Here is a 71,942-nt window from a genome sequence, read left to right on the forward strand (position 1 = left end):
CACTAACAAGTGGACCATGTTCTTCAAAGCTAAAAGAAATATTTTGAAGACATTGAGATCTCCATTTCATACTGATGGTGCTTTTCCAGTATGGCCCGGAGGTAATTAGAGAAGAGAGGAGATGGGTCATATGAAATGATTTAGGAGGAAGAAGCAGAAAAATTTAATTAGTAAGCTCTGTAGTGAATTATGTAAACAAATCTATTTCCGTCTTGATTTGGTTTGGCAAATGACTCTTCCGTCCTAGAATCCTCATTTGAGATGACTGGAGAAATGCTTTAAAAACATTTCGTTGAGTTTGACGGAGTATTTGTTGTTTCAGTGTAAGGATGATTCCGTGTCCCTCTCATTGCCACTGTGAATGCAAAAGCATTTGAAGTGGTGACGGAGTCCCACCTGACGTTGCCCACCAGCAAGCTTTTTGTATTTCACAAGTAGTCTGTCAGTCCCTGGCAGTTAGGTCCCTTCAAGTTCTCCACAGTTAACGCACAGGTGTTCCAGTCGAAGCAACTTTATTAGAGATCCATTCAGTTCAGGGAGTTCACACAAAGACAGCAATTGGCAGAAGTGACTATTCAAATATGGACACTACTAATTATAGGGAAACTTCCGGTCCTTCGGTCTGTTGACATTCTGGCGCGAAACCTCGAAAGAGTTACGTGGGAACTGATTAGTTTAGGATAGACAGAGTACAGACTGAAATCATTCCAGTCTCTGAGAAAAGATATATTGCTCGCTGCCCGCAGCTTGCATCCAAGGACACTTGCGGTAGACGTGAGGAAAGTAAATACCTTCAACAGACAACAGAGAGGCCCCACTGGCTCTCCTGTACATTCCATGTTAGTATTTTACACACACTCAGATGATACAACAGAATACAACCTCAGCAAACAGTTATGATCAGCACAAAATGCAAAACGCATTAATGGCAGGTACGCAGGCATACACGACATAGTCAGATATACGCACCTATTACCAATAATTTTTTAAAATGGCAAAAGCTTGTCTGGGGAGAAAGGTGCTGGCTTTGGGTGGAGAGCTGTGAAATCTGCACCTTCTTATCCATGCTCCCCCCAAACCCAGTTTTGGTACGGGCTTTCCAAAAAAATGGTACCAAAGCCGATTTAGGGAAATCTGCTGCTGAGCTGGGGAAATGCCAGGCGGTTGGAGGAAGCGTCATGATGTCACGTAGAAGCCAAAATAAAAACTGCAGCGCTGGGGTGGGGGTGGGGGGGCAAGTGAGAGCCTCCTGAAGAAGCAGCTCTCTCTCTGCTGAGAGTTCCCTTCCATGGAGCTTTCAGGGCCACAAACAAGACTGACCAGACCTTGATCTAACCGCATGTATCTTACTGTTAACAACAACAAAAACTCCAAATCCCTTACAATGGTGCTTCACAAATATTTCCCATCAATAACACTTTTTATATCTCAGCAAGTACATTTTATCCCACAATTCCTCCAAGAAGGTCAAGACAGGGTGTCTGATTCTCCCGTTTTATCCTCACTGCTACTCTGTAAGGAAGCTTAAATTGAGCGACAGCAACTATATTGATGTCATCCACTGAACTCTACATGAGACACGGGGCCACCACGTTTCGGGTCCTGCAAGGTTCCTTGAGAACTGTAGTCTTAAAAAAAAGGTAAAGAGTCCAGTAGCACCTTTAAGACTAACCAACTTTATTGTGGCATAAGCTTTTGAGAACCACAGATACATCATCAGATGCATCTGACGAAGAGAGCTGTGTTTCTCGAAAGCTTATGCTACAATAAAGTTGGTTAGTCTTAAAGGTGCTACTGGACTCTTTACCTTTTTTTAAAGACTACAGTTCTCAAGGAACCTTGCAGGACCCGACATGTGGTGGCCCCGTGTCTCATGTATTAAATAGTAAAAAAACCCACTTGATGCGATTCGCAACTAGAGGGTTGCTCTCTCTCTCTCTCTCTCTCTCTCTCTCTCTCAAAAATCCTCCAGGACCTGGGGGGGGGGGGGGACATAACAGGTTTTTTGCATGAGAGAGAGAATCCCAGTCCCTCCCATTGTTGTCCCGGTGGGGAATTGTGTCATGGACTTTCTCTCTATCTCGGCTCTTTTCCTGCCTCCTGTTACATCCCCCTCCCTCCCCCCTCTCCAAGCTCCTGGAGGAAAACCGAGTGGAGTGGAGTTTTGAAAGAGATAATCTCCCAAGTTGAGTGACTGTTCTCTGTAAGAAAATTCACTTGGCTTGGTTTTCCTCTGGTAGCTTGCAGATGGGGGAGCGGGGGGATGTAACAGGAGGCAGGAAAAAAGCCGAGAGAAAGAGAGAATCCACAATGTGATTCCCCACTGGAAGAAGAAGAATGGGAAGGACTGGGATTCTCTCACACATGCAAAAAACCTCAGCCTTTCCCCTGCCTCCTGTTATTTCAGCCCCCCCCCTGCTTCCGGAGGATTTTTGAGAGAGAGAGAGAGAGAGAGAGAGAGAGAGAGAGAGAGAGAGAGAGAGAGAGAGAGAATATCCCCCAATTGCAATTCTCCCCAGCAGAGAATTGCATGGAGCAGCTGGTCATTGTAAGACTACCCCTCCTAGGGAAGTTTGCAGAACCAAACACATGCTCTTCATGTGTAATTCATCTTGTGTAGTTCAGCTGCCTGTGAGTATTTCAACCCAGGCTGCACTGGTCTTTGTTTGAAACTGTAACCACTACACAACAGCTCTGTAGCATTCAAAGACCTAAATTGTATACTTTCTGGCATTTTGGCATATTTCTATTTCATAGAAAAAACAGTCCTTTGTAGCTAGGAAAAGTGGTGTGAATGACCCTCTGGCACAGTCCACTAAAGAATGGCAGAAATATTTGCTGTAATATGTACCTTCTGCTTTAAACCCAAACTGTACATTATGATTGGAGAATATCTGTAGATTTCTTTTGTCTTCCTTGCAATTCTGGCTGGCTGCCAGATGCCATAATCTCTTATTTATTATGCATGCCTGTAAAGTTGCAGAATTAGCATTTGTCCAGCCGTATTACAGACTGGCTGGATCTAGCACCAACAGTGCAATCCTAGGAAGAGTTATACCCTTCTTAGTTCATGGGTGTCAATGGTCTTAAAAGGGTGCAATTCTTCTTAGTACTGCTGCTAAGCACCCAAATCAGAGCACTGAAGGAGACAAGCGACAGCCAAGATCATTGGAGAGAAAACTGCTTATTACAATTTTATACATACTGCATACTGATAACACACAATGAAGAAACATTGTTATCTAATTAGTAGACACAATTGTGAGATGTGATAATTGCAGGATTCTCTCCGTATGCCGGTTTGGAAACCTGTGTCATGCAGCTGCATTCAGTTCTTATCATTTAAGTCCATAGAAGGACATAGAAGGAAGCAACTCTGGTTATTACACTTTTACTGAGTTTGCTCTGACAGATGGAGGCCCCACGGCAGCGGCTTTGCACCCCTCCGCGTTTTACACTCTCTGCTCCCAATTCGATTTTGCGTTCTTTTTAGCATTTTATACTCGATATCAGGTGCTTGTTCTGCCACGGGGTTCGTGGGCTGCTGAATGCACGCCATGGCTTTTTTAAAAAAAAGTTTGAACATGTGTGGTAACGTTGTAATGTTGTGATGTAACCTTTTTGTTAGACTAAGAAACCCCGCCCTCTCTGTGCGGCCAATTCGAACCCAAACTTTCACTTTTGAAAGTAGCGCCGAGTGGTACTGAGGCTCAGGTGTGCCTTGCCTCTTGAAATGACTGGCTTAAGACCAGCTATTTCGGGCAGGGCTTGACCCCCACTGCTCCTTCTGGATGAACATCAATCTGAATGGCTTGAGACAGTCCTTTGCGAACTTGTGAGCCTGGGCTTTTCACCTTCCATGATTTTGACCAGGCGTTTTGATCAGGCAAAACAGGCTATAAAACAAAGGATATTATTGGACGCTGAACGCCAGCTTGATTTAGGGAGGGGCCCTACTTTTTTGTCCCCTATGAACACCAGATAGATGTCCCACTCAGAGGTGCATAGTCACAGGAGGGCCTTTACACTTGCAAGAGGTGCTGCTCTCCCCTCTGCTGTTTTAGACGGGTGCTTTAACGGAATTCCCTCTGGGAAAAGGCTTTGCCCCTGCAATGAAGGAGAAATTGGGACTGTAGGTCACTCACGTCCTTCTACGTTGTCCCTTCTATCAAGATGCTCGCATCAAGCTCATCACCCCTTTGATCAACAGAATACCTGGAAGGACGAGCTTGGAATACGTTTGGCTGCTTCTAGAAGATGGAAATCTGACAACTACAGCCTCAGTCACAAAATTGTGTGCAACAGCCTATGAAATCCATCAGATGCTCTCATTATCGAGGTTTACGTAAATACCAACCTTCTATTTTATTGTTTTAATTAACTATTTTAATTTTGTGCTATTTTTACTAATAATTTTAACTTCATAATTTTGCAGTATTCCCTCTATGCTGGTCTTTTACCATATAATAAATTTGAGTTGACTTGAGAACTGATTACAGCTTGCGCCTTTATGCTTGCGAGGAGGACGGCACAAGAGCAGCTGCAGCGAAGTTAACGCCAACCCCTGCTGTCTCCCTCGCCTGCCAACGGGATCTTCTGAAAGAGCTCCGACTTCCTCTCTTCGTCTCCTCCCTGTTTTTATGACTGTTCTCTGCAGTCAGAGAAGAGCAATAAAGGAAGGCGAGTTCCAGGCAGCAGAGGCAGGCGACGAGGAGGGGAAAGAGTGTGGGTGGGGGGTGGGGTGGGGGCGCTCCATTTTGCTTGAAGCCAAGGGAATGCTAGCAAGAAAACGATCTCACCTGGTGGTGGAGGAAGCCCCCTTCCCAAGCAAGACGCTCTTCTGCTTGCTTTGTGCACTCGCTCATCTTCACAACACAAGGACTGTTAAATGCCCACACTTCTGTTTTAAAGTGCTTAATGTATTTTGTGCATAAATTCACAATGCTGCAACATTACTGCCCTTCAGAAATACCAAAAAAAGAAAGGAAAGAAAATCAGACGGGGAGCTGAGGGGTGGGGGCCAGAGCAGCAGAAATCTGAAAAGGGGTGAGGTGGCTTGAAAGGGAAAGTAAAAAAGGAGTCCAGTAGCACCTTTAAGACTAACCAATTTTATTGTAGCATAAGCTTTCGAGAATCACGTTCTCTTCGTCAGATGCATGGAGGGAAGAAGGAAACTGGTCAAATATAGAGGAGGAGAGGGGGAGGGGGAGGAGGAGAGGGGGGATGTAAACAACTCCTTTGATATGGAGATGCAGACAGCCCCTTTTGGTGTGGGGATCAGTTTGCTAGTGTAAAGATTCAAAGGAGTTTGCCATGTTAGTCTGTAGTAGCAAAATCAAAAAAGAGTTCAGCAGCACCTCCAAGACCATCCAATTCCACTGCAGCACAAGCCCTTGAGAACCACAGTCCTCCGTGCCAGAAGCCCCAGGTTGCCAGAACCCAAAGTTGCAGGCAAGCCGAGGAGCACCACGGAGCGTACACAGGGTCAAACCAGCACGCCAGGGAGCATAGCCTGGCAGGGAGGAACCAGTGGGGTGCTGGGAGCTGAGCGGCCTGAGCACCAACAGAAGAGGCCGCCCACCTTTCCTCCCCCCCCCCACCCCGATGGCTCAGAGCTGGGCTGGGGAGGGCTTGGCGGTTTTCCACACCCCTGCGCTTCACTCCAGGCTTCCAGGGAGGTTCCTGACTGGCCCCCCACAGTGGCGCTGCCTTGCTTCTACAAGATTCATGTGGAAATAACATATGCTTTAAAGCCACGGCTTGGTCAGACCCTGGATCAGCTCGCCCGGGAGCAGCGGAGCAGCTGAGTGCCCAGCACGGCTGAGCCACGGCTCACTGCTGCCCACTCCAGCCCCATTCCCCTGGGAGGGCTGAGGAGCAGACGAGCACCTGGCGCAACTTAGCCACGATTTGCTGCGCTGCCCACCCCAGCTCCACTTGTCTGGGAGGGCAGTGGAGCAAGAGTAGCCGGCACAGCTGAGCTGCAGCTTGCTGCTGCCCACCCCGGGAGGGCTGCAGAGCAGGCGAGCACCTAGGAGGAAAGAAGCCAACAGACACAACAGTGTAGCATCAGGATTCCAGAGAGTCAGAACAGAGGCAGCCGAGCAAGGATTACAGGCTCAGCCCACCGTGCTCTGGGCACCTTGTGCGGCACACGGCCAGAGCCTTCCCCACCCCCCCACCCCCCAACCACGGCTGCCCACTTATCCAAGCCCCAGTTCCTTGGGAGCTTTGCTCAGAGGGATGCCTCGGGCCCCCGGCCCTGCCCGCCCCACTCCCACTCTGCACCCTTCTTTCCCTGCTCAGGCCAGGCTGTGCCAGACGGAGGATGCTGCACCGGACTGCCAACAAATGTCCTTTAGAAAAAACAGTGGTGAAAGCAGCATTAGGGGAGCTGACAGGGGTGGGTGTGGTTAAATCTGCTCCGGCCAATCAACTTATGATAGGAAGGGGGAGGTTAAGAGAGGCGAAACCGTTCACATAGGCATACACTGGGCCAAGCACAAGTTGGCAGCTGGGGGGGGAGGGGGGAGTCATCGTATGTCTGCAGCCAGATACTGCAGGGGAAACCGAACAAACCCTGGGGCTACGCCACATGACCACCTTGGGAATGTAAAAGGCAAACATGGAACGCAAACCTGGAAGTTGCCACACTGTAAGACTGAGTGCGAAAGGGCTTTATGTGGCTGCCTCTCTGAAAAGCCCTACTGTGGTTTCCAGTGACAAAGTGAAGGGAAGCATGAGGTAAACCAGGTGTTTGTAAAATAGAGCACTACAGTTAATCTTTCTGCTTTTAATTATTATAAATACACGAAGAAGAAATAGAAATGTCTTTAAAAAGCATATTTGAAAGAGCTCAGGGTCTACAAATAGTTCCGTCCTATATGCTCAGCTCACACTTCCACACGATGCAAAGAATTAATGCTTCTCAGTAGTTGGAGATACCCCTTCAGTGGCCCTTAATTGCTAGGAAATGGCTTTTGCTCAAGTGTCTGTCTGGGTTGGAGGATGTGACCTTTCTACATAGCCAGAGGGAGAGGCAGAATTCGGGGTGAAAAGGAAGCACAGTGCTTTAGACCCTGGCAGGAGCACAGAGAGGAAAGACAGAATTTGGTGAGCGTCGGCTGAAACAAGGATTCCCCCCCCCTCTGATTTGTTGCCCTATAGCAGTACCTATGTGCCTCCCCCTGTGCTCTACCTTTACATTTATGAATAAAGCATATACAAGAAAAATACCAGAGGTCTCCACTGCTCCAACAGGAACCAGCCCAATTAATTACTAGCCTCAAAGAATTTCTCATTGTTTGGCAAAGTGGGGCGTGCATAACAATATGAAAGACAGAAAGCAAAGCTAAAAATATGGATGCCTCCAAAGCAAGAAAACCCCACATACACAAGCAATAGTGGTATGAATATTGTATTTGTAAATCAAATTTGCCAACCATTTACACAGACAAATAAAGCACAGCTCGGCTCTATTTGTACATCAACAACAAATTAGAGTTGGGATTAACACGAACTTGGTTTATCCCCAGGAAGACTTCCTCACTCCATTCCCACCTCCTCTTGGCCGCCTCCTAAAATCTGCAACAGTATTAAAGACGGGTGAAGCACCCCTTGCTCCGGACCGTCATTTGACTGCAGACTGAGAGCTCATCATCAGAGAGTGGGGAAACGCTCACGCGTCATCAAGTATTCATAATGGTTCTTACTTGAATCCCAAATGCTTTGCACACGTGCAATCCTGCCCTGCCTTCTGGGGGTTGTGTTCTGGGGGGGGGGAGGACGCCGCAGTTCAGAATGAAGCTGCCAAAGTCCTCCCTCCTCCACAAACCACAACCACCCAGAAGAGCCTCGGGAGACGATTCCCAGAAGACGGGACTGTCTAGCTTGCGTATATCACCTGTTTGACTTGGATTATACTTAGGAGAGGGGGGATAGCTAATGTTTATCTACTATTCTAAATTGAATGGCAAATACTTTGTGTGTGTGTGTGTGTTCTTGTGCTTCTGCTTGGGAACTCTAGTTTCTGTGGGGAGGAAAGCATGGTGTTGCCTAGGCAATCACGTGATGCTCTGTGAATGTCCTGTCTCCACATCTTGCTCAGTAATTCTGAGCATGCGCCAACAGTGGCTACCAGCCAGCTGCCTAGTGTGGTGGTGGATATTGCTGAACGGCACAGACTCAAAACAGATAATAACGGACTCCTTCTCATCTTTGTTTTTGTTTGTTTTGAATAGTTAGCGTCTGTTTTAAATTACACTAATTAAATGGTGGACTTCATGGCCAGTAGGCACAGGGGAGCTGCTGTGACTCAACAGTAGAGCATCTGCTTTTCAAAAAAGGATTAGGTAGCAGGTGATATGAAACACCTCAGCCTGAGCCCTTAGAGAACTGCTGTGAGTCTGAGTGGATCATATTGACATGTTGATAGTCCGATGGTCCGATTCCGTATCAGGCAATTTCTGGTGTTCATGAGAGAGCTGCTAACATAGAGGGCTTTAAAAGAGGACTAGACACAGTCATTTTCCCCAGTGGCTACTATCTAATTACTACTATATGTGATTTAACTGCTCATTATCAATAGTCCCTAGAGAATATAGACTTTAAGAATACAAAGGGCGGGGGGGGGGCTTGGGAACTCTTCCTCCACACTCTGAAAGACCAAGTTGTTTGGAATGGAGTTTTTGTCTCTCGTGCCCACATAAAATAGCCGTCTTAAAAAGAAGGAAATCAGCCAAATCTTTAAGTGCACAGAGCTGGACATCTGATAAAGTTCCCTCTGAATTACACAGTGGATACTAAAAGTTTGCAATGTAATGGTAGTGGATAAGCAGATGTATCTGCACATCTCTAATTCTCCACCACTTCCAAAAACCCTCCGGGGCCAGAGTGGGCAACCCCTTGTGGGACAGGAAGCAGAGAGGCAGTCCCTGGGGTCGAATGCTGACTGTCATGTCTTGGTTTGACCTAAGCAGATGTATCTGCACGTCTCTAATTCTCAGATAAAGACACCCCAACAGGAGCCTCAGACATAACACTTAATAAAGTCCCATTATGGAGTATACCCTGGGCATGGTTTTTTTAAAATTATTTCATAAAGACTGATTAAGCATCTTTTTTAGAAAAAGAGGCTGCCTTGGAAATTTAGCGTTAGCTGCATTTATTCCAATCTATTATGCCTGCAATTCAAAAACATGTAGGGTTCCAGACGGGCTTTTCTTTTTTGGCATTCTCACAAAGCACAGGGACTCAAAACAAATCATAATTATGAAAAGTTACACCCTCTCCTTGGAGCGGTTGATTTTTCAGGAAAGGAGCCCTTGTTTTCTTAATGAGAAGGGGGAGTTCATGATATCCAAGCACTGGCTTTGTTGAAGCTGTAAAACCACGTCTTGAGGAACTGAAGATTTGTGAGTTGCTTCCACAGAGGCTTTTTAATTGGGCCTCCTACCCCTTGCTGGGATTTCCTACTCTGCACATTCTGTGCTGGTCACAAAAGAACAACACCCTTCTCTTGACTTCCGGTTTGGGATCCATGGAGGTCTAACGCAGCTCCATTCGCGGAGCTGACCGGACTGCCGTTTTAACCGGCCGGAGGGGTGAAAATAGCCCGCGGCCGACTGCTCTCAGGCGGGGAGCAGGCAAAGAACGCTCAAGACCCTAGGGTGAGCTAGATCTCGGACGAGGGGGGGCTCTACACAACGAGTCTCCTCCCGATCCTTGAGGTCCCACCTTGCGACGGGTCGGCTACAATCTCTGCGGCAGTTTTGGGGCCAATTCGGCTGGCATAAGACCTACATACCCAAGCTTCGATTGGGGGAAGAAGCTGAGAGGAGAACTTAAAATCGAAACAGCGATTACAACCCGAGAAAAGTGAAGAGAAGGTAAAGATCGTTATCTTTCGATACGGGACAGATTGACAAAAACAGAGAGGAAAAAAAGTAGATTTTTAAACTGCAACAGACTAGTGAAAAGGAGGGGAAGACTCGGCAGGAGTTGTATTTGAAAAGAGACTAAGTTTAAAGAAGTTATTAAAGAAATTGGACTATTGTTTTGAATACCTGTGGCTTTGGAGCTGTGAGAAAAACACACCATCGCGAGACCTGCTGTGGGAAGACGGGAGACAGGAAGTGCGTAATAACAATAGAACGGCTGGAGAGAAGCGGCCCTTGCTGGAGGGCAGGAAGTAGGGAATCGCCATTTTTGAAAGGGGAAGGGTCGCGGCTTCAGCGGAAAAGGAAGTAGGCCATTTTGGATTATAAAATCATAGAGAAACCATAGAGAAAAGACGCCCGACATTTTGGATACTTTAAAATTTAATTTTGGTAAGAAGATTGGGACATTTGAAAAAGAAAAACGTTTAATTTTACGCCACGGAGTTAAGGAAGAGAGCAGAGTCGTGGGAGCGAGCCAAAGCAAGCCCCACGATGTCGAAAAAAGAGTGGCAATCGGCAATAGAAAACCTGGATAAAAATCTGGACAAAAAACTTTTAGATATGATTAAAGAGCTTAAGGACACGAAATTGGAGTTGATTAAAGAGATTAAAGAGGTTACACAGACAGTAAAGTCGGAGCTGTCAGAAGTGAAAAAAGGTATGGAAACGATACGAAGTGAACTACAAGGAACGCAGCAGAGAGTTAAAACAGTAGAAGACGCGATGGAGAATTTAATAGACACGCAACAAACAGAGATGAGATTGGTGAAGGGGAGAATGTCAGTTGCAGAAACTAAACATATGGAGAAGCAGCTACGTTTTCGTGGTTTGCCAGAAGTGGATGGAAAGTCAGCGCAAGAACAGATGACTGAGGTGTTGGCTGAATACCTGGGGAAGGAGGAGGAGGAAATTGTGGCTATCCTAGATGTGGCATACCGTGTGAACTCGAGAATTGCAACCCAGAGGAAATTACCAAGAGATGTGATTGTGCAGTTTACAACACGAAATATGAAAGAGACGATTGTGACAAAACAGTTTCAAGATCCATTGGAGATTGATGGCAAGACGATTATCATAATGAAGGAATTGCCCAGATCAGTGTTATTAGACCGGAAAAAATATAAAGTGCTAATTCAGATTTTGAAGGACATGAAAATCAGGTACAGATGGGAGTTACCGGAAGGAGTGTCCTTTGAGTTTGGAGGGGCCAAAAAACGCATCAGATCTGAGCGAGAGATGGAGCGATTTATTAAGGACAATGAAAAAGACTTACCAACAAGACTATGAGTATGGAGTGTAAAGTATTATCTTGGAATGTAAATGGACTAAACTCACCGAATAAGAGGAAAAACATTTTTCACTGGCTACTAAAACAAAAATGTGACATTGTGTGTTTGCAAGAGACCCATATTAGAAAACAGGATGTAAAATATTTAAAATCTGGAAAACTGGGCAAAGAATTTGTAGCGGCCTCTAACAAGAAAAAAAGAGGAGTGGTGTTATACATAAAAGAGGAGCTACAGCCAAAATTTGCTATGAGAGATGCGGAAGCTAGATTTGTAGCAGTGGAATGTATTTGGAATTTAAAGAAAGTGTTGGTAGTCGGACTTTATGCACCTAATGGTGCAAAAGAAAGCTTCTTCGAGGACTTGAGGAAGCATTTAGACGATTTTGTATATGACCAGATAATTCTTGCTGGAGACTTCAATGGAGTGACAGACTTGGAACTAGATAAAAAAACTACAACGGCACAAAAGAAAAAAGGACTTTTACCAAAGCTTTTTTTTGAGTTGATTCAACAAGAGACTCTTGAAGATGTATGGAGGAGAGAATATCCTAAAAGCAGACAGTTTACTTTTTATTCTGCAAGGCATTGTACATTATCAAGAATTGATATGATCTGGGCCTCAAAAGACTTAGCGTTATGGACTAAAGAGGTGGAAATAATGCCGATGGTAGGCTCAGATCATAATCCAATTATGTGGAAACTAGGAAAAAGGAGAAAAAGGAAAGCATGGAGAATAAATGAGGACTTGTTACAGGAAAATGAGAATATGGAAATATTGAGAAGAGAGACAAAGTTTTTTATACAATACAACGTGAATAAAGAAGTACCAACCAATAAAGTTTGGGATGCCTATAAGGCGGTTGTAAGGGGCATACTAATGGATTTAAATGGTAGAGCAAGAAAGAAGAAAGAGGAGAAAAGACAAGAGATTGAGGAGAAAATAAAAGCCAAAGAAACACAGCTAAAAAAGAGACCAGGGAAAAAGAAAATATACCAGGAAATTAAAATACTTCAAGAACAGCTAACAGCAATGAGTAATAAAGAATTGGAATGGAATCTTAAAAGACTGAATCAAAAAGCGTTTGAGGGCGCTAATAAACCTGGGAAGTACCTGGCATGGCAATTGAAGAAGAAAAGGGAAAAGAAAATAATAAATAAAATTTGTGAAGATAACAAAACGTATTTGGAGCAGACTACCATTAGTAGAGCCTTTTATAAATTCTACGCTAAGTTGTATAATAAGAAAGAAGTGAATAAAGAATCAATAGCGTCATATTTGGAGAAAACCAAACTTCCAGAAATCTCGGAAGCTTGGAGAAATAAGCTGAACAGTGAAGTAACTGACGAGGAAATAAGTAAGGCAATACAATCTGCAAATCTAGGAAAGGCGCCAGGGCCAGATGGACTTACGGCTAAATTTTATAAGGTAATGGCTAATGAACTGGCACCATTCCTAAAAGAGGTGATAAATGGAATTTTAAGGGATCAAAGGATTCCAGCTACTTGGAGTGAAGTGAACATATCATTGATCCCAAAAGAGGGCCAAGACCTGACTAACGTGAAAAATTACAGACCCATATCGCTACTTAACAATGACTATAAAATCTTTGCGAAGATATTGGCGGAGAGATTGAAGGGGTGGCTCTCGGAAGTTATAGAGGAGGAACAAGCAGGCTTTTTGCCAGACAGACAAATAAGAGACAATTTAAGGACAGTGATCAATGCTATTGAATACTACGATAAGCGTTGTGACAAAGAGGTTGGTTTCTTCTTTGTAGATGCTGAAAAAGCGTTTGACAATTTAAACTGGGACTTTATGTTTGCCACTATGGAAAAGCTACAACTGGGAGAAAGATTCATCAGAGCAATTAAGGAAATTTACAGAGACCAGACTGCAGCAATTGTGGTGAATGACGAATTGACTAAGAAATTGACGATAAGTAAAGGAACAAGACAAGGTTGCCCGTTGTCTCCATTGTTGTTCATTTTAGTGTTGGAGATTCTGATGATACAAATACGTCAAGATGAGGAAATTCGTGGAATTAAAATAAAGGACTATTCATATAAGGTCAGAGCATTTGCGGATGACATAATGTTAATTGTAGAGGACCCACTGGAGAACATGCCAAGAGTGATAGATAAGATTAAGGAGTTTGGAGACTTGGCAGGTTTTTATATTAACAAAAAGAAGTCAAAGATACTATGCAAAAACATGACCAAGCAGAAACAACAATTATTAATGGAAACAACGGACTGTGAAGTAACAAGCAAAGTGAAATATTTGGGAGTCGAATTAACTGCAAAGAATATAGATTTGTTCAAAAACAATTATGAAAAACTATGGACTCAGATAGAGAGAGACTTGATTAAATGGAACAGATTGAATTTGTCATGGTTGGGTAGGATTGCAGCAGTTAAGATGAATGTGTTACCAAGAGTAATGTTTTTGCTACAGACAATACCAATCATCAGAGACTCTAAACAATTTGAAAAATGGCAGAGGAAAATATCAGACTTTGTTTGGGCAGGCAAGAAGCCTCGAGTGAAAGTGAAAGTTCTACAAGATGCAAAGGAAAGAGGCGGAATGCAACTGCCCAATCTGAGACTTTATCATGATGCAATCTGCCTAGTTTGGTTGAAAGAATGGATGATATTAAAGTATAAGAAACTACTAGCCCTAGAGGGATACAAAAAAATATTTGGATGGCACGCATATTTATGGCATGACAAAGTAAAGGTCAACTCGATGTTCCTACATCATTTTGTACGGAGAAGCTTATATATAATCTGGAAGAAGTATAGAATTTATCTACAAGAAGGAACTCCCTTGTGGGTGGTTCCGTATGAGGTGATAGACCCGAGAGCTGTCGATAGCGAACAACAATGTTTAACGTACAAGGAAATAACTAAAACTGAAGCATCTAAACTTAGAATAAAGACGCAAGAGGAACTATCACCTAACTACGACTGGTTCCAGTACAGACAGATCAGAGACTTATATAACTCGGACTCTGTAAAGGGAGGTATACGAATAGAGAATTCGGAACTAGAGCAGACTCTTCTTAAAGAAGATAAGAAAAGAATATCCAAGGTATACCAAGTACTGTTGAAATGGTATACCGAGGATGAGACAGTTAAAACACAAATGGTGAAATGGGCTATTAATTTTAACAAAGAAATAACAATGGAGGCATGGGAATACTTGTGGAAAACTACAATGAAGATAACGACATGTACTAATATTAAAGAGAACATTTACAAAATGATTTATCGTTGGTACATGACACCAAAGAAGATTGCGCTAGGGAATTTGAATACCTCTAATAAATGTTGGAAATGTAAGAAGCATGAGGGCTCCCTCTACCACATGTGGTGGTCGTGTGAGGTAGCTAGGCAGTACTGGGGGGAAGTAATAAGAGAAATGAGTGAAATTTTACAATTTCAAATAAATAAGAACCCAGAACTCCTGCTACTAAACTTGGGAATAGAGGGAATTCCAGCCCATCATAGGACGTTGATATTCTATATGACAGCAGCAGCCAGACTTTTGTATGCGCAAAAATGGAAAGTACAAGAAGTGCCAACTATTGAAGATTGGATCTACAAATTGCTGTACATGGCAGAAATGGATAAGATGACTAGAAAACTGAGAAATCTGGACTCAGGACAGTTTAACACAGACTGGGAGAAGCTGAAACAATATCTGGAGAAGAAATGGGAGGTGGGAGGAAAACTGTGGCAGTTTGAGAACTACTGAAGTATAATAAAAGTATAATAGAGGGGGGTGACTTTACCGAGGGAGGAAGAGATAAATGTGAATTAATAAGCAGTTAACAGATTGATATATAAATAGATATATATAGGTTAATAGATAGAATATTGATAGAAAATAATTAATGATAAGGTTTAAATATAAGGATTGAATAACTAACAATATTTTCTTTTTTTTGATAAGTTATATGCACCAAACTGAATGTACAGAAGAGTCAAATTGATTGATTATGTGATGTGCTATATAGAATTACCATAAAAAGATAGAATGAGGAATATATAGAGAATAAGTCAAATTGTTTGATTTAAATGTAAGATTTTTATGGTATACAGAAATATTTAAAACTGGAAAATGGGATAAATTGTTTATCTAAGATGGAAACAAAGACTTACAGTTTGGGTATATAACAAGAAAAGTAGTTAAGGATGTACTGCTTAATATAATAGTGAATGTATATCTGTTTTAGATAGAGGAATTTAACAGAAGTAAGGGAAAAGGGACAAAGGGTGGGAAAGCTGTTGGAAGTCAACAAAAGGGGGGGAAAGGGAGGGGGTTAGGAATGAAAAATCTGGGGAAAATTGAATGTAATGTAAAAATAATGGATTCTAACCCAATAAAAATTTTTTCAAAAAAAAAAAAAAGAACAACACCCTTCTCTTGAACGGGTGTTGCAATAAGAGCTTGCGTGGCCATTTGGGCAAATCACAACAAAAGTTAGCCCTCATACTTCACACCAGGTTGCCGCTGTTGTAACCAACGGGGCCGGATTTATCTGATCAGCTCTGATTTAGATCCACTGCACTAGATAATATGGCATACAGAGGCAGCTTCGTTCAGGCATTTTCTGGACTCTGGGAGACTGGTTAACAGCACCCTAATTTCTCCCAAAGGGCCACTGTTGGTTGATAGCAGAGCAAGAAGCTCCAAATCAATAAGAGAGAATTCCTGTTTTGCATGCCCCATCAACTTCTTTTAAGTTGAAATTACGGAGGGTATCTTATTATAAAGCCAGCCAAATCCTGGAACAGCCATTGGGAATGGCATAGAAAAATTCCATTCTTGAGCTAAGATTTGTTTTATGGTTTCAATAATTACCACGTTGTGCCTGGAGTCCGCAGCCCAGCCCCCAGACTTACCTGGAGAAGAGGCCGGGAGACCCCTGGGAGACAGTGGCCCAGCATTCCCAGCAGACAGCCAGACCCAGAACCAACCAGCCACAGGGGGAAGGGAAGAGACACCCAAGCCTCAGAGGGTTAGAAGGGGCAGGTGGAGGCCAGCTAGCCCCACCCTCCAGTGGGAGTCCAGGGAGCCAGACAGGGAGAGTGGGGGCAACCCAGAGGGGGGCAGAGAAGATGGGAAGGCAGAAACAGTAGGGACAGACAGACAGCAGCTGGCCAAACTGAAGCCTTACCAGCCAGGGAGGAGAAGCAGCCTCAGCAACCCAGGGCCATGCCCCAGCCTGCGGCCCAGCTTGAAAGCAATAACCTAGCCCAGGGGATGCCAGCAGCTAAGCAACTCCAGGTGGAGCTGCCTGAGGCATTCTGTGGGAGAAGATGGGCAGCCAGCCAAGGAGGCTCAGCTGTGCCTGCCTTCAGCCATCAGCTCAGTCAGAGAGGCTGGACAGCCAGCCAACAAGGCACAGGTGAACCAGCCCAGTGCTTCCAGCCAAATGAGCACAGGTGCCGCTGCCTAGGCCAGCTAGGGCCATGGTTAGGAGGCAGCAGGAGGGCGTGGTTGGCAGGTGGAGCATGGCAAGGCTGAGGGGATAAAAGGGAAGTCCACACACAGGGCATGGTGGGTTGAGTAGGAGTGATGGAGTGGAGTTGGAATGGAGCAGAGTGAGAGGAGGTGAGGAGGAAAGTGGATGGGGGAGGAGATCAAGAGGGGGGGGACTGGATCAGGTTGAGCAGGCCAGCAAGTGGACTGAGAGGGAGTCTGGGTGATGTATACCGCCCCTCCTTCCACAGAGCAGGGTCCTGCAGAGTCCCTGACACCCCTTTGATGTCAGGGCCAGGCATGCCAGCACCCTGCCCAGCGGTGGCTGCAGCAAGCCCTGACATGTTAGTTGCATTTTTTTTAAGTGATGGATGAACTTCCCAAACGTGAACAGGAAAAGGCCCAGCAATTTCCAGCAGCAACGGGGAATGCTTGGGAGGAAAGAACACGTCTCTCTGGGAGAGTTCTCATCATCCCGGACACTCTCCACAATCCCTATGCCGACTCAGAAGAAGAAAAGCAGAATACGTTTTGATAAATTGCTGTAAAACAGGTGGAGCATTACCCTTGGCCTAACTGGTAAAGTTGTTGTAAAAGATACTGATAAAATGGACATTTTGTAAATATTAAGTCAACAATCCTATGCCTATACAGTCTCTTGCCTTGAAAGCCTGTGGGGTTGCCCTAAGTCAGCTGCAACTTGACAGCACTTCACACACAAACAGTTCTATGCACACTTATTCAGTGCAACCCCATACAGGGTTGTTATACCCATCTAAATTCATCCATTTCAAGGAACTTGGATATAATGATCAAGTAAACTTACATAGGACTGGCTGGCAGCTGGGGAAACATTCCCTTCACTCTCAGCTTCTCAGAGGCATTTTGAAATCTTTTTGGAAGAATTATATGGGGATTAGTAAATGCTCACAGAATGGCAGTGAGGAAAGGGGGGCTGCCCGTGGGGAGTCTCTCGCCGTGGTGTGAGACCGGGCAGCCCCCATACAGGCTGATTTGGTAGGGCGGCAGGGCCCAGCCTGGCAACCAGCAGTAGAGTGGGGGGGGGGCAGGGACATGGGGGCAGCCCTCGGTGCTGATATGACATCACTTCCCGGAAAACCTTGCAGTCACACTCTGTTGTAAAACCATGTAACACAGTCAGCCCTGTGGCCATCTTTTATCTTCTATTTCTCCCACTGCCACAAGGGCAGCAACAGCACATGGGAGCAGGTGGAGATGGTGGGGGTGGGGGGTGGGGGGTGGGGATTCCATGCCCTGATTAAGGGGCTGGCAACCCTTTGATCTGGTTACGCATTTTTTTGTGAGGGAGGCATTTCCCTTTGGCATTTAATGGCCCAATCTCTGTTTCAGAAAAAACCCTATTTTGTGCATCTGAATTTATGTAGCATTTTTATTTGACCCTTGGGTTGAACCATGTCTCAAAGATTTTCCATTTGTACAGTCATTCTCAAACATTAAATAAACATATCATTATGATTTATGCTTTTGAAAACCAATTATAACTCTATTCAGAATGTATATATGCTTTTAATTTAATGCACCTAGCCCAGTGCAGCCTGGGAAGTTTAAAAAAATCACTTGGACAGCTGTGTGGAACTCTGTACAAGTAAACAACAATGGTTTCAACACTGTGTTTAAAAATGCCTTTCAGTGATCCATCTTGTGTGGTGTGAGCGCAACAGATGGTCTTTCTCATGCTGCACGTCCCATGGATCCCTCCCTCCCTTTCTTGCCACCAGAGACTAGATCTAGAATGGGTCGGGCTTGTTATTACCAGCAGGGCCCTCCGGCAGGCAGGCAGGCAGGCAGGCACGATTGCTGGAACCCAAGAGCTGCTCAGACTCCACTTGTGCGATGGGAGGAGGCATCGAGCACAGGAGGGAGGCAAAGGGGGGCCGGAACCATTGAGGCAAGGCCCAGCCTTCACCTGCCTTCCATGGCACCCCAGCAGCAGCAGTTTGCCAGTTTGGACTGAGCGGGCAAGCACTCAGCAAAGACGCCCTGCTGCCACCAGAGCCACAGAGATACTTTGCAGCGAGGGCACCGAGCTTGGCAAAAGGAGCCGCCAGGCTATCCACTCGTAATCCCCTGCCCATTGAACCTAGAAGCGATGGCTGCCCAAGCACCAGCTGGGGATGTGCCCCTAGTGTGTGTGTGTGTGTGTGTGTGTGTGTGTGTGTGGAGGGGAACTGTTTCGGGGCAACAATCGCCTAATGGTTCCAGGGAGGCTTGGGGCCTTTCATTTCTGGTCCCCATGAAAACATCATTTATCATCATTTTTTAAATCTTTATTATGGCTAGGCATAATAAAGCTGAAAATGAAAATGAAAATGAAAATGAAAAGCTGGAAGAACTCTTAGAACCCCTGAGCGGGGAAGGGTTGTAGCTCACTAGTAGACCATTGGCTTGGCACGCAAAAGGGCCCGGATCCAATCTCTGACATCACCAGTGGGAAGAACCTGATAGTGGGTGAAGTGAGAGACCTTTGCCTGGGAATGAGAGAGACGCTGCCAGTCTAACGAGGCTATGCTGGATGGGCCAGTGGTCTAAATCCGTATAAGGCAGCCTCATGTATCCACGGGAGACAGCCTGGTGGCGGTAGTGGGACAGAGCGAGGCTGTGAAAGGGGTCATCATGACCCCAGGCACCTTGAAATTGATGTTCCAAGCTACCTGGCGCCTTGATCGTTGTGCCAGGGGGAGGTAGGGGAGGTGGGGAGGCAAAGAGGGGGAAAGGATTCCCCCTTCTTAACTTCCTGCTATTACTACAACTGCCCTCGGGAGGGGGCTGTTGCTGCTGTCAGAACAGCCGCCGCAGCCAGTTCGGGGGGGGGGGGGCACGTGCTGCCTGGGCCAGATTCTCCGCAGGCTTGGGAAGGAACACTCTGTGGTTTTAATGCTCACCATATGTTAAGGCAAAGCGTTTCAAACTGCGAAGGTTCCTCTTCCAAACCCAGGAATTTCAAACTCTGGCAGTGAAGCGACCTTAAAAATCCATGTCGCTTGTTTTTTTACTTCCAATGAAAGCTGGCCAGATACTTAAGAAAATTGTATCCATCAGAGAATTGTCCTTTATGGGTTGACTAATCTCTGAATTTTCAGCTTTTATTTCAATTCCCAGTTTGTCAGAAGGTTGCTGTAATATAATTAAGCCAGTAAGATCAGTCTGGGTTCATAACTATGGCTGCTTGCCAACTTTTGCGTGGGAGATTCCTGGAGATTCAAGGGCAGTACTTGTCTCACCTGGATAGCCCAGGCGAGCCCGATCTCGTCAGATCTCACAAGCTAAGCAGGGTCGGCCTTGGTTAGTAATTGGATGGGAGACCCCCAACAAAGCCCGGGGCTGCAGAGCCAGGCAATGGCAAACCACCTCTCTTAGTCTCTTGCCATGAAACCCACCCACCCCCAGTGGTCACCATCAGTCAGCTATGACTTGAGGGCAGTCTCCACGGCCGGGGCAGTATTTGGCAGTGGAGGAGTTTGGAGCTGGAGCTCAGCAGGGGTTTCATGCCATAGGGTCAGCCCTCCGAAGCAGTCGCTTCCTTCCAGGGCACTGATCTCTGCAGTCTGAAGCTGAATTGCAGTTCCTGGAGAACTTCAAGCCCCACCTAGACACTGGCAATCCTCTTCGTAACTAAGCATATTCCGCTGAGCAATAAACACACGCACGAGTAGATGCATTGGAACTGCAGGCTCGGCACAATCTGCTCCTTTGGCAGTCTGGAGATCAGTTGTAATTCCGGGAGGTCTCCAGCCCCTACCTGGAGTTTGCCAACTGTAGCCGGCGGAGCTCTTTGAGGAACAAATGGCACATCCTTGGGAGTGTTTCATATCACGAAAATGTTGCAGGGATAGAGGCTGGGGCGGAGGCTGGTTGCTACATACCCACTGAGAGCCCGATCTTGCATTTTTATCCTGGAACAACTCAACTTCAGACCAGAGAGATCCATTTCCTTGGAGACAACGGCTGCTTCCGGGGGCGGGTGCTGCTGCATTCTGCTCCGCTGAGGTCCTTGCCTTCCCCAAACCCCTCCCTTCCCAAGCTCCATCCCCAAATCTCCAGGACTTTCCCAATCTGCAGATGGCCGTCCTAAAGCACCTAGACCAGTTAGTACTAACTCGGGCCATCTACTGATCTTTGGCGTATTCAGAACTCCAGAGGGCAAATCGGAGGCGTTTAGGATTTTCGTCGGCTCCCAGCCTTAATCTCATGATATCACGCACAGAGAATAGTGATATAATGTGCACACTGCACAGCATATATAAATATATGTAAAAGATAGGAGGCGACGTTTCTAGGAATGCACTATGGATCCTATGGATAGATCATCCCACAATATGATCCACCATGAAGATAATTTACTACGAAGCCGTGATTAGGCACGGTTTCCAAATGCACACCTATGATGTTTATCGATTGTCAACCACAGGCGACAATCTATGGATTTCACTAAAAATTTCTCTCAGGGGTTTTGTCTAGTGTGAAACAGAGGATACAGACACTTGTGCGTCTTTCTGTAGAGAATTTGTTTTAAAACAGATCTAGTTTTTTCCTTATTTTTAAAGATTAATAAAGATAATGACATCATGATAGCAGACACTACAACATAACAAGAGATGTAGAACTTCTGCAGGTCCGCGTTGTTGTGATGTTCATATTTCATGTTATATTTAGATGGAAGTTCCACGTAACTGTATTGGCTCAAAGACAAGCTCAAACTCCAAATCCATGTAATATCCTTTGTTTAAATCAACGAAAATGGCACAAAATAGTGTGTGAGCTTTTGAGTTCGTTAGATGGGGTGTTAAAAGGGGGGAGTGGGGGTGGGAATGAAAACTAAAAAAACATTTACTATAAAGATAGCTAGGTAGATTAATCCTTTGATCAACAGCTGGAGTAATTGATCTAAATCTTTCCAAGCGTGCGGCAGATCTCTTCGCTGAGTCAGTTAATAATTGGGCTGTGCCTGCATTTGCCTGTCAAGCCATTTCCAGAAGAAGGGCTCCGCTGCGGCTTTGATCGGTGCCGTTGTGTGGTCATCTCTCCACATGGCCCGTATCGCAGCATACTAAGCATTTCCGGCAGGTGAAAGTTTGCTCGCCCAAGCCCGAGCCTTGCTGCTCGCGAGCGCTCCCCTCCCAGCGCGTCCCTGGGACGCCGCGCAGTCGCCTCCGCTGCCTTGCCGTCAGCCGCCCCCTGGCTCCGCGCGCTCTCCCCAGCGCCGGGCCTGCCCCTCTTCTTGGCGCGCCGCGCAAGGGGCCGCTCAGTTCCCGGCTGGCCGGGCGGAGGGACGCGGCGTGCGCGGCGGCGGGGCGCGCTCGGGACGACCCGGGGGCCCGGTCCCCCCCCCGCGCCCCTTCCTCAGCGCAAAGAAGCCCTTTTGCGCCAGCTGTTGGTGGCGGGGGGAGAGCCGGGAGCGCGCCGAGCCGGGAGGACGGGAGCGGCACCGCCGAGGCGCAAGCGGGGGACGCTGATCGCAGCCGGAGGCGCCGGCCAAGTGGGTCTTTTCTGTGTTTCTCCGGAGAGCGGCGAGGACCGCGGAGCCCCTCGGGGCCGTTTTGCGCGCGGAAGGGACCAGACCCGTCCCCCCCCCCCCGTCCCTTCGCATCTGCGAGGCTGACATTGCAGCGCGTTGTAGATCCACGTTCCGTGCTGGAACAGCACGGCAGAAAATGCTGCTGTTTCTTTTGGGGGAGGCCCCTAAAAACGAATCTGTTTGTGCTCAAAAACCCTTTAAACTTATTTTAAGCAGTTCTCAGTCGGTGGTGGTTGAGTTTGGTATTTGCAAAGTGTTGGATTTGGAAGTCTTCATTGTGGCATTGTAAGGCTGGGAGCCAGGAACGACCGTAATAATGTCGAACTTTGTGCTTGGATAGTTTAGAGGTCTTGATTTGAAAAAAGCTTAAAGTCATGGAGAAAAAAAACTTTGTTTAAATTCTCAGTATAATCTGTATTCGTGAACTAAAGTCTCTGTAACATCCAGTGATGTTGATGGGTGCTGATTTTGTTGTTTAACAAACCCAAATCGAAAATTTCTTCTGCCTGGGTGCCTCTGCCTGAGTTTCTTTCTGCAGCTCTTACAGTTAAATTGTTGGTTTGTTTATTTTTTTAAGTTAAGGAGAAGAATGCAGAAGAGCTGAACTCTAGGGTGGCGTCTATTTTGAAAATACTGTTGAGTTTTGTGTGGGGCCCTTCTAAAGCTACTGGACTGCCCGTAAAAGCAGGATTGTGCCCATCCTGTCTTTTATGGGCTGAATTCTGACATGAAATTATTAGAAGTGACTCCAGGGGGGAAAGCCAAATAAAGAATATGATGGTTTGGGGAGGGGAGTATTCCTGGAATTGCATGTCCATCCGTAAAAGAAACGAGTCTATTCCACATTTTTTTAAAATTTCAGCTGAATGGACAGGCAAATTCCACCTCCTACCATCTATGCAAAGGATCTTACTCCTACCATATGACAGAAGCTGCAGCGTTAGTCGCACTTTCTGGATTGCAAGCCTGTTGGGCACAGTCAGGCGGCGCGTTTCTGAATAACAGACCGGGCTGTTAGGATGGCAGGCAGAGTTTGCACGCCGCAAGGTTTTTCATACCAGGCTGATCATTATTACTAGTTACTAACAATTAATACTATTACTAGTGCTTAATATTTTTTAAAAAGAAACAAGAAGTCAAGCCTTTCTGGAAGTGGCAGTGCCCTTGATCCCCGCGGTGCAGAGGTTGCTTGAGCCCCTGAAGTGCCCTGAAGTGCCTCCTCCTCCTGAAGGGAGCTATTGTTCTGCACATGGTCAGCAGCGCTCTTCTTTCTTATTCCTCCGGGGTAGCCTTGTTAGTCTGTTGCCGCCCAAACAGCCTTAGACACTAACCAACTTCTTCAGGCATCAGCTTTTGTCAGATGCACGGAGTGTTACATTCCCTTGATGCAGAAATTTGTACCCATTTCCAAGAGTGCTCCAGAGTCCCATTTTCCCAGCCAAGGTGTGTGGCTGAGGACCTGTGAAAATGAGATCTAGTCAACAGTTATTTTTAATCCTTCGTGCACCTCAATACTAATTCCTGTTATAAAAAGCAGGTCACAGGACTGAGCCATAGCCCAAAATCATGCAATTATGTAGCCCTAGGAATGTATCCCAGATGTTGAAGAATGAATGATTCAGTTTTAAGTACACAAGTGAAGCTTTGGAGGGTATAATTTGGCATTTGAGAATTTCTAGTGAGGATGGGTTGCAGAAGAAATTGGAAAGGCAATTGAGGGGTACTTAAGATGAGAGTCTAGGACAAATGTGAGGAGAGAATTAGAGACTGATGAGAGAAGGGTTGATCTTTGTATTGTGCTAGAGACGTTGTTGCTAATAGTGTTGCAGATGAGTCTCTCTTACTAGAGTCTTTATTCACGGGTCTGGCCCATGTTCGTAGTGCTTAAAAAAGTGTGCAAGACTTTCCTGATGGGAAATGATGGGGGGCGGGGGGGGGGATATGCACAGCAAAGACAAAAATCACTCTGCCTTCAACATTTGGGGGGGGGAAGCTATTTATTGAGTGGTCAGACCTCTCTCCAGTCTTGGCTAAAGAAATCGGTCCAGCAGAAGATCTCAAGAGGCAGAAAATGAGTTGGACGAGCAATGAGGAGGAGGAGGAATAACTGGAGAGTTGTGGCAAAAGGAATGACGGAAAGGGGAGCCGGTCTTGCAGCCTGATCGTAATCCTGTCATCTCGGGAGCAAAGACCTTTTGATCTCTGTGGGACCTACTTCAAAGTGAATATGTTTAGGATTTATCTTGCACACGTCATACGACATTAGATACTTCAGCCACAGGCATCGGTGGTTCTCCGTCTCCTCACTCTCTTTTTTAAAGTCTCTCTCTTGTGAACTAGAGTTCTGTTCATTCTTAGTGGGCAGCTTCTTCTTAGGTCAGCAAAGCCGAAAGTTTTGACCCGGATGAATTGTCGATGCTTCCTTTAGAAAGCTTGGAGCAGCTTCCATCGGACCCCCAGCCGTCTCCCACCCAGCAACTCTTCAAGTCCATTCCACGGATGTGGCAGCGTGAGGCTGCCCGCAGGGTCCCTTTTGTCTGGGGCGTCCTTCTGCTGGTGGCACGCTCCCTGGGTCTTGCTAGCTGTGACCCTTGCTAGGCCCCCTGCCCTAGCGGAGCCTGCTCTCTGGGACCCTGCCTGGGTTTGACTGCAGATTTGTTGGGTAGCTTTTCCGATCGCTGTTTCCTCACCACACTGCTCAGCTGGATTCTGGAAGAGAGAGACCATCGAAAGAGGAGGCAACTGGTGCCACCATCCATTGCAGCATTCCCTGTTGGAGGCTATTCTGATCTTGGCACTCGGCAATCTGCTATGCAGTAGAGGAATTGTCAGTCGCCACGTTTAAGGGGTCTGCCCATTGCCTTCCTACCCCCTAATAAAGAAGCATCCTTAGAAATGGCAAATATTGGTAAATTTGCCACAGATTAACATCAAGTAAAAATTGATTCAATTCTTTAAGCTTGCCTAGAAACCAGCCAGACTTGAAATCCAGTGGGATAATTTAATACATACTTTCTCCCAATGAAATGAGAGGAAGAATGTTTTGCGTGGAAAGGCAACTTTGCTAAGTGCAAAAAAGAGGGCCGCACCAGTGCAGAATCAAGAAAAAGAAGGGGGGGCGGGGAACAGTCGACAGCCTGATCACAAAGGGGACACTTAGAGAAAATGGATTTCCTTCCAGATTCCCTGATGAAGCTGTGAACGAAAACACTTGGGGATCTTCAAGTGAAATATGATACAATTTCTTTTCTCTCTGTACCTACCTTTTCCCCTTCTCTTCCTTGGCCTTAAATTGCTAACCACAGATCTGTAGATATCAGTTTGGGTTTTTCTTAAGTGTGGAGAGGACACACACTGCACGTGCTCAAAGGCGCCCTTCCTCCTATTAAGCCCTAACAGGCACCAGCAATTGTCCTTCGTGCCCTGGCCTTAAACGACAGTGAGCCTGGTTCCTGGTATATATATTTGCCCCATTTGAATGTCCATATCTGTTTTCTCTGCCTCCCCACTGCTTTAAGCTAAGGGTGAAGCTTCTTTGCATTTACAAAATTGTACAAATGATATGCGCCGCATAAAATGGCAGCAAATTTAGGGACCACTAAATATTTTCTGCTTTTTATGCTAAGCAAAATAGAACAAACCCATAGCAGGCAGAGAATTTCTAGGCCTTTCCAGGCAGTAGGAACCTTCATCCCAGGAAATGAGCCTTCAGACTTTGCCGCAAGTCTTTCTGGACTGTCCTTGTGAGGTAAAAAGAAGGCTTTGCCTTGCGGCTGGTCTGTTTCCTCTCCCACGTGGTTTTCATTTGAACAGGCCAAGTGCTTCTGAGCGTGTGTTGGCCAGGTTTAAGATAAAGCAAAAAACCCCAGAAACAGCAGCCGGGCTCCCTTTACCCTTCTGTTACATGTCGCTTGCAGAGCATGCTTTTGATTTGCAAAGGTAGGGTTGATGTATTGTCGAAGGCTTTCACGGCCGGAGAACAATGGTTGTTGTGGGTTTTCTGGGCTGTATTGCCGTGGTCTTGGCATTGTAGTTCCTGACGTTTCGCCAGCAGCTGTGGCTGGCATCTTCAGAGGTGTAGCACCAAAAGACAGAGATCTCTCAGTGTCACAGTGAGCCGCACTTATTAATCTGTGACACTGAGAGATCTCTGTCTGTTGGTGCTACACCTCTGAAGATGCCAGCCACAGCTGCTGGCGAAACGTCAGGAACTACAATGCCAAGACCACAGCTATACAGCTTGGAAAAATCCACAACAACCATCGTAGGGTTGATGCTCTACATTATGAAGCAAGCATGAAGTTCCTGACCTTGTCTTCGCCTTCTTTGTAACGTCGGTGCTGGACTAGGGAAGGAAGCCTATGCAAGGAAGAACTGGGGAGCAAGAGAAGATGTTTAACCACATTGTCTACCACATTGGGCATTGCCCAGCCTGCCAGTGAAGATCTGCCTCACCAGCACTGCTCTCTGCACCCTCACCTTCAAAAGTGAGGCAAGCAAAGACTTGTTCAGTCCTGGCACCTTCCCTATGGAAATGCCGTGTCCCCTGAAGCTTGCCTGGTGCCCAGTCCCTTATCTTTTAGGTGCCAGGCCTAAACATTTCTGCTTACCCAGGGTTTTAATGAAGGTGTTGATTTTTTTAAACAGTATTTTTATAGTGGTTTTAGCCTGGAAGCCATTACGTTAAACTGATCAGCGCCTGTATGTTCTGACTGGGCGTTTAATGCAGGCTTTTAATGAAAAACTTTTACTGTCCTGTGTTACATTTTATTTTGTAAGCCGCCTCAGGCAGGTTTCTTGGACAAGGCAGCATAAAAATGTTGTAAATAAATAAATAATTCTACCTTGCAGATGTCTTGTAAGCCATTTAAGAAAACCAGGTTTCCCTGTGGCCAAGGCAAGAAGTTTGCAGAGAAAAACAGGGTGGGGGCATTTGCAGGGGATTGTCGGGGCGGGGGCAGGAAGGTCAAAGCCCCCTCCCACTGATTCCCTCCTTCAAACATCTTTTCCCGTGAACCCTCAGACTTAAGTTTAGGGGAAATGTGTTTGTCAGTGTAACATGGAGTTGTATCTTCATTCAGAAAGAGAACCTGTGGGCCAAGCTACACATGACGAATGACACTTGAACGGCAGGTGTATTTCTCCCTGTTCACTTGCCCTCCACTCAATCCACTTGCCGTTCAAGTGTCATTCGTCACGTGTAGCTTGGCCCTCAGTTAGTGCTGGACCTGGGTTCGGATTCCTGCTCAGCCAGGACACTCCCTGGTTGCTCTTGGGCAATGAAACATTTCCTAGCCCAGCTAAAGCACGGTCTTTTGGAAGAAGGGTGAGAGGTAGAGCTGATAAATAAATGCAGGAGACGGTCGGGGTGAATCCTTCAGGTTGCTTCAGGTGGTGGAGGGAAGACAGGATCAGTATGCGAGTTTAACAAGTAATAGTGAAGTAACAATTTAGTATTTTAGAGGGCACCCTCAAGCAGGTCTGTTCAGTGAGGCTCACTCCAAGGAAACTGTTGGTTTCCCTTGTGGAATTTGGAATGCAGCTGGACTGCTGGATGAATACAGAGTGCCAGAGAATGTGCAGGAATGGGCCTTTGCCAGTTGCGGCTTTTTGCAGGGTAGCACCTTCAGAAGGCTTTACTCAGATAAATAGATCATCGCGGGAGAGGCGGCCCTGCAGGTGTGTGGCTCCAGCGCCTTGAAGGGCTTTAGGGGTGATAGCCAGAACCTTGAATTGAACCGGTTCGCTGATCAGGAACCGATGGAATGTCTACAGAGAGGGAGTGAAAAGCAGGTTCCAGTTGGCACCCAAGAGCAGCCAGGCTGTGGCTTTCTGTACCAATTGTAGTTTCCGAGTTGTCCTTAAGGGGCGGATCCTGTATACTGTATTTGTCTTGTTGTATATTTGAGAGCACTTTCTAAAATATATACTGTGCGGTTTATATGATGTTTAGGTTCCGTAACCAGTACTCCAGTGATAAACATATTTACTTGGAAATATAAAAAATGAGCTTGTGTGAACAATAGGGTGGCCAGGATATGCCATAGTAGGAGGCCCAGCAACCCCGGTATACAAAGATGTTCATTTAACTGCAATAATCTGCTGCGAATGTCTGAAATAAGGAGGCTCCATTGCCTCTTCCTGCAGTTATATGCCCATTCCAGAACTTCATGTATATTGTTGCATGAGATGGAGCTCTTGTGTACATGAAGCTTCTTTTCAAGTGAATAGGAAGCTTTGAGGATTTCATACATTAACTCGTTTCTAAGTCAGGATATTTAGCTCTAATGAGATTCCACTCTTTGAAATAAAGGAGGACTGCTCTGCCATAGTCAATCCATGTTTGTAGTTCTGTGGAACACAATAGGCCAAGGAAGAATAAATAAATATTTTCAAATGCCACTGTGAAATCTGCTTTCAAACATCTCCTGGGCAATTCTTGTGATGATACATAAATACCGCAGAATAGAATCAGCCCAACTGTGGTTCTGTACAGGCCATTCCAAATCCGCCCCCCCCCCCCCGCCTTTAACAGTCCAGCATGTTTCTTCTCCTCAGAGAAAGCCTCTGGTTGTGGTGTCGAAATGACCCTAATAATCCTTCACAACCACACAGGCCTAAGTGAAGGAATGTTGAGTAAGCTTATTAACAAACCTTTTGTCGGTTCAGAAGGTTAACCCAGCTGCCTGGTAGTTTCACAGCTGTTGCTCCTGTTGACAATCGCTTTGGCTCTCCCTGGCTTCAGCGTGTCATGGAAAGTGTCGCTCCGGGTTCAGGCTGCTTTCAGTGCAGGTGTTCAAGAAATCCTGTCTCTCTCAACATGTTGCATTTAAACAGAGCCTTTATTTCTCCGCCACTAAGTGAGCGTTGATGAACTGAGGGGTCCAGACATGAGAAGACTTTTCATTGTGGGAGATAATGTGGGTTTAGTTCTCTAGAGGAAATGTCTAAGATCCCATCATTGTGCTCCGCGTGAGGAGGGGAATGCAACATTTCTCTTTTAACTGTTATGGAGATGTGTGGAGAAGTTACGTGCATTGCCTGTTTTCTCTCATGGCTGAAGCCCCTCTCAGCCAGATTAACAAGAATTTCTCTGGCAAACGGATGGCGAATTAATAATGGAATAAATAAGGGACATTCTTGAACTGTGGACTTCTGTTAGTCTAGAACAAATGTTCTGTTGAACATCTGGGCTGTCTTGGAATAAGGCAGAAAGGGAAGACCTGGATGTTGTTAGTGCCTGTCTGTTTACTTTTCCACAGAAGAGTATTTACTTTGTACAAGAAAATCCCCAACCACAGAACTGTGGAGATTCTAAAAAATAGGAAGAGTTTGTTTGTGTGTGTGTGTATTCTACCAGAGAGACAACTTCTAATGTGGAACAGCTGTGTTTCACTATTGTATGGTAGAACTTGACCGTGCTATCTGTTCTTTCCCTCTAGGTCAGCGCCAAGTTCACTGTCTGGCTTTTAAAGGAAAAGAAACAACACAAAGAAATTCTGACAGTGTTGTTTTTGATGTCAGCTGACTAGGTTGGGGGGCAAAACGCCAGTGGAGATTTTTGGAACGTAACCTCAGCATACGACTTTACTCTCCAAGCCAGGCCAGGATGGATTTCCTGCGGACATGGTAGGTGGATATACAGGTGGAGGGTGATTAATTGTATGAGTTTGAATGACTTCACCGGCAGTACAGTTGTAAGCAGAGTTACACCAGTTGAAGCTCATGGTAAACCAGCACACATTTCCATATGATGAAACAACCCTTCTGAAGGGGGTAAGCGCTTTCGATGAGCCTGCATCTCAGAGGCATTCCTCTGTGTGTGAACAAACGAAAATACCTCTTCTATGATGGTACCTGACTTCTGTGGGTTTTGTAACTATTCATATTAAAAAATTATGTTTTTTAAAAAATTGCTGACTTTTAAAATTGCTGAAACTGAACGTGACGAAGATGGAGGTCCTGTACTTGAGCCACGGGGGATTAGGTTCAGGACTCCGGCTCCTGGCCCTCGATGGGGCACCGTTAGTGCCAGTTCCGAGGCTTAAGAGCCTGGGGGTGATCTTGGATGCCTCCCTGAAAATGGAGCACAGGTCACAGTGGTTGTCAGATCCTCTTTTGTCCATCTGTGGCAGACCAGGCAAGTTGTCCCTTACCTGTCAACCCGTGACTTAACTACAGTGATCCAAGCAATGGTCATCTCTAGGCTAGATTACTGTAACTCACTCTACGCGGGGCTGCCCTTGAGCCTGACCCGGAGATTACAGATGGTACAAAATGCAGCGGTGTGTGTTATTACGAGAGTGCCAAATAAGGCGCATATAACACCATTCTTACGCGAGCTGCATTGGTTGCCAGTGGAGTACCGGATCAGATTCATGGTTCTGGTATTGACCTATAAAGCCCTGTGCGGACTGGGACCAGAGTATCTGTGGGACCGGCTCTCCCCATATATTCCCCAGAGGACACTCCGATCAGGGGACAAACAGCTGTTGGTGATCTCTGGCCCTAAGGAGGCCCTCCTAGCCTCGACTAGGGCCAGGGCCTTTTCGGTCCTGGCTCCCACCTGGTGGAATGCTCTGTCTGCTGAAATCAGGGCTGGGCAGGACTTACTATCTTTTCGCCTGGCTTGCAAGACAGAGTTGTTCTGCCAGGAATATGGCTGAGGCTGGGCCTCCACCGGCCTGGAAAAAAGGGGTGTATAAATCTTAACCCGCCCTGTGAAGGCTGTCCTCCATCCTGTTTTAAATGTGTTGTTGTTATCTACCCTGAGCCTGCTCGCAGGGAGGGCAGAATACAAATTTGAAATAAATAAATAAATAAATTATTCATCAGTTCAAAGGTTTCTGATTGACAGATTTAACCGACTGACTAAAGATTGCAGCCCTGAAAGGCACTTTCCTCCCTGTGTGAGCCAAGTATCCCGGAGGAGGTCTGAGGTGTGGGGAGCCAGCGTGGCTGCATTCTCTGTCTTTTCTTCGGAGCTTTTGGAGGAGGAGGCAGAGTCTGTGGGTTGGGTACTGGCAGCCCCGAGACAATTCTGGCATTGACCGAGCTGAAGCTACCCAAAATAATATGCAAAACTAAATGTGTACTCCAATCCAGTCCGTCTTCAGATTTCTGAAAACGAAACCATACTGTAATATAAGGAGAGACTGAAAAATATTGATTGAAATGTTACATGCCCATCTCTACTCGAGTCAGAACATATGCACAGAAACTTCAACATAAATGTTCAGCCCTGGTCCCATTACAGAGTGTGACCTTGGGAGTCCCAGGATGGCTTAGGGTTAAGTGGCTGTGGGCAAGCCATCGTCTCAGGGCATAGGCTCTGCAATATGGTGGCAGCTTCCTACCCAACAGGAAGGGTGGGATTCTCATCATCTCATAAGGATTACTGAAATGCCACGTGTTTTGAACACTCAGCTGCGTTATCTGAATATTCTGTTACTCTGTTATTGAGATGAAAATTGAAAAATCAAAAAAGGGAATCCTAAAGAAGCTCTTGTAAATTTGACTTCTTTCCCTTTTATCATCATAGCAATGCTCCTTCCTTGCAATGGTATCTTTGCTAGAGACAAAGGAAACAAATAGACCAAAATGGAAGAAAAGAAATGAGGTTGCAGAAATATCAACACAGAGTCTACTTTAAAAAAAAATAGCCTTTCTGTTTAAAAACTAGAATTCAGGTTATCTCCAATGTACAATCTGCAATTCCCCTGTGGCTGGTAAATACAAAACAACATGATCTAAATGGTTAATGAGACATCCAAATCATTTCCAGCAATCAAAAGCTCATGTAAACATAATCACTACTTAAATTTGCATAGGAATTTCAGCAAAATGGCCCTACAGAAGGATAAACTCACTGGGAGGTACGGTTGCCAGGTCCCCTTACCCTCGGAGTGGGAGGGGGGACCCCGCCCTTACCTTTCTTGTTGTCTTCACATGCATGCTGTGTGATGTCACTTCTGGAAAACGACATCATTGCATAGGGCCTCCCGGGAGTGCTTCTGGGAGACCTGTTGCCTGGCCTTCCCCTCACTTTGTAAGCCTTTAACTGTATATTTTGTGGTTAGAAGAGGATTTGTAGCAGAAAGACTCATGTTTGTCCTAGTGAGAAAGAAGAAAAACTTGTCTGTCAGTAAAAGCAAGCTTTTTTTTTTCGTTTTGACAAATTTGCCATGAGTCCTGTCCAAAATAAGAAAGACGCAGCAAGGCTGCTTGGGTGTGCCATCTGGTGTCCTGTTCCTCTGCCTTCCGTGCCCCCATTACTAGTTACGTACATCCAAAGCGTCTTGGGAGCAAGACCTTATGGGAAACAGACCACTGGTCTGACCTAAGAGGGCTGCTTCTTTGCCCGGAAGATGCCAGCTGCCCCGATTGCATTGCATGATGAACAAGACCACCCCACCCCCGCTAGGGTTGTCAGGTGTCCGGTTTTCACTCAGCCAGTCTGGTATTTTCTTGAACTGTCAGGAGGAAATGGATTGAAAATGCCAGACTCCTGGCCACCCTACCAGCAGGCTCCCCACCGCCCCGGTTACGTGGCCTCGCTGCTGAGAGGCTCAAGCAGTGGGGCTAGGGGCTTGTTAGTGGAGCCTGCGTGAGAGGAGGGGGCTTCGGAAGTTGTACGTGGGAGGGCCCAAGGCCCCTGAGGAGAGGGGGAACTCATGCTCTGCCTCCTCCTCCCCCCTGTGCTGCTAGCACAGTCAGGCCCCCGCCCAGCTGTGTCGATACCTGCAGGTGGTGCAATGATGTCACTTCCAGCAATGGCGTCATTGCACCGGGGCCAGGAGTGCGTGCGTACAAAGACCATTCCTACTGTGAGGACCAGGGGATTCCGCCCCCTTCCCCCCCCCCCGGATCCAGTATTTTTGCAGTGACCATCTGGTGACCCGAACCTCCACCCCCCCGCTCCCAATACTGAGGCGTGCCTTTAATCTACTGAGCTGAGGAGGAAGCAGCTTTACTCTGAAGAAACAGGGTGGGTGTGCTGACTATTGCATGCCCAGGCCACCCAGTCCTTAGCCAGGAATGCCAGCGACTTGGGGCACCCGCACTTTGTAACTAGGCCATTTAAGTTTCAAATGGTTCCCTATATTAAGGATATTCAATAGTCAGTCAAAAAAGAAGACAAAAAACCAAGACACAAAAATCACGGCATCCAGCAAGCGGGGGTGGGGGTGGGTGGGGAGACCCTCACCTTTGGATGATTTCCACCTGTTCTTTTTTCTGTTCACGCATTAGACATGCAACCTTTTAATCAATTAGGTATCCTTTACCTGGTGCCATGGAGTTTTTTCATTATGCTGATTCTGTAGGAAACATCTACACACTCACACTTACTGTTCAAATGCTATTTAATCTTTTCGAACTCGTGATCCTTATCACCATGTAACAGGTAGAGAAGTGATTCTGCCTGACATGTTTGATTCAGCTGGGGAATGGTGGGTCTCTGGGCTGTATCTGCAGCTCACTGGCTCTTCTTTCTCTTCTTTCTTAAAATAATGACTGTGATTGGTTATAGCAAAACACGCAGGAAGCTGGGTTTATGTTACTGTGTGACATTTCTTGCAAAGCCAGTTTCAGAGAGATGCTGGGACTACTTTCATATCCTCCTTGGATACAGATCCAGAGGAGTTAGCTGTGTTAGTCTGTAGTAGCACCTTTAAGACTAACCAACTTTATTGTAGCATAAGCTTTTGAGAATCACAGTTCTCTTTGTCAGATGCATCTGACAAAGAGAACTGTGATTCTCAAAAGCTTATGCTACAATAAAGTTGGTTAGTCTTCAAGGTGCTACTGGACTCTTTTTGATTTTGTCAGAAAAGTGGCAAAGAAAGAAAGAAAGAAAAGAAAGAAAGAAAGAAAGAAAGAAAGAAAGAAAGAAAGAAAGAAAGAAAAAGAAAAGCTTCCAGAGGATACACATGTTTCTTTACATGGGGGATGATTTTTGATTGGTATAGAAAGCAAATAACATGATGAAGCTGCCAACCAAGCTCTTCTTAGGGCACAGAAGCAAGGGTAGCAAAGGCATTCATCAATTTCTCCAAATTATATCTCATCCTTCAAGGAACTGAAGGTGGTCTACATAGATGGGGTTATTTCATTTCCTCTCTCACCCACCCCTTTTTTGGGGGGGGGAGGTGACGCTGAAAATTCAGGAACATTTTAGCAATTCCCCCCCCCCCCATTCCCCTTCACCTCAGAGACAGCAGGGGCCAGGAGGGAAGGAGAAGTTAATCTCACTAAGCTCTTTGTGGCATCTCCCTACCAGTTTGGTGCAGTAGTTAAGAGCGCGGGACTCTAATCTGGAGAGCAGGGTTTGATTTCCCACTCTTCTACTTGAAGCTAGCAGGGTGACCTTGGGCTAGTCCCAGCTCTCTCAGAGCTCTCTCAGCCCCACCCACCTCACAGGGTGATTATTGTTGTGGGGATAATAATGACATACTTTTTAAACCACTCTGAGTGGGCATTAAGTTGCCCTGAAGGGCGGTATGTACATTGAATGTTGTTGTTATTACCTTTAAATTTTCTATAGGAAGACCTGGCCTCCGAAATCAGAAGGCAGGTCTACCTCTGTAGAAAATAATGGCACCTTAAAATTGAAAGGGGCTGAAGAAATGGACTAACGGCTGATTGGGTGGACCTGGCCTCCTAGGCTACATCTACTGCCCATCGGAAAGAAAAGAGCCATGATGGATGGGGCAGAGGCCAAGTCTACGTGGAAAATAGTGGCACTTTAAATTTAAAAGAAGGGACACACCACCAAACACCTCTCTCCCTCTTGGCTCCTGGCACTGGAAACATAAAACACTTCTGAAAATTTCAGAGATAAAATGTTGGCTCATTTGGCTGTTTTGGATCATTTCAGATAGCCCCAAGTTGACCCAAAACAGCTCAATTCCAGTTTATTTTTGGCCCAGGTGTATCTGAGTGCGCCCCCAACTCTCAGCCTCCGTGAATTCATCAGGCTTCCTGTACAAATCCTGCATCTGTATAAGCGGCACGCACACTAGTCGTAAGGAGCAGACCTGATCCATGCACAGGAGTCAGAAGGAGGGCTTAGTGGGCAGATCCCACTTCTCCTATCCCCAGAATTTGTGTGAGTCCGGGAAGAAATTGGGTAGTGACTAGAGATGGACACGATCCAAAAAAAATTAACAATCCAGCTGATCATGGATCGGTGCTGGCGACGATCCCGAATTAATGATCCACACCGATCATCTCCCATTCCTGAGCCGTGGATCGCGGAGGCCAAAGCGGGCCGTGCTGCTATTCCCAGCTATGTGGGAAGGTGGGTGGTGGTGGCAGCCGCCGGGCCTGGCAGGCATGGGGAGGTGGCGACGAGCCACACTCCAAACAGCTGTTTCAGGGGGGCTTCCAGCAGCCCATGTTGGGGCTCTGTTCACCCTCCCTCAGCAACACAGGAGGTCTGTGTTTGGCCATCAGAGCTGCCTATCAGGGTTTGCAGGGATGAGATTGGAGTGCCCATGGCTACAGAACACCCCCTTCCCCCTCCCTCCCCTGGGTGTCTTCTCCCAACTTGTGACTGCTTTGCTGCTCCGTGGTTGGAAGGAAGCCCTGCTGATCAAGGAAAGCTGGGCTTCCATTCGGGTTTCCAGGGCGACAGAAGGAGGGCAAACAGAGATCAGGCTTTCCCCTGGCTCTGTTGCCAGGGGAATAGATTGCTGGTGCCTGAGTGTCTGGATTCCCGATCCGAGCCCGAATGCAATGATCCAGGCCTCTCCCGGTCAGTGGATCATTGGCCGTGGACGATCACGATCCGCTGGGTCATGATCACGCGATTGCCATTATCGTGGGGGTTTTTTATCGTAATGCGGATCGTGCCCATCTCTAGTAGTGACCTTTTAGGTTTTTATCTTTCCCTTGCGCTTGGGTACACTTCCTTATGGTAAATTATTTGTTTAGAGGTATATTTTGTTGATGCTTCATACCTACCAACTCTCCCGAGGCTGAATCAGAGAGAGTTGCAGAACGCATGTCGCTCTGCCACGGACCAGCTCTGCAGTTTACTATGAAACTGGGCAGAGTGAGCCATCCACCTTGCTGTTGGTGGGTATGTGGTGTGGGCAAAATGAGCACGGCGATACAGCCCGGAAAATCCACAACCACTGAAAAGAGCACGGTTGTCCTTTCCAGCAATGCTGTCTTGAGATTATTTGTTGATCTGTGTCTTCATTCCCGCCTGTTTGATACATCCTTCTTTCCACAGTTAGGGCGTTTGCAGCAAAATCCGGTTCAGCCCAAGCACGAACCCTTACAGAGGCAGATCAAAAGTTGCAGGATGACCGATGAGCCCCTCAAAGAGATCTTGGGAGGTTCCAAATGTCTTCAGTGTGCTACGCTGGAGAAGAGCAACAACAACGACGGTAGGGGGGCAGCTGTCCCGTTAGTGAGTGAATGCCAGCTCACAGCCGCCACGGGGGGAAACGAACTCTCCTGTTACCGTTGCACAGTCCCTTTTGGCGTGGTGATCCTCATTGCCGGAGTGGTGGTCACTGCCGTGGCTTATAGCTTCAACTCCCATGGATCCATCATCTCTGTGCTGGGGTTGGTCGTCTTATCATTCGGACTTCTTTTGCTGGCTTCGAGCGCATTGTGCTGGAAGATCAGACAGAGAAGCAAGAAGGCAAAGAGGCGAGAAAGCCAAACCGTTCTCGTTGCAAATCAGCGAAGCCTGTTTGCTTAAAAAAATGAAAACTCCAAACAAAAAGGCTGGGAGAGAGGATGGATTGTTAAATGGACACACCTATTTATTTGCAGTTGGGTTGCGGGATATTTTTATTGATGGCTGAGTTGGGATTATACAGATAACAGCTAGAAGACTCTCTCAGAGGCTGGAAATCATTGGTATCTGTTTTTCCACACATTAATCTCAAAACACACAAGTAGTTGGTTTTTCATGCTCTCGGTGGGGGAGGGGGAATCTGCTGGTTACATTGTAGTGTGGGAGAGACCAAACTTCCAAGCGGGAAAGCCGAGAGTCGGAAACAGGACTACGACCGGCAATGTACAAAAGTATGTCAGCCCACAGGAACAAGATAAGGGGAATTCAGGAGATAGTTTGAGCCATTATGGAACTATATATTTACAGGTATACACAAGTAACAAAATCTCAGTGGTGGCAGTTCTCATAGAAAAGCAATTTGTGGGAGGAGATTTGGAGCAGAGAAATTGCAGATGAACAAAGGTCCAGTACTTCCCCTTTCCAAGCCCCTCAAATTTCCTTCTTGAAGCTGCTTTTCTCTAGGAAATTTGATGGGGGGGGGGAGTTGTTATACAAAAATATATATAGTTCTCAATGAAGGCTTGTCTTGAGGTATAAAGATAGCTGTTTTCCACACTGCACACAATGTTGACAGACCAACATTTCATAGATCAGGTGAGGGCCCAGGGCCTCCCTTATAACCCCGCCCCCTGCCCAGTTTTCACGCCAAAGACTGCTGTCCAGCCACCACCACCTCTGCTTAATAACGTTTTTTTTCATCTGATACTAATTTTATTTTCCAGTAGACTGCCGTGCAGTGGTCAAGAAGACTGGAAAAAGCAAATGCTTGTTTTGACAAAAAGGAATACATAATTGCGTTGTGTTGTATCGTTTAAAAATACGACTGCCGTATGTGAATGGGTAGGCCCTGCATGGCACCTTGGTGTTCATGCACAGGCCCTGATGTGCAGGACACTTGAGATGAGATGCGAACAGCCACCTACTTGGCATGTTAGCTGCTAGAGACCCTGGTCAAGAGCTGGACTCCGAATGACGAGCGTTGCTCTGAGTTCAGCTCCTGAAATTAGACTTGCCCTAACCCACTTTGTGCCTTCTCTTGTCCCCGCCCCTTTGCATGTATCCCAAGGTGTAAGAAAAAATGTGGACAAATTCGAAGTATATTGTCAGTAATACCTATAACAAGATCAGGCCTGGCCTGGCCCCACAGGTGCTGGAAACTGGCACCTGAGTAATATGTATCAGCCAAGCAGGGCTGCCCCGTTATTCTTCGGCAGACGACAAGCTGGCCCATGGCTTTGATCGACGCAGGTTCTTGAGAGAGCGACAGCGGCGTCAGCCACTCCTGCGCTGTCAGCTCCGCTCTCCCTCGTGTTCCTGTGCGGTTTTTCAGTGGTACTTTTCAAAGAGTAGTATTCAACTTTTTAAAATGTATTGGGAGGTGGGAGGGTTGGCTATTGTCTAGGCAGGTTGCTATCTGTAATATTTTTGTACAAAGTAAACTGCAAGGTATGTATAGCTGAAAAAGTGACCTTTTTGTACATTAAATACTGTAACATGGTCTGACTTGGCACTTTGAGATGGTTTTGATATTTTAAAAAATGGTATTTTAAAAATGTACTCTTCCTTTAAAAATAATAATCTGTGCTGCTAGAGCTTTATAAAACCTCGCATCCCTCCCCCCGCCCCCGGTCATGATCTGGGAGCTAATGCAGCCCGGGGGGTGGGGGGGGGGCTGAGCACGCCGTCGCTGTCACTGTGCAGCCGGATGCGGATTGGGGGGCTTCATCTTTGATTGTGCTGCCTTTCTTCAGTGCTGTGTCTGCTATGGATGAGGGAGAGCCAGGAATCGCACACAACGCAGACCAATGAGAGGAGCGCTGAGGTCTTTTAAATCTTCTGTGTGAAATGTTTCCTGGAGTTTTAAACCACACTTTCTAACATTATTCGTCTTGGACAGGTTGTACCTCTAGGCTCATGTGAACCTTCTGTTCTATATTTAAATTCTATATTTTTATTCTATAGTTAATGGAATAAAGCATCTCATTCAGAAAGGAAAATGTGGTGGGAGATTTCACTACTAATTATAATTTTTTAAAAAACCAGCCAAAGTACCCGATCCATACTGCATTTCAGCACACAAAGCAGGCCGTTCTCCCCATGAGCTGGGGCACCTACCCTAAAAAGAAAGGTTGTCTCCTCTTCCCCGAGCATAGTCTTATCTGCACATTGAGTCCAGAGGCAGGATTCTTACCCCAAGTGAGAATCATGCCCACCGAGACAAAAAAAGGCTGGCTCCAGGACCAACTCCGGACCATCTGACAACCCATGAAAGGCTTTTTACTGGCAGTGTTGAACAGTGGTCTGGGCATGCCATGCTAGAAATGGTTGCCGTCCCCTGCAATCCCTCCCTCCCCATGTTTTTCCCAGGGGGCATAACTCAGGAAAGAATGTTGAAAGCTCCTGCTGTGTGTCTGCACACACATGCATGCAATTATCTGTGCATTTTAAAAAGGGCTTGTGGATCCAGGTCAGAGTAGCATGTCCTGGGACTTAATGTGTATGTTTGCAGACCCTCTGGGAAATCCTGTGTGTGCCACCTTGAGTTTTGTGCAGGAAGGAGCATGGCACGTAAAGATAACAAACAATTAGCACGGGAGCATATGCAGAATGTCATTCCCTCACCCCTGAGGCGTAATAGCCACAGGCAGCCCAATCCCTGCTGAGATTTGGAAGACAGGCCAGGCCACGGGGAGACTCTTTAATTTGAGCCTCATCATTACAGAAATGTAGGTGCAAAAGAATCTGTAGAGTTGTAAAATGAGTCTCTCGTGCTTTCATTTTCAGGGCACGGGTTCTATGCGATTATATGTTGTTAAATGTGATTGATTAAAACAAACCACTGACCAATGTGTGGCTTGATACTGTGCAAAAATGCATAGGATTTCAGCCTCAAATTATAGCATGCATAATAGTGTCTCCCTCTGGGCTGAGAGCCTTGCAGAGTTAAGCACTGGGGCTAGTGCCTAAATATCCTAGACGAGTATCTCATTCCCAATGAATGGAAGTTTGTTAATGCGCAGATATTCCTCTAGTTCCAGCTGACTCGAAACGCACACATGCCGACTGTCCACAGTTGGGTGTCTGGCCTTGTGAAGTACAAGCTGCGATTTAAATAGAGCAGGCTATACGTGTGGGAGGGGATGTTTAGACTCCGTATTTGTGTTGCTACACTCCGGCGTTACCAGACGCTATAATAAAATTGCTTGCATCAGAGGAAAGCTGACCACACATTTTAGCACTGTTCATAGCTTGGACTTAATCATGGCAGGAAGTTTTCCTGCTGCTGGGGGAACATGTTGCGTCACCAGAACATCTGACACGGGTATCTTATGTCAATCACTTTGCTTAAGGTCATTAAAAATATTAGGGGGTGTCCTCTTACAATATAAAGCCTCTGCACCGAGTGGCAATTAACAGGACACATAGCAATGATAAATAATTGAACAGGTGGATTAAAAGAAAGGCCCCTCCTGTTCCACACGAGGAGATGGATTGTGGACTGGCCAGGCACCGAAGTGCCGATGCTTTGTGGGTTTGGCCATTGTAGGAACTAAGTATCCCTGACTGGGATTTTGCTGAGTGCAACAACATGGCTATATGTGATGGTGAGGATCAGTTGCGCCCCAAACACCAGTCACCTGGATTTTATTTGGAGCTCTGCCCTAGATTTTTTTCAAAGTGTTCAAAGTTTTGCAGGTGGGATGACTGCTGTGCGTAATGTACACACAGCCCACTAATGTCACAGAAACGGTAAAACCAAAGATTACCAGGTAAATCATAGGAAACACTCGTTCTGTCACAGTAGGCTTAGCTGTCTTTTTAATTTTTTTATTTTATTCTTCTTCATTTATACCCTCCCTTTCTCCCCAACGGGGACCCAAAGCAGCTCACACCGTTCTCCTCTCATCCATTTTTTCCCTCAGTACAAACCCTGTGAGGTAGGCCAGGCTGAGAGTGCATGTCTGGCCCAAGGTCACTCAACTGGCTTCCCTGGCCGAGTGGAGACTTGAGCCTAGGCCCCCCCCCCGAGCCTAGTCCATCACTCTATAGTCGCTACACCACAATGGCTTTTAAAAATCATGATTTGTCTCTACCTTGTTTATTTATATACTTAGTTAGCAACAAATTCGATTCCTATCCCAGATTTCTGCCAAGGAGCTTACGGCAGCGAGTGTGTAACGATCTCTCTCTCTCCCCCCCCCCCCCCGTTTTACCTCCCCTCTCACGCTTCCTCCAAGGAGTTCAGGGCAGCCTTGAAATTCTCCCTCCTTTTTTCCTCACAACCACCCTTTGAAGTAAGTGAAGCTGAGACCAAATGACTGCCCAGGTAACTGAGAGGAGATTTAAACTTGATCTCTCCACTGTCCTAAACTGGCCCTCTAGCCATTCAAATACACTCCCTTATTTCACCAATATTAAAAGGAGAAGCAGTAAGACTCGTGGCTGAGCAGGCTTTGAACCCAGAGCTGGCTTTATGTGCCCCTGCTTCAAGAAGGGACATATTCTGGCCAATCTGTTGTGTCCCCTTTCCAGTTGTTTGCCTCATAATGCTGTTTCTCTTCTAATAAGAATTTACGGCATTATATGCATAACAGCACTCAGAAGATAAAAGCATCTTCCAATATGAAGTGGTTATGAGGAGTGAAAGATAAACCAAAGATAAAGCCTAAAATATGTGGAGTGATGACTCAGTGGCAGAGTATCTGCTTTGCATGCCGCAGGTCCCGAGTTCAACCCCCCCCCCCTCCAGCATTTCCAGTTGAAATGATCAGATGTGAGGCACCTTCTGTTTGAGGCCCTTGAGAGCAGCTGCCAGTCTGAGCAGACAATACTGGCCTTTCTAGGCCAACGGTTTGACACAGTAGCCCTGTTCACAAGCTACAGCTGACATGCATGCAACCCACGTTCAACGTACGCTTGATATGGGGGGTATATGTATTGAGTAATTCTCATGTTGTATTAAACGCACGAAGAACTGAATGCATCATTTAAACCCTAACCCTTTATCCAGGTACCAGTCCCCTGTTTCACTTGTAATGTGAACTCATGTTGGTTCTTTCTTACAAAGAGATGTACATGCAAAATACATGCATTCCCTGTAAAAGATAAACAGGGCTAGTCCAAGGCAGATTCATGGTCCAGGGCTTTTTTTCAGCAGGAACGCGGTGGAATGGAGTTCCGGCACCTCTTGAAAATGGTCACATGGCCAGTGGCCCCGCCCCCTGATCTCCAGACAGAGGGGAGTTGAGATTACCTTCCACGCAGCAATGCGGAGGGCAATCTCAACTCCCCTCTGTCTGGAGATCAGGGGGCGGGGCCACTGGCCATGTGACCATTTTTGCCAAGGGTGATTTAAACTTTAAAACGCCCCCCCCCCCCGTTTCAGCTGACCCAAAGTGACATCATTGTGCGGTCCTGAGTTCCACCACCTCTTTTCCCAGAAAAAAGCCCTGCATGTGTCCACAGGCATTTTGTTCAACTATTCCCTGGAAACCTGTCATTTGGGCTGGGGCTTGCGTACGGAGTTTGCGATCCCTCCCCGCCCGCGCTCAGCCTGCTGATCGGACTAGTGAGGTTCAAGAGAGTCTGCTGTCAGCTTGCAGACGGGGCTGTTTATCCACAGGGCAACTTGTGCCTGCCAGAAATTCCGTCTTCCGCACGACTGTGGGAAGCACAGGAGACTCAGCCTCTTTGGCTTCTTTCTTTTGGCTCAACTTCGAGGTGAAAAAGTTGCTGGATCAGCATATCAGATCCTAAAGAAACTGCGGCCAAACGTTGGAGACACTCACAAGTACGTTAGTGACTTGTCCTGGAGATCATGTAAACAATTCCCTTTTCTTTCACTGCCACCTCTAGTCAAACAGGTTTTGCAGGTTTTTGAAATAATATAAGAAGTTGCAAAACCTCTTCAGCAGAGGAGACAATGCCTCTCATTCCACCTTTAACACTCCACTTCCAGGCCCTGCTGGTTTGCCTTCGGATTAAGCACCACCTCCAACTCTGCCTATGGGCAGGATATTTTAGAATCAGAGACCTAAAATCGTAGGCTGGCCCATCCTCATGACAGACCCTGGACACAATTAGCTCCATTGCTCTTGAGACTCAGGAGGCATATTTTGCATGGTAAAGGTACTACATAAACGATAAATAATGGAGAGTGCTTCCCCCTCCCCCCAAGCCAGCCATGAGCGTTCAAACTCAGCTATATTCCCTTTCAGTCTCAAGTGGTAACTTTGTGAATTGAATTAGCAGCTTTCCTGGAAAACTGGCCCATGACATGATTTCCTTGTGAACTCCATCCACCTGTCATGTTAAGGTCTGGGAAGCTGCCAGAACTGGCAGGAAATAATAGGCAGCAGGATACCGGTGTGTGTCAATGGCCCTGACCCTCCCATTCCTGAACATGAATAAGTTTGGAAGCTCGCAAGGCGTCAGAGCTCATCAGCTCCTGGATCCACAGAAGCAGATGGGTGGGATCCGTACAGCTATTAAAATAACATCCCCGTCAGCCAGGTTGCAGAAACGCTCTCGGCCTGGGAAGCTCAAGGGGGCTACGTTCTCTTCGACACCAAAGGCATCCCTTTGTTCTTTTACACACAGACAGTTTCCAACCAAGAGTGAAACCTAATACGAATGCTGGGCTGACGAGCGAACACAGTTCACCCAAGGGAACGATGGAAACAACAGAGAGAGATTCATTTCCATATTTTAGAGGGAAGAGGAGATATGTGGCCAGTTGTCATATTAAAAATGCAGTGTGTGTTGGTTTTTATTCTATAGTCCTTTCTCAATGTGGGTGCTTTATATTTCAGGTTAAGTTCAACCGAGTTCTATAATATATAGATGCAAAACATAAAATTTAGACCTATGTTCATCCCATTTGTATATGACATTTCTGTGCACCCATGCAAAATGTATGAACGGGGACGTGTGATGTTCCAATCGCCAAGTTTTCCTGCAATGAACACTAGAGTGGGAGCCCCAGCCCTTGGCCAGCCACCAATTCTGCATTTAGTGCAGGGAAACCCAGCGGCTTAGGGGACCGTCTGATGTTCACAATCAATACTCACACAGAGAATTTCTTCTTCAATCTTTGGTATTTTTGCTATTCCATTTTGAATAATGTGATTTTGCACTTACAGGATCAGCTTCAAAGTGTTATCTAAAGACCCCATTCATTCCAAAGCCCTATTTTTTTTTTTGTTAAAAAAGGCAGGAAGCCCCATAACATCCAGCACAGGGCTACCTCTCTATGGCCTCGTGTGACACATGCTTAGAACTTTCACAGAGAGTGAGTTTGGTGATGGGAACCCCATAGAAAGGCCCCTTTGCACAAATATTTGAGAACAAATATTGTTCTAATAATAACAGCAATTGTTGTTGTCATTATTATCCCCACAACAATCACCCTGTGAGATGGGTGGGGCTGAGAGAGCTCCAAGAAGCTGTGACTATCACCCAGCTGGCTTCAAGTGGAGGAGTAGGGACTCAAAACCAGCTTTTCAGATTAAAGTCCCACTGCTCTTAACCACGACCCCAAACATAGCATATTTGTAATACCAGAACCCCTACAAGTACTTACCTCCAGACAAAGACCCATTCCCCCCCCCATATAGTAGAGGCAGGGGGTTGCTCTTGGTGAAGACGGCCACCGTAGTGACTGCACTCTGTAATTTTATGCTTGTATGTTTTTAATGTTGATTTAAAATTGTAATTTATGCTTGATGTTCCCCACCCTGAGCCCGTTCTCAGGGAGGGTGGGATATAAATCAAATAAAACATAAACATAAACAAATGGCTCACTTTAAGCCAGTGATGTTGAGCATTCGCCCCTATTGGTGCTGAAGCGGCTTGAGGTCCCATCATTCTGCGCTGCACGACCTCAAAGTGGTTTGATGTCTGCTTTCTTATTCCAGACGAGCTGAGATGCATCTGTCTGTTTGGAGCTGCATTTTGTGGGGGTTGGAGCTGATGTCATTTTTTTTTTAATTGCATGCATCAAAATGTTGCAATGTTGGAGCCCATTCCCCTCTCGCAGTATTTGCAGATTGGGCTGTCCTGTGCCCACTAAAGAGGCAATTGGTAGTGGAATTCTAGAGGGAAACATGTACTGCTTGTCCCACTCTCATTTTTTTAAAGCCAAGCCAGGAAAGGGTTAAAATGCTGCTGCTTCATTCTCTCCAGGCAGGGAGGGAGGCAGGGAGGGGAAAGCAGCCATTTAATCCTTTCCTGGCTTTTAAAGCCAGGAGCAGCAACATTAGGACTCCTTCTTGGCTCTGGGGAAAAAGAAAGAGAGAGAGAAAGAGTGCATACCCAGGAGGAAGGAAGCCAATGGAGAAGCAGCCGTATGACCCTTGCCTCACTTTACTGATAAAAATGGTGGAAAGGGGTTCAGAGAGCCTAGGACGGTGGGGGTGACTACTGGTGGACAGAGCAAACAGCTCCTGGGGGAAAGGAAGAGGGGCCTTCCGAAGCAGGAGGGGAGTATGATGTTTCACGCAGACATAACGTGGCAGCATCGACTAAGCATCGGCTTCAAAAAATAAATCGCAGAATGTGCGCAGGGGGGAATACAGGGGAAAGATGGACTAATGTCGTATCTGTGTCCCGTGACTACCTTGGATGTCTGGAAATGGGAAGCAGAATGGAGTACAATGTGCTGAAAAATGACCCTGCGGAAGACACCAAAGACACCCAATGGGACCTTGACTTCCACATCGCCACCTGGGCGTACAAGGAGAATGCTTCCCACAGAGGTAAGTAAGGGGGTGGAATCCCCTTCCCCATGCTGTTTCCCATGTGTCTACTCTGGATGTTGCCTCTCTGACAATAGTGCCTAGCAGTAAGTGCCTAGTGCAGCTGCAGGGGCTTTGCAGATATGGGCAGGTGCATGGATGAAATGCTGCTAAAAGCAATCTTGAGACTACATATGGTTATATCAGGACGAAGTCTTTCTGCGTGGTATTTTACTGATGAGTACTTGTGCATTGGTCAAACAACGCACAGAAAGAATCTTGCTACATCCAAATGGCTCCTGGCTGTGTTTTATGACTGCACACTTGGGGAAAAGACATACATGATGAAGAGACTGGAATCTGTTGGAAAGCTGGGCCTGCACAATATTCTATGCAAAGTTCAGAAATTAAATGCAGAACAGTAGGGGTTCCTGATGTATCAGTTTGGCTTTGGGATAAAGATCAGGTCTTTTGGAACTCCAAAATCTAGAAGGAAACGTAGGTCAGAAGAACTGCGGAAGATTCCTAGATGACCGGCTTGTGCCATATTAAAAGTGAGCATGATGGTCCAAGGGAGCATGAAGGGCCAAATCTCAGTAATATCACTAAGTCCACGCACTACTTTCTCAGCCATCAGAAGATCCAACGTCTGTCTATGCTATGTTTGAAACTGTTTCCTCACTAAAATGAATTTAACAGCCCTCAAAAGGATCTTTGTTACTATATGCAGTGCAGTTGCCAGCATAATTTATTTATTTCATTTATATCCCACATTTCTACCCAATGAGGACCCAAAAAGGCTTACGTTGTTCTCCCCTCCTCCATTTATCCTCACAACAACCCTGTGAAGTAGGTTAGGCAGGGAGTGCGTGAGAAGTCCAAGGTCACCCAGCAAGTTTTCATGGCAGAGGGGGTCTCCCAGGTCCTTCCAACCACTACGACACTCACAATATGGTAAAGCAATAAGAATCCGATGTAATGGAAAGAATGCAACTAGTAACTGGATTTATTCTCTTTTCAGTGCAATCCTAAACAGAGTTACCATCTAAGGCCGTTGACTTCAGTGGAATTAGAAAGATGGAACTGTTTTGGATTGTACTTTATTTATTCATTTATGTCATTTATAGTCTGCCTTTCTCACTGAGATTCAAGGTGGATTACACAATGTGAGATTAGTACAGTCAGTATCAAGAACATTTCCATAAACAAAGCCATAGGGTAAATAGATACAAGCTTACAAAGACATAGCATTAGTAGGACTCCAATACAACATAGTGGTGAGGTCTATTGTTCCTAACTCATTCACGGATCATCTGAAATCCCCTCCCTACAATACAGCCCTTCTGAGTAAAAAGCCTTTTTGAATAATTCAGTTTTGCCTCATTTGTGGAAATCTAAGAGAGTGGGGGCTCTCCTGACCTCCTCAGTCAGGCCATTCCACAGGGTAGGGGCCACCACAGAGAAAGCCTGTGTGCGGGCTGTTGTCAATTTCATCGATGTGCAGGGTGGCGCCTGCAGGAGACCCTGTTCGGACGAGCAAAGCTTCCGTGGAGGAGCATAGGGTCCTGTAGGTATGCTGGACCAAGACCGTGAGGAGTTTTGTAAGTGATAACCAATACCTTGAGCTGAGCACGGTAACTGATAGGCAACCAATGGAGTGACTGCAGGATAGGAGTGATGTTCATGCTCCTGCTCGCTCCTGGTAACAGTTGAGCCACAACATTTTGCACCAATTGGAGCCTCCTAGTTAGTTTAGATGGGAGACCTATGTCTAATGCATTACAATAGTGCAATACAATTGTGAACTTTATTCCAAAATGCTTGAAGTATCTTCTGATACTATGTCAGCTTATTCATGAAAAGTAACCTGGCCCGAGGTAGAATAACAGCAGCAGGTACAACTGGCAGCCTAGTTTCAAACACAGCACCACCTACTGGCAAAGGAGGAACGCTGCTCACATCCAAGCTCCCTGCTGTAGTCACTAGACGCACAACTGGTCAAAAATTTTACTGGTAATATTTAATTTTATCAGTATGATTTGTCAGGGGAAAGACAACTGCCACGCCATCCTGAGTGGGAATAGGGAATTCGTGTCAGAGACTCAGGGCCAAGCTACACGTGACGAATGACACTGGAACAGCCAGTGTATTTCTCCCTGTTCACTTGCCCTCCACACAATCCACTTGCCGTTCAAGTGTCATTCGTCACTTGTAGCTTGGCCCTCAGATTTTCAAATCAATTTCGGGTGGTCCCAGAATTTAGTAGCATCCCTGACCACTTGCCACCTTGTTTATTTCTTTAGATATTTATACTCTGCTTTTCTCACCACTGGAGATACAGAATAGCTTACAACTTCACTCTCTCGCCCTCCATTTTGTCCTGACAACAACAAACCTGTGAGGTTGGGTAGGCTGAGAAAGTCGGCAGCTGTTACTGACAGAGTTTCAGTGGCAGAGTAGGGATTTGAACCCAGGTCTCCCAGATCCTAGTCCGCTGTTGCGGCCACTACATCAGGAAGGCCCCGAGGAGACGTCATTGTTCATTGCACCCCTGTTGATGAACTCCTGGAAAAAAACCCAGAGCTCAAGAGCCAATTGTCTTTTCAAAACACTATAAATCATCTTTATTTGATTTTCTTTAGTGTTGCAGCCTTTTCATTTTGGCCAGTTTCTTTAATTGTATTTCTGATTTATCAGTGACAAGGACTGTTTTTAAAAAGTACATTAACTTTTTTAAAAAATGGACTTATCTTTGATTGCCCAATGTGGTCCTTCAGGGTAGAGTGGGCTAGAAATGCAAATAAATGCTTGTTAAGGATTAGAGGTGGGCACGGATCACAATACGAACCCAAAAAACACACTAACCGGGTCAGTTCGTGGTTCGTGAAAATGCAGTTTGTGGGGCCACATTTTCCATGAACCCCATAACTTTTTGGCCTGGTTCGTCAGGTTCATGAGCGGTTTGTGAAGCCAGACAGGCTGGCGCCGCTCAATTGATTGCCTGGGCAATGTAGGCCCAGAATGTCTGCAGACTTTTTGTTGCCATGGAAACCCCTAACCTTGATAGGCAGGTCTGCCTTCCAACCGTGGCACTCCCATTCTGTTACATGGGAGCCAAGAAGCAGGGGGGAGACGGGCCTTCTGTAGCCCTGGGAACTCCAATCTCATCTCTCCAAACCCTGTTAGGCAGGTCTGACTCCCAACCAGAGAGCTCCTGCTCTGCTCTATCTGACTCTTATGTTATCTAAGGCACAGCTCCCTGCCTCATGCTTCCAGTTTCAGCAGACAGTGGGAGAGAGGGGACTGTTGCTGGCATTCGAGGGAGAGGGAGGGAGAGTAGAAGTGAGCTTGGCTGATGCTGGCTGGTTGAAAAGAGAGACTGAAAAGCTGCTTCTGCTTCAGTCTTGGCCTTGTTGGGAAGGGTGCCTTCTTTCCTCCAGCCCACCCCACCCCAGTCCCAGGGCCACTGCCTGGCTCAGGGCTGGGGCCTAGCTTGACTGAGGCCTACCTTTATTTTTTCTGGGATTTTCTTTCTTTCTCCTTATTCCTTCTGGGTTTAATTATTATCTATTTTGTCCACCTGTCCTGCCTGTTCAGGTCAGGTCTCTGTGTGTGGTGGGGCAGGGCAGGCCACCCTTGCGGAGGTTGTTCCCTCAGGGTTGGGGACAGAACCCTTGAAAAGAGTGAGGTTGGAGGCTCAAGAGGCAGGTGTTCGCATAGTGGCGGAGATGATTGCCCTGGAAGGGACTCCCTTTGTCCACTGTGGAAGGAGTGGACTTTCACAGGCTGCTGCGCCATTTCACCCCATGGTTCACTGTGCCCTTGTGGTGTACCGTTGGCCGGTGAGTCATGCCCACTCTCTACCAGTGTGTTCGGGACATGGTCTTTAAGGAGCTGTTGGGTGCCAGAGGCGGGACCGTGCACTTCAGAGCAGATATGTGGAGCGGCTGCCATCATGGCTACCTCGGCCTCACCACCCACTGGTGGCAACCGGAGGACCTCCACTGCCCCAGGCCAAGGCTCCCGAATGAGGTGCCACCCTTGGGTCCGGGCTACAGGCTGGTTTTGCTCCAGGCACGGGGGATGGATGACGTTCACACAGGGAGGAACATCACTGCCATGATCAGGGAGGGTCTGAGGGAGTGGGCGCCCGGTGCGGGGAGGGGGTTGAGCGTGACTTCATGGTCACCAATGCGGGAAGCAACATGCTGGCAACCCTGAAAGAGGCATCCCTTCCCGGCCTCATCTGCCTGTTGCATAAGCTGCACCTGGTCATGAGGGACGCTCTCGGGCTAGGTAGCAAGTCCAGGGATGTCTAGGATGAGGGAACATTGTGCATGTGCCAGTTGTTGGACACCCGCCAGTGTGTGGCTGCCCATTTCTCCTGCAGCCTGAACTCTTCGCGTGAGCTGCTCCAGAGGCAGGGGGAGGGGGGTGATCCTGAGCACTACCTGTACCAGGACATGCCCACCTGCTGGAACTCCACCTACAACATGATCAGTCATCTGGTGGAGCAAAAAAACCCCAGTGCAGGAAATAATGTCATCTGTGGCCACTGTGCAGCAGGGGGAGGAGCTCAGCCTCAGCTCTGTGGACTGACTATTCCTCTCCCAGATGCTGTGTGTCCTGAAACCATTCAAGAACACCACCGAGCTCCTCTGCTCCTACCAGGCCACCCAGTGTCAGGTCATCCCCCTGATCTGCAGGCTGGACCCAGCGCTGGTCAACGAGCTGGAGCATGAGGAAGCTCTTCTCCCCAGGGTACAGGACTTGGTCAGGAGGTTGCAGGCAGGCGTGGTCGCCCGCTTGCATCCTCTCTGTCAGGGAGGCACCATACAGACTGGCCTGCCTCTGTGACCCCCGTATCAAGGGCAGCATCGCCATGCGGGAGGGCGAGTTGCACCAGTGGGAAAAGGAGCTCTGCAGAGAGATGTGCAGGCTCCAGGCCGAAAATGCAGGATGGAAGGAACAGGGCAGGGGCGAGGGGGAGGAGAAGAGAAGGACGTGAATGACCCAGCCCATGAAAGCCCTCCCAAAACGGGTCCACTCGAAATGTGGTCCTCATCGGTGGGATGAGAGGTTGGCAGTAGCCGGGTGGGCACGTCTGTCATGGCAGAGGACTCTGCGGGGCCATGGTGGGGGAGTTCCTTGCCGAGTCCCCCAACTCCAATGCCCTGGAACACTGGGTATGAAAATCAGCCATCTGGCCGGACCTCCCCGTCGTGGCCACTACCATCCTCTCCTGCCCTCCCACCAGTGTCCAGAGTGAGTGGGTGTTCTCCCACCTGGGAGACCTCCTCCCTCCCCGCTGTGCACATCTGCACCCGGACCTGGTGGACATGCTGTCCTTTATTAAGATCAACCACCACCTGCTCGGCTGTCCCTCCCTGGACCTGGACTTATCTGGGATCTGAGCCACCCCAGTCAATCAGGGTCTTAAGTCCAAGCTCCTCTGCTGTGGGCTCAAAGTCTCAGGGCCACCGTCTGGCTCCGGGGCCAAGCTACGTGGGCACCTCTACCAAGGGCTCACATTTTAAAAAATTGATTACTCTTTCTTTATTTTATGCACCTGTCCTGCCTGCTCAGGTCAGGTCTCTGTGTGTGGCGGGGGGGGGGGGGCTCCCATGCAAGGGAGATCGATGTCTCTGTCCCTTCTGGGTGCAACTTGCCCCTATCTATGGGACTTGGTCTGTCCTCGCCTGACAGGGGGGTTCCATCAGTGCCACCACAGCCAACAGGCAGGTTATGTCAGAAGCCATGACTTCAGGGGGGGGGCAGAAACGTTACTGTGTGTGTTCTGTGTTGTCGACCCCCTGGCAGCCCTGAAAGAGGCATTTCTTGAGGGCCCTGTTTGCGTGCTGTGAATAAGCTGCACCTGCTCATGAAGGGATGCACACCATGAAGGGTGGCGGGACTTAGACCAGCCTCTCCCCCAAGGAGGGGGAGGCATCCTTCTCATCCACCACGGCCGGCAGCTGAGTGAGGTCTGTGTCCACCGCTGCTCAGCACGAGGGACAGCGTTACACATGTAGCTGTGCAGGATGGTGGGAGTGCCCCCTGTCATGGCGCTTGGTGTGTCCCTCACCCCCGACCTAGGGGGAATGGGTTCCATCATTGCCGCCGTGGCCGGCAGGTGGGTGATGTCTGCAGCCACATCCTTCCATGGTCCTACTCCCTTGGTGCTCAAAGAAAGAAGAACTAAGAAGCAAAATTAAAAGGAGTGCTATAAGCCCTCAGCCGAGGAACACGTCAATCTTGGCCAAAGAGTCTAGCAGTAGGAATGGGGCCCATGGGTTATGTTGGTGACAGCTGCTCCTCAGCATGAGGGACAGTTTGCACATGAAGCTGCCCAGAGTGGTGGGAGGGCCCCCTATCCGTGGGACTTAGAATGGCCCTCCCGCACCCCCACGGCCAGCCCATAGGTTCCGCAGCAGCACGCAACATTTAGGAACACCCCCCCCCCCATCCTGATGCTGAATCCTGTCCCTCCTGGTTGGTTGGGGAGGGCATCCATCATTGCCACCACGGCTGGCCCATGGGTTTTGTCGGAGGCCATGTCTTCTAGGGTGGTGAGGGGCTGATGCTGTTTTGAGCATGTTCTGTGTTGTTGTACCACTCACTCCTGTGGGTTCTGGTCCATCCCTGGCAGGGGGCGTGAGCGTAGTTCAGCTTTGCTGCCCTGCAGTCTCCATGCAGAGGAAAAGGGAACCATCTGTTCCACTCCCCGACCCGAGGCAGGGGCTCCATCAGTGCCGCCACATCTGGAAGGTGAGTTTTGGTGGTCTCTGTTGGTCTCCATATGGGGCCCTTATTTTGTGAACCCGTCCAGCCTGGCCCCGGGCCTGTCACTCACTCTTACCACCTGGAGGAAGGGGTTGTGTCAGTGCCGCCTGCCCTCCATGGCCGGACCATGGGTTGTGTCGGCAGCCACTCCCCCCAGGGTGTTTCAGCAGCTGTGTGAAATATGGCCCACGATCCCCTGGCATGGGACATGGTCCTCCACTTACTCCTGCTGCTTGCCACATCCAGCCCTTGGGTTTTGTTGGAGGCCATCCACCACTCACTCCTGCTGCCCGCCATGGCTGGCCCATGGGTTATGGGGGAGGCGTCTGTCTATCCATCTGTCTGTCCTTCCCTTCCCTAGAAGGTGGGTTTTGTAGATCCCTGTTGGTCTCTGGCAGGGGGGGGGAGGCATAGTTTAGCTTATTGCTCTGTGTTCTCCCTGCGGAGACCTTATTTTGTTGACCTGTCCTGCCTGCCACATCTGGAAGGTGGGTTATGTAGGTCCTTGTTGGTCTCCATGTGGGGGGCTTATTTTGTGAACTTGTCCCACCCGGAAATGTGTGGAGGGCATGATTCCGTTGTGTTACTCTGCTGTCCTGGGGCGGAGGAGGTGCCCCTGCCCCGTAAGTGGGACTAACACTTCCTTCTGCCCAAAAAGGGAAAGGCATCTGTCAATGCCTCCGCCTCCGGGAGATGGGTACTGTTCTTCCCTGGTGCAGGGACGGGTATAGTTCTGCACTGGCAGAATTGCAGCGGGGTCAAAAAGCATCTTACATCATTCTCTCCTTCATTGCTTCACCAGAACCCCATGGAGGATTGCCCTCCCCGGGCCCGCGAGGAGATGATGGCCACTGACATAACCCATGGGTCCAGACGTGCAGGCGGGCACATGGGCATGGCACTGTGACTGCAGTCCACCCCCCACCCCCAAGAAGGCAGGCAGCTGGCCGCCTCCCCAAGCTGGCAAGGAGAGGGTACCAACCAACAAAACCCATGGATCCAGATGTGTGGGTGGGCACATGGGGGGTGGCCCTGTGACTGTGGTCCACCCCCGAGAAGGGAGGCAGCTGGCTGCCTCCCTGGGCCCATGAGGAGGGGGTGCCCACAGACAAAACCCATGGGTCCAGACGTGCTGGAGGGTACATGGGAGTGGCCCTGTGACTGTGGTCCACCCTCCCACCCCTGAGAAGGGAGGCAGCTGGCTGCCTTCCTGGGTCTGTGAGGAGGGGGTGCCCACAGACAAAATCCACCGTTCAGACTCGGTGGCCACCCGTGCAGGCAGGCACATGGGGGATGGCTCTGCCACCAGGGGAGAAAAAGAAGGGAGGCGGTTGACCACCAACGTAACCCATGTCTGAGGGTCGCTCACTTCAAATGGAGCCGTAAGTCAATTGGCATTGATGGCTCCAATTCTATCGACTGGGACTTGCCTGGGGTGCTGGCTTTGGAGGTCTGTAACTCGGAGATCCGTATTGCAATCTTCAGCAAACTTGGAGGGTGGCTAGCAGAGAGCGTGCGGAAGACTCCCTGGGAGTTTGGCCTCTCTGAGTGTGAAGGGGGCTGTTCTGAGCTCCAACGGACCACGAACCATGAACCGGTTTGTGAATCAGGGCAAGTCCGGCAAAATTCTTCGTTCTGGGTTCGTTAAACGTGACGAACCACAAACCACGTGGTTCGTTTTTTTTTGTGGTTCGTGCCCATCTCTATTAAGGATTGACAGCACCTGAAAATCAATCTGAACCCAGTCCTAAACAAGCCTGCTTGGAATCTTACCCAGGTCCGTTTAATGAAACTGTTCTTAGGGTTGCACGGTCTCACTCAGTGTTTTGAAGAGGAGGAGGAAAGCAGCTCTGCTTCCCCAGACAAATACAGAGATGTCCATCTAGCATTTGGAAATGCAAAGCACACTACTGAAAAAGAACCTTTATTTCCGGGGCTGATGGAAGGGAGCCAGAGTATGTTGGCATGGCATGCTGGGATTGCAGCTGAAAGGAAACTGTGTGTAAGCAAGCCATCCGCCTCCTGCTTTTAGTCCAGCTACTCAGGAGGGCTTCATCCTGCAATCCTTGTCCTGGAAAACTCTCCTGGGCTTCTGGGAAAGTCTTGCCAACTCAGGATTGTTAGCTTGCTTTTTTGTTGATGTTGTTGCATGAGCCCCTTTTGCCATTTTTTTACTGATCAGAAGCGACTAGCCTTACAAATAATTCACAAATATAACCCAGGGGAATTCTGTCCTAAATTCCTTGAGCCTGATGAGCAGCATTCCTTGAAAGTCAAAGCAAGGGAGGAAAAATCTCTTTCAACCAGCATGACGCTCCTGAGATTAAGTTTCTTGTTTTCATAAGGCAGCTTGTGATGCCTGATCAGGTGTTGGCTATCCTGGGTTGCTTCATCATCAACTCCTTGTGCAATGTGTGACACATTTTGCGCATAAAGCTGCCTTCCCCCAAGTCAGACCAGTGGTCCATCTTGCTAAGCCTCAAGTATCTGAGTGTCAGGCAGAGAGAGGGTTGCCAACCTTCAGGTAGGACCAGAAGATCTTCTGGAATTAGAACTGATCTCCAGAGTACAAAGATCAGTTCCCATGGAGAAAAGGACTGCTTTGGAGGGTGGACTCTGTTCACTGCAGAGGCCCCTCGCCAGGTTCACCTCCAAATCCCCAGGAATTTCTCAAGCTAGAGTTGGCAACCCTAGGCAGAGAACAGTCTTTCCCTTGACACCAGCTAACTGGAGATGCCAGGGGACAAACCTGGGACCTTCTTCAGCCAACACACATGCCCTGCCATTTGGGGGCAGCTCCCAACGGGTTGAGTAGGCATGACTCAGCCAAAATTGTGCAGGTTCAAGCTGCAATGGTGCACATTCAAGGGAAGGCAGGAAGCAGCCAGACCGGGGGGGGGGGGTTGCTGCTGGAAAGGAGAACTGGAAATTACCCCTCCCCTTCCATTAGTAGAAACTTTAGGCTGGATCCAACCTGTTGTTTTTAATCCTCTGAATAAGCAGCTCCGACATCTTTCCCATTGCAAACCATGGGACGAAATACAGCACTAAACTTGGGTTTGATTTTTGTCAGTCATCCAAAATGTTATCAAAACCTTGACGTTTCTTGCAGAGAAAACAATGGACCTCTTCTGGGCCACCTTATTTATGTATTTCAACCTATGCTGGGACTACAAGGTAGCTCATAAATTAAAAAAACAACCATTGAAACTTCGTTAAAAATGGTTACCTTTAAAATAAGTGGTACAAGCCAGACAAAGGCCCCTTATGTCGCATTGCAGTCAAGAAGAAAGAGAACGCTGACTCTCCCCCATTAAATCCAACAGGAGTTATTCTCGGTGCTTCATTTGGCTGGATCATGACCATTTTTCCAGGTCTCGTCACGTGCATGAGAAACAGAAAGGAGCTGCTATGGGAGAAAACACTATTAAGCCTTATTTTGTTAAGCAACAGGTACATTTTTACATAAGTGTATAAGAGACTGTCATCTACCAAGCTCCGCCAATGGTTTATCTAAAACCCCAGAATCTCTAGCATGAGTAACTCAAGAAACCAGAGGAGATGTAGCCCAGCCCCCAGTGCACTGAACATGGTAAGGGGTGCCCAAAACTCTCTCTCTCAATATCTATCCATCGTAAGTTAACCCATGCAGTTCAAATGGGCACGGATCCCAGGTGATTTGTGCCATTAAGACAAGTAGAACAGAGCAGGGGGCAATTTATCTGGGGAAACTACTGAACTGATGTAGGTCTCGCCCACGCAAAGTAGACGCAGTTTTACAAGGCTATAGCCCCAATTGTATTCTTCCCATGAACATGGATATGTCAGTGCTATGCAGGTCATACAAAAGTAAAACTATAGGACAATTGCAGAGCATAAATAATAAAGAGTTCACCACTGGGAAGTGTCTACATAAAAAGGAAAGAAATCCAGATTGTTTTAGTCACACACCCCTAAATGATGAGAGCCAGTTTGGTATAGTGGTTAAGAGCGCCGGACTCTAACCTGGAGAGCTGGGTTTGATTTCCCCACTCCTCCACCTGAAGCCAGCTGGGTGACCTTGGGTCAGTCACAGCTCTCTCAGAGCTCTCTCAGCCCCACCCACCTCACAGGGTGATTGTAGTTGTGGGGATAATAATGACAAACTTCGTAAACAGCTCTGAGTGGGTGTTAGATCATCCTGAAGGGCGGTATAAGAATCAAATGTTGTTGTTGTTGTTGTTACAAAGGCTGGCAGCTAGAAAACCCTAAAAGGCTCTAGATCTCCCAGAATTGCAACTGATCTCCAGACTACAGAGATCAGTTCCCCTAGAGAAAATGGCAGCTTTGGAGGGTGGGCTCCATGGCTTCCCTTCCCTTCCCCAAACCCACCCTCCCTAGTCTCAACCCCAACCCCCAAAAGAACTCCAGGAATTTCACTACCTGGAATTGGCATCCCTATTTTGGCCACACATCCTTAAAGAGATTGTTTCAACTCTACCTCCTACCCTATTGTATTCTCAACATCAACTATCTTCTTAAATTATACCATCTTATACCAAATGTGACTGAAATGTCCACTCATTTCCTGACACTCCTTCCTCTTAAAAATTAGGAAAGTTTGCACATCTTTTGGAGGTAAAACTTTCTTATTTGAACTTGTGTTTAGTGTTAATTAACATGTTTGAGAATGACCCTTCTCTGAATCTCTCAACACGAGATGCCTCACCCCGTGTTCGTTAAGTGTAAAGAGACTCAACGTTAGCTGGGAAGCATAGTTTAAAAAGATAGAGCAGGCAGAGATTGCTCCTCAGAGGGTTTGTTAATTTCATCTCTGCTTCCCCAAAGGCTCTGTCAATTTCAACTCTCCAGTCTAAAACTGTGTGGGATGGCAACCAGATGGCAGTGAGGAATGGAAATGGGCTGGAGCTGCCTTCCGGAGCTGGGCTTGGACCTGGAGAGGTTAAAATGGGCTGAAGTTTCCCTTCTGGCATTTCACAGCCCCTTCACACAGCTCCAGTGCATAGTGAATCCTTTGCCCTGCCACTGGCTCTGTCTTTTTAAACTACCCTTCCCTGCTACCTTTGCACATCCCGACACGTGTTCTTCATGTGTCAGATGTCTTTACCCCTTCTCTCAATATTGTTGTACTTTCAAATAGTTATATTTATATTTACAGTCACAACAAAAGTCTCTCTGATGGAAACTACACCAGACTAGCAGATGAAATTCATTTTGTTCAAGAGACCAGCTTGATGCAGCTTCTTCTGCCAAGACTCCGTAGGGTAACTGGGCCACATTGACGTGGAGCAGCAGCAGCAGCAGCAGAAGGGTATGGTAGCAGCTGAGGTTTTTAAAGCCGTTTTAACCTCCCCGTCTGCTTTGTGAAACTTGTGCTCTCTGTCCATTGACATGTGAGGCTTCAAACTGGAGAAAGCCTTTGTTTTCATTTTCACTGGTGAGAAAAGCGGATTGTACAGCACTAAAAATATACCTTGAAAATAAAGTCCAACTAAGTTATCCTGTAAAAAAGGTAAAGGTAGTCCCCCGTGCAAGCACCAAGTCATTACTGACCCATGGAGGGATGTCGCCTCATGACGTTTTCTTGGCAGACTCTTTAAGGGGTGGTTTGCCATTGCCTTCCCCAGGCATCTACACTTTACCCCCAGGAAACTGGGTACTCATTTTACCGACCTTGGAAGGATGGAAGGCTGAGTCAACCTTGAGCCGGCTACCTGAACCCGGCTTCCACCAGGATCGAACTCAGGTCGTGAGCAGAGCTCGGGCTGCGGTACTGCCGCTTACCACTCTGCGCCACAGGGCTCGTAAGTTATCTTGTAATATGCTAATAATTAGAATATGTTGTATTTCTCGTGTAAGACGAACATTGCTTTGAAACTGATTAAAAAATAAAGAATGGTCCTACGTAAGAAATGCAACATGTACCACAGAACAGAATTTCTTTGAAGACTCACATTTAAGTTAATTTGTTTAGATGTTTCGTTACTATTGTTGGTCTTTGCACACACACACACACACACACACAATTCTTTACTGTCTTGTGTTGCCAGCCCCTTTGGGGCATAATCAGTTATATTTGGTGGAAATGGCAATAAGTTGCTCAGAGCCCATGGAACAGAGAGGGGTATAAAATAAATATTAGATTGTGTAAATAAACCCGCCCTGATCTGCCTGGGAAGGCTGTACAATCCTGTATGCTGGAGGGCTTTCAGAAGCAGGTTGGACAGGCATCAGTTAGGGAGGCTTGAAGTCCAGGATATATCCTGCCTTGGGAAATGGTCATGACCTGATTGACCAGCTGGACACCTTCCAACTCAGTCATTCCATACTATTCTGTCGTATCATGATAATGATGCCATTTTCACCAGCTCTTCTGGACTTCTTCTAGTGCCTCCACCACCACCCCACCCCCTTTTTGCAGGAAATTCCAAATTTTGCAAAAGCATTGTGGTTATCATTTTCAAGCATGCAAGAAGAAAGGCTTTTTTAAAAAAAACAATCTCTCTCACACAGTTGACTTCTTGAAAGTTGTGTGTAAATAGCCACCTACACTCTAAACAGACCTTTCCCGTCAGAATTCATGCAATTGGATCAAGTGCTTCCTGATCTGGATGTGAAACTGCCAGGGTGTGATTACCGCATGACAAAGGGTTAATAAAGCCCCAGTGGCCATGGGATCCATCTGTATCCTCCAAGGGAACAAGCGCTGCTCTCATCCAGTCCTCCTCTATGGAAACATCTTTTCTCGTCTCTGTGGGCAATGTCTAGTTTGGCCTTCAGGGACCCTCCGGTGTGTCTCCAATGACAGTAAGAGACAGGACAAGGCAGGTGTGGCAAAAGAGGGGCAAAATGGGTGTGTGTTTTCAGTATGCTTTTGTTTTATGTTTGTTTTCCCTTTTCTTTTTGCTGCATAATACATGTAAGGTCTTAAGAAAGAGACGATAAGGCAGACAAAGCCTCGTGGCCAGCGTTAAGGTTACTTACCCATGAGCTGAATGCCATTTGGGATTTCCCTCCTGGTTTTTCCCTGCTTCCCCACAGTATCATGGTGCATCTGTGTTTTCCCCACCTTTCGCAAACTTGCTTTGTGTTGATGTTTTGGGAAAGATCACAACAAAGCCAGAGCGGAAAGCCCAGATTTCCCTGGCCCCGGACACACACGGGTGCCGCTGTCTGTATCTCAGCCCCCTGTGATCCTTTCCCCCATCACGGGATTGCTTTTTTAGTTTTCTAACTGGTGAATATCATTGCAAGGTTATAACCATCTGCCTGTCCAGTTCTCTAAATCTCCTGCATTCTTTTTAAAAAAGTAAGTTTCTGGGCTCTTTTGTTGCAGAGATTTATCATTCCCCTTATTTCTCCACAACAACAGGGGCTAGAGGTTTTTTTTAACAAATTAAAACTGGGAATTCAAAGAACCCAGTAGGCATTGTTCTAAAGTTATAATGATATTCAATTGCCAATTTTTTTAAAAAAGTGATAAAGCCCTCTTGGGGAATAGCTGTTGATAGGGAAATGTGGAGAAATGTGTGGTGTGGGTTATGAAAGCCCCACTGCTGCTGTGATCTATCAATGGCTGTAGCAGCAACAGTGGAACCACAAAGTCTAACCACGTGGAAAACACCACAGGCAATATACATGCAGAAGCCAGCACCCATGCGCATTTTCTTTAGATGGATGAGGAGGTGCGCATTCGAATAGATGCTGCGTGTGATGTTCCTCTCCCAGACCCAACGGCTGGGGCTGCCGGTGCACCGCCCATTCCACAAGGACTGAGACGCTTCCTGCTCGCTGTTCAGGAGGATCCAGTCCTTTGCTGTGTCCCTGCCAAAGCAGCTGATAGGCAAGATTTCAGTTCTTAGAAAATGGGCCATGCGTGCACAGCTCTGGTTGCTCCACTATGTAAGCTTCATCCAGTGAGACAAACTGCTTCTGTTTGGTTTGGGCCGTCAGGTGCTCAGGATCGCCTGCAGCGGAAGCTGGTGCTGTTGTGGCGATTCTGTTTGTGGTTCTGTCACGGGGGTGGGAAACAGAGGAGGGGAAGCGGTGGTGAATTCCTGCTCTAATCTCTCCCTAGCCTGGGAACCTGCCTGGACTGGAGAAGTCTATGAGCCCCACAGCCTGTTTTCCTGCTTGCAGAGTTCGAAGACTGTTAGAAGGAGGGGGGGGAATTAGGAGAAACTTTAGGAGAAACTTTATCTCCTTCAGGCTTGTCTGTAGCCACCAGTCCTAGCAAGGATGGCATGAGAGTGTGAAACTGACATCTTATCAATAAAGAACATTATCTCCTGAAGGGAAGTGTTTTGAGAGTTGCCCGGCATCCTTACAGATTGCTAGGACTGCTTTTGCCCTCAGACCTGAATCACCTACCTCTGAGCCATGGCTGAGGGAGGCAAGGGGACCAGGGCAGCAGAGCCACCTGAGGACAATCTGGAAGACCCCACCAAAGAGCGTGGGCCCAACACGAGGGCGTTGGCTGGAGCTGGAGGTGGTGCAAGGCCCTGCGTCGGTGTTTTCTGGATGCCTTTGGATGGATGGGACCCCAGTGCAATGGACCCCACGAGTGGCAACAGCCAGGAGGGAGATGGAAATGAAAGATTGTCAGAGGCCTCAGCTTCACAAACCAGGTCTGCTCCAATGGGCAGTTCCCCAAAGAAGGAGGGGGAGGTGATGAAGATTATGGAGGGAGAGGAACGCTGGAAGCACCCTCTGCTGACGAGGGGGAAGAGATCCGAGCCGAGATGGGGGAGATGAGGTGTGACGTGTATGCCTTCATGGAGAATATCCAGCAGATGATGCAGGCGGCCTTCCAACCCGGCCCACTGGATCAAGCTGCCCAAGGGCCACCAGGCCAGCTGCCTGTCCTTTAAGGGAAGGGGTGTTGAGGAATGAGAGGCAGACGAATTACCCCCTCACAGGCCAACAGGGTGTGCCATTGAACTGCTCCCTGGGCAAAACCTTCCTAAGGGGAAGCTGAACTCTATGAGCCCAGCCAAGAGAGAGGAGCCCCGCAAGTTCATTGATAAAAACCTTGAGAAGGGTTTTATCCAACACGCAAGGTCTCCCCATGCAGCCCCAGTGCAGTTCTGTAAGAAGGACGGAGACTTGAGGGTGTGCACTGATTACAGAGGAATTAATGCAGTTTCTATGTCAAATGCCTACCCCCCTCCCTCTCATTAGAGACTTGCTCGGAGTAGTGGCTAAAGGGAAGATCTTTACCAAACTGGACTTAAGGGATGCTTACTTCAGAGTTCATATTTGCGAGGGGAATGAGTGGAAGACCATGTTTAACACTCCTTTGGGACAATTTGAACACTTGGCTAAGCCATTTGGCTTGCAAGGGGCACCTGGGGTGTTGCTCCCCTTGCATGAACCTGATCAATGAGGTGTTGCATGAATATTTATGTGGATGATGTTCTACTTTATTCTGCATGTAAAGTTGGTGCGGGAAGTTCTGAGTAGACATGGGCACGAACCAAAAAAAATTAACGAATCCGTGGTTCGTGGTTCAGTGCTGCTGCCGATCCCAATGTCGCGAACTGCAACAAACATTTTCCGTTGCCGAACCAGTTCGCGGTTCGTGGGGCTCAGAATGCACCCCCCCCCCGTGGCACTTAGAGAGCCCATATTCCCGGGGAGTGTTTTGCAGGCTCTCCTACAGCCATCACCAAAGTTTGGACAAGATTGCAAAAGGGATCTTGGAGTTATACCCTCTCCAATCCAAGGCCCCCAGGAAACTCCCACAAAAATCCAAGCTGAATTATACTCTCAGTCTCTCTCCCCAAAGGCTAGCAAGTGGCAAGCAAGAGCTCTGTCCCACTCCACTGCTCGCTGAAAATGAAACCCAGCCTGGGAGCCCACGGCTATTTATAAGCACAGGTCCCACTGAGCAACGCAGGAGGTCTGTGTTTGGCCGTCAGAGCTGCCTATCAGGGTTTGCAGGGATGAGATTGGAGTGCCCATGGCTACAGAACACCCCCTTCCCCCTCCCTCCCTCCCCTTCTCCCAACTTGTAACCGCTTTGCAGCTCCATGGTTGGAAGGAAGACCTGCCAATCAAGGTAAGCTGGGCTTCCATTCGGGTTTCCAGGGCGACAGAAGGAGCACAGACAAAGTTCAGGCACTCCCCTGGCTCGGTTGCCAGGGGAATTGATTGCTGGTGCCTGACTGTCTGGCTTCCCGAACTGCGGCCGAACGCACTGAACCAGGCTTCTTCCGAACTCAGGTTTGTTGGACGAGGACAATCACAAACTGCCGGATCGCAATCGCACGATCGCCAATTTCGTGGGTTTTTGAAGTTTGTAATGCGGTTCGTGCCCATTTCTAGTTCTGAGCACCCTGTATAAGAATCACCTGTATGCTAAATTATGAAAGTGTGAATTTCACAAAGAGCTGGACTTTTTACGATACCGAGTTTCCAAGGATGGGCTGGGAATGGATCCACCCAAGATTAAAGTGGTGCTGGGGTGGGAGGCTCCTAGAACAAGAAGGCAATTACAGTCATTTCTGGGCTTTGCAAATTTTTAGACCATTCATTAAGAACGTTGCACAAACTGCCCTGTCCTTAACTGACTTCTTAAAAACGAAAGGGAAAGGACCAGAAAAATTAAAACCAAGTGCTAAACTAGACTGGACCAATGAATGCCAGCAGGCATTTGAGAGGTTAAAAACTGTGTTCACCTCTGAACCTGTTATGCCACCCAGATGAAAACAAAAAGTTCATTGTGCTAGTAGATGTAAGTGATGTTGTGATGGAGGGGTGATTCTAACGGAGAGCTACACCCCTGTGCCTACATATCCAAAAGAATTTCCGAGACAGAGAGATACTGGTCTGTTTGGGACAAAGAGGCTGCAGCTTTTAAGTTAGTCCTGTCCACTTGGAGACATTGGCTGAAGGGAGCAAAAATATCCTTTGAGATTTTGACATCATAAAAACCTTGAAGCACTTACATCACCTTGCAAGTTGGAGGCAAAGCAACTCCAATGGGCAGAATTCTTCTCAAAGTTTCAATTCACACTCAAGCACCTCCTGGGGAATTTGAATTTCCTGGCAGACTCTCTGTCCCACCTCCTGCAACACGAAATACAGAGGGAGGAAATTGTTGACAGTATCTTCACCTCCATGCAGCTGGGAGGGGCAGTGCTGACAAAGCCATGATGACAAGACAGCAGGGCACTTTGGGTTCGTAAAAGCTTTACATTTAACACAGAGACAATTCTGGTGGCCAGGAATGAGAAAAGACATATCCCAGTATGTGTCCAGTTACCTAGTTTGTTTAATGGGGGAAAGACGAGAGGGAAGCCTCCAGGTCTCTTACAGTCCCCCCCTCCCTCTCCCAGATCTTGGTCCTCCATCTCCAAGGATTTTATCACTGATCGTCCTCCCTCCAAGGGAAATACTGTAATTTTGGTCATAGTTGTTTTATTCTCCAAACAAGCACATTTAGTCCCCTGCTCCAAACTCCTCACAGCAAAGGAACTAGCTAGTCTGTTCATGCAGAATATGGTACATTTACACTCTTTTCCAAACAAGATAATCTCTGACAGGAGGGCGCAATTAGTTGCTAACTTTTGGTGGAGCTTATGAAGGTAACAGGAACTGAACAGGAGTTGACATCCAGTCATCCCGAAACTGATGGGCAAACAGAACGTATTAATCAGATACTAGAACAATTCCTGAGATGCCTTATCAACTATCAACAACATGACTGGGCGGAGTTTTTACCTTATGCAGAATATTGCTACAATAATAGCCTACACAGCTCCATGGGGAATACACCCTTCCAAGTGACTCAAGGGTTTGAAGGGAAGCCTATGCCAATGCTAGATACAGACCCAGATGTGAAGGAGGCGATTTAAATGTATGGTGGACAGGAATTGTGTCACAATGGGATGTAGTAAAACATACATTGGAGAAGGCCGAACGTGCTTACAAGATCCAATTGGATAAGAAGTGTTCACCCCCTTGGAACCTGAAGGTGTTTCTATACCCACAAAGAACTTGAGAGGAACACAGCCCAGTAAAAAACTAGGTTGGAAGTATCTGGGTCCTTTTCAAGTGAAATATATGATTGATGACGTTACTGTTGAACTAGAATTGCCAAAAAAATTGAAACATGTGCACCCAGTTTTTCATTTCAGCCTCTTCAAGAAGGACTCTGGACCTGACCAGTGGCACCCGGACCCCGTAGCCTCACATTCACTCTTTATAGACAGACAGCCCCATCAAGAGGTCAAGCTCAGTTTGGACTCCAAGTGGAAGAGGGCGGTGCTGTATTATCAATTCAATGGAAACATTTTTCAAAAAGCCAAGCTGAATGGGTTAGGGCCACTGATGTGAAAGCCATGAAGTTGGTTTGGGCTTTCCGTAGGAAATACCAGAAGAAGCCGGGGGGGGGAGGCTGATCTTCAGGGGGGCAGGATGTCAGGTGCTCAGGATCACCTGTCATACCCCTGCAGCTGAAGCTGATGCTGTCGTAGTGATCCTGTCTGTTGTTCTGTGACTGGGGTGGGAAACAGAGAACGGGAAGTGGTGGTGGATTCCTGCTGTATTATCTCCGTAGCCTGGGAATGCCGTAGCCTGGGAAGCTGCCTGGCCTTGAGAAGTCTATGAGTCCCACAGCCTGTTTTCCTGCTTGCAGAGTTGAGGACTATGAGAAGAGGGGGGAAGTAGGAGGAATCGTGGGGAACCTTTATCTGCTTTAGGCTTGTCTGTAGCTGCCAGTCCTAGCAAGGATGGCATGAGAACTTTAACTCCTGAAGTGAAATCTCTTGAGAGCTGCCTGGCCTCTTTACATGGGGAAATGGGCACAGGTTAGGTATTCTGTTGGTACGACTCACACTGCCACCGAAACAACCCCCCTGGCTAAACTCATAAAGATGGATTTGGAGCTTTTGCTGCTGGAGATTTCAACATACATGTTACGGCTGCTTTGTCAGGGTAGCTGAGCTAAGGACTTCAAGACACTGTGGGCTAATGTATCACCATCTTAATGCATCAGCTGGTCATGCACCAGATTTGATCTTTTATTCTTGAAATCTGCTAGAAGACCAAGATTAGAGAAGCCTTTGGTGACATTCTTGTTATTCCCCAGGGATCTCCAGATTGATCTACTGCAATGCAGTCTCCAAGGGAGTGCCTCCATAAAATGTCCCAGAAATTCAAACTGCTGCCAGTCCAAAAATTCAGCTGCTGTATTGATGGTGAGCATCCATCAATTAGAATATGTCCCAGGTTAGATACGTCCACCCTGCTTTCCAGTTTGGTTCCTGCCCCAGTTCAAAGTGTTGCTATTGATCTTTAGTGCCCCAAATAGTCTAAGCCTAGTTGACCCAAGGAATGCCACCCCCCACTCCCACCCCTGTTAATACCTACGCAGTAGTAGCAACAACCTGGTCACACAGGTTCTTGAAACGGCACTCTTCCTCCGCATTTTCAGGAAGCAAGTTACATACTTTTAGCATTCATGAAATTAGATGGTTGGTCAATTCTGCAGTCGATCTTAATGTATTATGGTTTTTATAATGACTGGACTTTAACTAATGTAAATGAATGTTTAATATTGTATTTTATTGTACTCTTCCCCCTTTCCTGGCTGCCTTGAGGACCCAGTGGCTGATAAATCACAACTAAATAAATTTGATTAGCAATGGACTGAATGAGGCAATCTGTTTAAGATCAACCCATGCAAAAAAAAGTGTTGATGATGGTAAGGAATTTAATCATCTGGCTGAGGAAATGCCAGTTCTGAGGACCTCTCACTGTCTTTTAAGGTGACGACTTGCAGGTTGGATGAAGAAGTTGTTTCTGAACCCGATAGTGCTCTTGGCTTCTCTGGTATATGTGGTCCAGAGAACCTTATAACCGTTGGCTGTCCAACCGCATGCCTTCTATTGATAGAGACCCTACTGTCAGCTGTGGTCTGGTAACTCCCAAATTAAAGGCCGGTCTACAATAATGTATTCCATACGGGGCTGTCCTTGAAGGCAGTTTTGAAACTGCAGTGATAGAGAATGCCACCATCCACTAATTTAACGATGAAATGGTTGAATCTTTCCTCTTTTTTATTTGACTGTTTTAATTGGTCTCATTCATATAATATAATGTTTAAGAGTGATTCTACTTATTTTATAAAGACCTTGTAAAGGTGGTCATGTAATTGTTTTAGGATATCATGAACTAGACAAAAAAAGATAAGTATGAGTCACAGAAGAAAAAAGAATTATAAAATTACCTGCTGATGAATCAGCAAGTACCTATTGCACATCTTCTGAAATAACAGTATTTACCTGTTCATTTCTAGACTGGAGATCAACTGTAATTCCAGGAGATCTCCAGACTGCACCCAGAGGATGGCAACCTGAATACTGCTTTAACCTGATTTATTTTATGCTTGTAATTTTAATTTTTGGAAGAGAGAGTTTGTAGGAATCTTGCATCACTCTGAGCTCCATGATGGAAGAAAGGCAGAATATAAATATAATCTTTATTTCTTAAAAAAATGCATGTTTCATTCTCAGTGAATGGGAAAAAATCTTGATTTATTTTCTTTCCACCCATAAAGTATTTTATCTCTGGACACAAACATCCTTTTACATTGTTTCAGGTAGGTAACCATGTTGGTCTGCAGAAGAAGAGCAAGATTTAAGGTGCTCGTGGCACCTTAGAAACCAACAAGATTTCTCAGGATACAAGCTGTCAGAGTCAATGCTTTTGAGAGTCTGAAGAAGGGATGCCTGGTTCTCGAAAGTTTATGCCCTGGAAATCTTGTTGATCTCTGAGGTGCCAGTAGACTCAAATCCTGCTATTTTTTTAAAAAAAATATTACTACTACCCTGAAAAAAGGAATTTTCTTATCAAAGGCCCTCTTGCAGAAATTTCGTGTGAAAGATCTATTGCAGAAAGATCTAGTGATTTCTCCTCCACCTCCTGCTCCAATGTCTACTGAAAAAAATGTGGTGTGTTTCCATTGACTTTGAAAAGGAATCTGGATTGGTTCCAGAAAGAATATGTATCTATGGAGGATGCATAACAAAACCTCTGTCCTCGAAGCTGAACAGCGGGTCGTTCCAAGACTCGTTTCAGTCACAACCAACTGCCCTGTCCCTGTCAATACCACACAAAGTTATTAGTAGATTATACTGGGTCTGTCAGATCTCGAGGCAGTGATTACACTTCTACAAAAAAAAAGCAGATTATGGGCCTCAAGCCTGTCTACACATATCACCTGCTGATTTAAAATTTCACTTTTAATCTGTGGGAACTTTTTGTAGTTAGTTAACGGTAAGGACAATGCGCTCTGTACCAGCGGAGGAGAAGGGTATGGGGATTGGAGTGTTGGACTAGGATTGTTGAAATGATGGTTGCCAATCTCCAGGAGGGGTCTGGAGATCTGGAAATACAAGCAATCTCCAGACAACAAAACCCAGTTTCCCTGGAGGAAATGTCAGCTTTGGGGGGCAGACGGCGTGGCATTACATCATCCCAAGGTCCCGCCTCTCCACAAATCCCACCTTCTCTAAAGCTCTACCCCCAAATCTCTAGGGATTTCTCTACCTGGAGCTGGCATCCAGGAGTGGTTCAGGTTCCACTCCTCTGTCCATCACAAGGCCCCTTGGGTAATTTTGGCCAGTAATTAAGTCTCTGCCGAACCTAACTCACAGGATTGCTGTGAGGGTGGCATGGAGCAGAGGGAACCATGTGGAAGGAAAGGGGAGATAAAAAATTGAATACTGTTCCAAGGTTGAATCCTAGCATTGAAATAAAGGACATGGTGGCTCATAAAAAAGTAAGCCTTCTTTCAAAGGGCCATTGTTTGTTTTAAGATAGCTCAAGATCAGTTTAAATATAATATGGCATGTGTGGTTCATTACCTAGGGCTGTCCGCTCCAGGTAGGACAATTCCTGGAAATTTGGGGATGGAGCTTGGGGAGGGATCTCAGCAGTGTATAACGCCATACAGTCCATTAGCCAAAGCAGCCATTTTCTCCAGAGGAGCCGATCTCTGCCGTTATACTTCTGGGAGATCCTCTGTTTCTGGAAGTTGGCAGCCTTATCTCCCACCTTCCATACCCTGCCCCCCAAAGGGCATGCTGGGCTTTGTATGTTATAGCCACATTCCTGGACTGAGCCCAGTAACTGATGGGTTGCCAATGGAGTGGCTGCAGAATGGACGTACTATGCATGCTCCACCTACCTCCCAATAATAATTGAGTTGGGGAGTTCCAGAGCAGACAGAGTCTCCGAGTCCTCCAGAACAATCTGCACAGATCCAGAGGAGTTAGCCGTGTTAGTCTATAGTAGCAGAATCAAAAAGAGTCCAGTAGCACCTTTAAGACTAACCAATTTTATTGTAGCATAAGCTTTCGAGAATCACAGTTCTCTTCGTCAGATGCATGGAGGGCAAGAAGAAAAAGGTCAGATATATATAGGTGGAGAGGGGAGGGTGGAGTAGATGCAAACAGCTCCTTCTGATATGGAGATGCAAACAGCTCCTTCTGATATGGAGATCAGTTTGCTTCTGTAGAGGAAATCAGTTACCTCTGATAATGAGAGAACCATTCATAGTCCCTATTCAGTCCCAGCTTGACAGAGTCAAATTTACATATGACTTCCAATTCAGCAGCTTCCCGTTGGATTTTGTTTTTGAAAGGTTTCTGTTGAACTACAGTGACCTTTAAGTCTTTGATGGAATGTCTGCTGATCCAATAACATGGCAACTGGCTGCAACGAACATTATGCTCTCCGCTGCCCTGTGGTGGAGTTGCAGCCTAGCAGCTCCTGCACCATTGCAAGCCACATAACTGAGCAGCACACTTGCCCCCGCCATGTGACTGGGCCATGCCTGCCGATCGTCCTGAGGTCTGTCATTGCAGCTCGTGTAGAAAAATGAGCCTTGCTGGGACAAGAGAACTGGCAAACCCATAGATTTAACTTGGTTCAGTATTCTTTATTTGATTTAGCATATTTTTATCTCACCTCTCCAAAAATCTTGCCCAAAGCAGCTATTGACAACAAGAAAACAATAAAAGTCTCCACAATAAAGCAAAAATTAATCAAATCTGCACAGCAGTAGAAAAATTTACAGAGAGAGACAAGCTGTAAAGAGGGGACTCAGACACCAAAAGATGATAATAGAGCCCTTGAATATTCCCCCTCAAAAAGCTGTCTTCATGGCGGGAAAGGGGGACAGGGGGATAGGCTAACCTAAAATCTTTCTTCCTAATGTGCCTGTTGTCTTTGTGCCAAGACATCTCTATATATAAAGACAAGTGTCCTTACTGACTCATCAACACCCAGCCCAAACCCCTGGATGTAGAAATGTGAAATTTGGGGAGGACGTTCCTTTCATGGTGTAGGGTTCACTAAGAAGGGATTTTAAGAAATTCTCCCCATAAGGGGGTAAAAAGGGGCCAAATGTGTTTTCCCATAGGGATACAGCTTCCCTGTGTGGCTGGGAGGCTGCACATCCCCCTCCCCCCGCCAATTGCCAACTCAGCCACTCTGCCCTGAGGTCATTTGCATATGCAGCCTTGATTGGTCATCATCCCAACATTCTAAACAGTATGAGTATGCAGTACTCAGGACTCCTGAGGTAAAAATATACCTCCCAGTCTAGGGTTGCCAATCTCCCTGTGGGGCCTGGGTTTCCTGTGTGGCTGGGAGGCTGATGGGTCAGTTGTGGAACTGTGTTCTGAGGTAAAAATTAGGTCATGGAAACTGCAGACAGTTGAAGAAAAACAGTACAAGATTCCTGAAAAGGGATTTTATATAAAAGTCAGTATGGCAGCCAAGTTTTTAAATGTTCATGCGGAGATGGTGTATGACCTTTCTAGGGTTCATTTCAATGTGAACCTCTCACATGAGCCTGCCAAAGGGCCCACCACACCACCCCTCCCTCAGTCCAACTCCACCTCACACCTCTTGCAGCCATCATCTCTTACTGCCCCCAAGAAGCCTCCTGGCAGATGTTGTGCAAGATATACCGATGCTAAAAGGAGGAAGCAACTTAGAGAAGCGACAAAGAAATATGCACATCGTACTCCTGCAGTGTACTGAGCAGCAGTGGCCAAGTACCAGCAAGTCCCAAGTCCAAGGGAAAGGTGACCATCCCTGAAGGCCTGTGCACAGTAGTTACAACCCTAGAAGACCTAACAGCCATGATATACCCTGATATCGCCACTATCAGGGGAGTAGTCCATGGACGGGCTGTGCAAGCGTGCCATTCTGACCCCCAAGAACAACAAATGTTTCATCATTATTGAAACACAACTTAACTCCCTCGAAGGGGCAGAAACGGAGTACAGATCTGTGGACTCAGTGGTGCAAATGGATGATGCGGTCCACTACCCTGAGGAGTTCCTCAACATGCTCAACCCTCCTGGCTTCCCAGCCCACAAGCTTCTCCTCAAAGTGGAGGCTCCAAAGTGGGAGAAAACCACCAATGAGGTCTACAAAGAGGTCCTTCAGTAGAAAAATAAGGTTGTACGTATTTTTCACTTTATTTACTGCACTACAATCTTTTCCGTTTAAAAATCTCTTCAATAAATGTTACATTTTGAAATTCACTTCATCAGTTTTAGGCATCAACATGCTTCGTTTTATTCAAACCCTTTTGGGAAGCTCATGTACTATGCTATTATACTACAAAACCAACTCAACAACGCCCTACCCCCAACCAAAAAAAAGTTACATAGCCATAAATATTATAACTGGATTTAAAGTAGTTAAATACTGTAGTGAAGCACAAGCACGAAGCAAGTTTTGTAACATAGGAGGGGATTAATTTGGATCTCCCATCTGCAGCCTGACGTGCCACCATGTGCGAAAAGTCTTATCAATTCTGCTGGTTCTATCGGCTGGTCCTGGCTGGCCTTGATTGATTATTTATTTACTTCATTATCTCCCCCTCCTCCCCTCTCCTCAGTAGAGATCCAAAGAAGCCTCCGTTGTTCTCCTCTCCGCTATTTTATCTTCACAACAGCCCTGAGAGTGTGTGAGTGGCTCAGAGTCACCTAGTAGGGTTGCCAGCTCCAGGTTGAAAAATTCCTGGAGATTTGGGGGGGGGGTGACCCCTGGAGAGTGCAGGGTTTGGAAAGGGAAGGGACCCCAGCAGGGTATAATGGCACACAGTCCACCTTCCAAAGCACCACAAAGACTTGTGCTTTGAAGACCGTCTCAGGAGGACACTCTCACTCTGTATTCCAGCAATTTCCACCGCTTTTGAAAACTCTGTAGTATTTTATGGGCTTGTGTGAGCCTGGCAAGCAAGACCCAAGTCCGATATGAATGCATTTGAGCACAAAAATATGTAATCCTGCCAGTTATAATAAGGGAAAT

At 47.0% G+C, this 71,942-nt stretch overlaps 1 protein-coding gene across 2 annotated transcripts; it reads left to right on the forward strand.

Moving 5' to 3' along the window:
- The first annotated feature begins 22,058 nt into the window (after positions 1 to 22,058).
- On the forward strand, positions 22,059 to 38,602 carry TMEM100 (transmembrane protein 100). 2 transcript variants are annotated; one of them, XM_054979019.1, is made up of 3 exons: positions 22,059 to 22,232; positions 29,714 to 29,900; positions 36,511 to 38,602. In XM_054979019.1, the coding sequence occupies exons 2-3, from the start codon at positions 29,898 to 29,900 to the stop codon at positions 36,985 to 36,987; spliced, it is 480 nt and encodes a 159-aa protein (XP_054834994.1). In that variant the 5' UTR covers positions 22,059 to 22,232; positions 29,714 to 29,897; the 3' UTR covers positions 36,988 to 38,602. The 2 variants fall into 2 exon arrangements, with proteins under 2 accessions (XP_054834994.1, XP_054834995.1); XM_054979020.1 differs by lacking the exon at positions 22,059 to 22,232 and adding an exon at positions 23,418 to 23,523.
- Positions 38,603 to 71,942: the final 33,340 nt, after the last annotated feature.

This window comes from Eublepharis macularius, chromosome 4 (assembly GCF_028583425.1).
Source record: "Eublepharis macularius isolate TG4126 chromosome 4, MPM_Emac_v1.0, whole genome shotgun sequence".
Lineage (NCBI taxonomy): Eukaryota > Metazoa > Chordata > Lepidosauria > Squamata > Eublepharidae > Eublepharis > Eublepharis macularius.